The 72,089-nt window shown below is 36.0% G+C and overlaps 6 protein-coding genes and 2 long non-coding RNA genes across 11 annotated transcripts in view; 1 reads left to right on the top strand and 7 right to left on the bottom strand.

Annotated features, from left to right (window-relative positions):
• Window positions 1-11,882: 11,882 nt before the first annotated feature.
• On the top strand, window positions 11,883-16,232 carry LOC113303299. Of its 4 annotated transcripts, none has more exons than XR_003337389.1 (9): window positions 11,883-12,293; window positions 12,394-12,633; window positions 13,051-13,563; window positions 14,413-14,537; window positions 14,698-14,765; window positions 14,886-14,989; window positions 15,093-15,333; window positions 15,538-15,690; window positions 16,119-16,232. It is a non-coding gene; the product is annotated as an uncharacterized LOC113303299 (long non-coding RNA). The 4 variants fall into 4 exon arrangements; XR_003337388.1 differs by having other exon boundaries at window positions 12,394-13,261; window positions 13,468-13,563; XR_003337390.1 differs by having other exon boundaries at window positions 12,394-13,261.
• A 16,100-nt stretch (window positions 16,233-32,332) lies between these two features.
• Window positions 32,333-32,889, bottom strand: LOC113304060. The gene is made up of 3 exons (XR_003338022.1): window positions 32,713-32,889; window positions 32,555-32,594; window positions 32,333-32,454 (listed from the first exon to the last, which is right to left on the bottom strand). It is a non-coding gene; the product is annotated as an uncharacterized LOC113304060 (long non-coding RNA).
• Window positions 32,890-40,335: 7,446 nt separating this feature from the next.
• Window positions 40,336-41,058, bottom strand: LOC113304922. Its single transcript, XM_026554042.1, has one exon. The coding sequence runs from the start codon at window positions 41,056-41,058 to the stop codon at window positions 40,336-40,338; it is 723 nt and encodes a 240-aa protein (XP_026409827.1).
• A 943-nt stretch (window positions 41,059-42,001) lies between these two features.
• On the bottom strand, window positions 42,002-42,748 carry LOC113304921. The gene has a single exon (XM_026554041.1). It carries the CDS (start codon window positions 42,746-42,748, stop codon window positions 42,002-42,004), a length of 747 nt encoding a protein of 248 aa, XP_026409826.1.
• A 1,608-nt stretch (window positions 42,749-44,356) lies between these two features.
• Window positions 44,357-45,656, bottom strand: LOC113304086 (chaperone protein DnaK-like). Its single transcript, XM_026553168.1, has 3 exons — window positions 45,559-45,656; window positions 44,881-45,309; window positions 44,357-44,805 (listed from the first exon to the last, which is right to left on the bottom strand). Exons 1-3 carry the CDS (start codon window positions 45,637-45,639, stop codon window positions 44,566-44,568), a joined length of 750 nt encoding a protein of 249 aa, XP_026408953.1. The 5' UTR covers window positions 45,640-45,656; the 3' UTR covers window positions 44,357-44,565.
• Window positions 45,657-67,647: 21,991 nt separating this feature from the next.
• On the bottom strand, window positions 67,648-68,386 carry LOC113304920. Its single transcript, XM_026554039.1, has one exon. It carries the CDS (start codon window positions 68,362-68,364, stop codon window positions 67,648-67,650), a length of 717 nt encoding a protein of 238 aa, XP_026409824.1. The 5' UTR covers window positions 68,365-68,386.
• Window positions 68,387-69,933: 1,547 nt separating this feature from the next.
• On the bottom strand, window positions 69,934-70,656 carry LOC113304919. Its single transcript, XM_026554038.1, has one exon. The coding sequence runs from the start codon at window positions 70,654-70,656 to the stop codon at window positions 69,934-69,936; it is 723 nt and encodes a 240-aa protein (XP_026409823.1).
• A 1,215-nt stretch (window positions 70,657-71,871) lies between these two features.
• LOC113304916 overlaps window positions 71,872-72,089 on the bottom strand; it is a 717-nt gene continuing 499 nt past the window's right edge. The window contains exon 1 of the mRNA XM_026554037.1: window positions 71,872-72,089. This exon is cut by the window's right edge and continues 499 nt beyond it. Within this exon, the coding sequence (XP_026409822.1) occupies window positions 71,872-72,089 (218 nt within the window).

Raw genomic sequence — 72,089 nt, 5'->3', positions numbered from 1 at the left:
GAAGCAACTTCTCTGGAAAATGAAACACATATATTATCAATCTGGTATTACTGTGAGGTGACTGCAATCCATATTTCTTACCGTGGATAGAAAAGTCTCTCTTTTTCAACTTTGAATTTTCGCATGGGCTTCCATGTCGCTTTCTTTCTCCCCCAAGTGGGGAGGGTACAAGAGTGAAGCATTCTTCTCTTGATCCATAACTTTCTTTCGCAGGAACTGGGGAAGGTACAGGAGCAAAACACTCTTCTATTGGACACCCATTTTCCTTGGAAACCTTAACATGGAACTGCATTCCCCCATCATGCCGAAAAACTAGGAAATCAAGCTCCTGTATTAAGTCTTCCCCTCTAAATTACTTTGAAGAGTGTATTAAGTTAAAAAATCAGAAAGCCATACATGTAAAGCAAGTCCGGAACTGCCATTTCTTGGTTTAGGCCGTATTTGTACAGATTGATCTCTCGAATCTAAGTACTCTCTTGCAGTACATTGTTTAGGGTTTAGATTCGGTTCTCACCCACACACTCGAAATTACCAAAATCAGCAGAAACTGTCTTCACCCTCAAACAATTGGCGACCACAGTGGGAGATTAATCTATCGGTCACAATATCAATTCCCGATTTCCGGTTCCATCTTTTCAACCAGATATCGAGATGATGGAAGCAGACCAGCCGCCTTCTCGGTTATCAGACGACTCTGGAACGACTGGGGACTTAAAAATGATTGGGGACTTTTCACAGTCACGACGCCGCCGACCACAAAAACTCAGATTTACATGCGGGAGATCCATTTTGTTGGGAGACTCTAAAAAGCAAGTAAGTCTCGTCAGACGAGTTGCATGTTCTACTACCTAGAATTTTCACCTAGATAGTAGAAACTGACAGCCATGCTATCCCCATGTTTCATCCCATACTTTATACTGACAACACAACATTCACAACTCCATGACTCTCCTGGAGTATTTGTGCCACATATAGTCATAAATAAAAGTTTGCTGCTCTCCATTTTACTTCTTTTACTCTCTTTCAGTTTCTTCCCGTGATAAATAGAAAGAAACCCACATTGGGTTTTGAAGTTATTCTTGTTTATCTTATCACCACCACCATATTCAGAGAATTAAGAGCAGATTGTACGGTTCTTCCTAACCCCATCTTCCAGCAATAACTTATGATACTGGCTGAGTTTTAATTCGTCATCAAAATTCAGATATCAATTCACCAGCAACAAGATTTCCACTGATCTGATTAATTGATTCTCTCTTCAGCTGCTCTCTTTTTTGTTTTATTTCATTACTTCGGTTTCAGTTACATTAAAGAAGCCTGTCGTCCTTCCACCGTGCTTTTAAACAACTTTTTTAGTCAGCTGCGTCTGTGAGTCAAGTCAATGTTGCTTGCCAGTGAAGTGCCTAAAATTACAATCTCCCCGAAAGTCAAATTTATCGGTTCCGACCTTTGTAAATAGGGCTGGCAATGTACAACCGATATCCGGGATCCATTTCCGATTATTCGAAATCCTGTAGGATTTTATCCGTTATATCGAATACCGGATATCCGAATCCGATAACTTGTCGGATATTTCCCCTTAACCTATCCGAATCGGATTGGGATCTATCCGTTAGGTTAATATCCAATATCCGATAGTGTAGGGGCGCACATGTAATTTTCCCATACCCAGTCTACTAGTCGAGGAGGAGTCGAGAAGACAGAACTCATTTCCCTTTTATTTTTTTCTTCTCTTCTCAGTTCTCACTTCTCAGTCTCGCTCCCAATAATTTTCCTCTCTCCAATAATTAATCACTCAATCAGGTATTGATTCACTCCCATCTCTATGTTGTAATTATTTCTCTTTTAATTTGTTCGATTTCTATGTTCGATTCTTACGAAATTAGGGTTTCTGTGTTGCAATAAAAAAACTAGGGTTTCTGTATGGATGAAAGATTTGAGATGGGTTTAAACTTAATTAGAACATGTGGTCGAAGAATAACTTAATATTGATAGTTAGGGTTTGATAAAGTGCGATCTTAGCAAATCCCTCCATCTTCTAGGGTTTTCAGTTTCATGGTTTTCATGGTTTTATCATTGTCTTGTTCATGAAATCTGGGCTAATCTCTTGATATTAATGTTTATTACAGGCTCCCAAGAAAGGTTTTCGGAAACTCTAGTAGAAGCAAAGAACTCCCATGCATCTCTAGGAACCTGCACTGCTTCACGACTGCATACATCTGCTTCAGTTGCAGGTATGCATCCAGTGATTGAATTTGATTATGTTTTAGAGGTGTTTTGATTTATGGGTATGTTTGATTTCTTGTTATTAAGGGGTTTATGTAGAAAGTTCATTAAGAACTCCATTAGTTTGATTATTGAAAGTGAGCCTAGAAGCATGATAAGTAGACGGTGGATACACTAATTTGAAATTGGATCTTTTGATTTTCACAAAGTATTTTTGCTTCTTAGTTCTTGGAATAGGATATATGATCATGTGTGTGCTGATGAAAAATGCAAATTTGTGTGTTCTCAAAATGTATGAAAGTCAAAGAGCATTCAATAGAGTTGGAATTTCAAGCAGTCAACCTAACTCCGAGCAACCAGAACAAGAAGATCAAAGTGTTGCTTCAACAATTGCTTCAACAACACCTTCTTCGGGTAATAAGAGATCATTAGCAGAAGCAGCAGATGAAAATCATCCACTTGTTATTGCTTTAAGGAAAAAATTGCGCACAACAAGGTCACCGTCATAGGATGAATTCACAAGGAAAATCATTGTAGAGCCTGATAAGGATAATCCGAGTAAGGAAGTGGCTGTACTTTATGGTGAATGTCATCATTGTCATAAGTTGGTACATGCTTGTAGTGAACAAGGAACTACCCGCTTGGCTCAACATCTAAAAACCTGCCCCGAGAAGCCTGAAAACAAGCCAGGTCAAATGAAGATTACCACTGCAGTTAAAAAAGCAGGTACTAACCAAGTTAAATTACTTAATTACAAGTATGATCCTATAGTTAATAGGAACTGCCTTGCTAAAATGATTGCCAAACATGATTATCCACTTAACATGGTTGAGCATTTCTATTTTAGAGAGTTTGTTAAGTATTTGAACCCTGCTGCGAGAATGCCATGTAGGAATACAAGTAAAGCTGATGTGTTGAGGTGTTATGATGAAATGAAAGATGAATTGCAATTACAATTAGAGAATTTGACTTCCAAATGCAGTCTCACAACTGATATGTGGACTTCCAAACACACTAAAGATGGTTATTGTTGTGTTACATGCCATTTTATAGATGATGAGTGGAATTTGATTGTCAATACCTTAGCTTACATTGTAGTGCCATCACCGCATATAGGAGATGTTCTCTCAGATTTTATCAAAACTTGCACATTGGAATGGAACATTGATAGGAAATTTTTTGCTTTGACTACTGATAATGCTCCAACTAATGGGGTTATGATGAGAAATATTATTAAGTGTCTAGATGGTAAGAATTGTTTGTTGCTTCAAGGAAAATTGTTTCACATGAGGTGTAGCAACCACATACTGCATTTGATTGTATTGTATGGCATGAAAGTAGCTGCTGAGTTTATAAAGGGTATTAGAGATTGTGTTAAGTATGTAAAGGGTTCACAAGCTAGAAAAGAGAAGTTTGAAACAACATTGACACAATGTAGATTTTATGGAGAAGTTAGTTTAGATGTGGACACAAGGTGGAACTCCACTTTTACGATGCTTAAGAATGCAATAAAACTGCGAGAAGGTTTTGAAAGACTTAGTGAATTCGATTCTGACTTTGATATTCTGCCATCAATTGAGAAATGGTAACAAGGAATAGAAATTTGTAATTGTTTGGAAGCGTTTAATGATATTTTAACTAAGTTTGCAGGGATTAAGTATCCAACTGCAAATCTTTATTATAATGGGGTATATAAAATTAACCAAAGCATCAAAAGTTGGGAAGATAATACTTTTGGGTATGTCAGAGAAATGGGGTTGAAAATGAAACAAAAGTTTAATGCATACTGGAGTGAATGTAATTTGATTATGAGCATTGGGTGGTTCTTGATCCAAGGTACAAGGCAAGATGGGTAAGGTTCACATATAAGATAATTTTTGGGGATAATGAACTTGCAGCAGTTGAGTATGAGAAATTCAGAACAGACTTGACCAAAATCTTCAAGGCATATGAGTCTCAAAACAACACTTCAGCTCCTGCTTTCTTTAGCAACTCTGTCTCTCGCAAGGATGTAAGAGGCTCAGGTACAAGTAAGTTAAGTAACCCAGATTATGCTATTTTTTTTGTTGGAAAATGATGAATATGATGTTCAAAAATTTGAGTTAGAGACATACTTAGAAGAACCAATTCTTTCAACTGTGTCACCCCAATATGAATACAATTTTGATATATTGAGTTGGTGGAAGCTAAGTGCCGCTAAGTACCCAATTCTATCAAAGATAGCAAGGGATGTGTTGGCTGTTCCGGTGACCAGTGTAGCATGAGAGTCCATGTTCAGCGATGGTGGAAGGGTTCTAACCACACACAGAATTTCATTAAGTCCAGAATTAGTCCAAGCATTGCTATTCTTAAGTGATTGGCTGCCAGACTTATTTGATGCAGGTAAATATTCTTTTCCTTTGCTTAGTTCTTTTCCTTTGCTTAGTTCTTTGTTAAAAATTGAGACTAGATATCGATTTTTTGAGTGAAAGCCTATGCATTTTGCTTGTTTACACTCTTCATAGTAGTGGTATATCAGGTGATTCAGTTCCTTGTAGTAGTGAGAATGACCTTAAGGTTCCCATGACTTGGGATTTGCTGTTGCAGACCCCAAATGTGAAAGCTTGAAAATCTGAACCCCCTAGAATTGACCCTTGGGTAGATTTGAAAGGCATATGCAGTTCATTTTTAACTGGTTAGACCAGATCTTGGGGGTAACAAGCGTTTTACCAGGCCCTGTAGCTGCATTTGTCTTCTGTGAAACATTGAAAGACATTTTGTAGCAATGTTTGCTCTCATCAGCAACTTTATTATTAAATTTCTGCTCACCTTGTGTTGCACTGTTGCTTATAATGGTGAAAGCTTTGAGAAATGTTGGATGTCATAATTTGCTTATCAAGTGATTCTTTGTGATTTGTCAATGCAGAAATGGAAATCGTGGACTGAAGTGAAGTTGGTGCAATGATACAACATGCTAGGAAGCCAAGCAAGATCACACTAAGCTACACTACTCACTAGCGTGTTGACATTGTTAGCCTCTGTGACTGTTAGACATTGTTTTTTTCTTTCTTGGATTTGTTGTAGCCTGTTGTGTACTTTATTTTGCATTGACTAGATTGGGAGTAGACTCTTTAACTCTAAACATTGTGCTTATGTGGGTTTGTACTTCTCACTGAACATTTTGAACTTAAAAAGACAAAGAGTCTGTTTTTTTTCAAGCATTCAGTTTTTTTCCTAGTTATCGGATTTTAACGGATAAAAATCCGATATCTGATAGCTTAACCTTATCGAATTGGATTTTTTGATATCCGCCGGATGTTATCGGATATCGGATATCCGATCATCCTGAACCTTAACCTTATCGGAACTTCCAATATCCACCGGATATCTATCCGTTCCCAGCCCTATTTGTATATCAGCGGACATGATCTAAACTTAAAGTGGTGATTTTTGGGTATGGAAATACTAAAATACCCTTTAGTATTTTAACTTTTCTTCTTCTTCTTCTTCTCTTTTCTTCTCATTCTCTTTCGGAAACTCCTCTCTTTGATTTTTATTTTCTCCGTTATTGATTTCAACACGTTCTCATCGTTGTTTCAAAAAAAAAAAAGTCGTTGATTAATCTATTATATATATATGTCTCCTTGGAGAAAACATAATCATAGATTTGTTTTAAAGAATTCGTTAAGGTTAGAATCAAAAATTGAAACTGAAAATTTTTAGTTTCAGTTACTACCAACATTGTATTCATGATGAATACAATACCGGTTTTGCGTACCGGCATAGTTTTAATATGAACACCATGCCGTTTTACTATGCGGGCATTGTTTTTAGTATGAATACCATGCTGAAATTATCAATTTCTGGCATGCTCGATAAAATCTATCAATGCCGATATCCAAGTGAAAAACACTGAAGTTTCTGAGAAATTTGCATCATGTGCTGGCAGCGAAAGTTAAGGATGAAGTTTTTGTGCCGGCAGTGTATTTAAAATTTCAAAATTGGGGGATATTGTGTATCGGTATGGTGAAAGTATGAATACCATGACGGTTTTGTCTTTGCCGGCATGGTATTCATTCTTTTACCATGCCGGCACTGAGTTTTTAAGGCGTAACAATGGCGAATTGAATGAAAAAGAAAATTCAAATTTCAATACTATATATGAGTAATATGAGCACTTGTATGTTCATCTTGTTTACTTTCCTGGGTTGGTTCTTCACCTATACCTTCATGATCATAAATATCTTGATCTTATGTTGTTACGTCAAAAAATTCAATGGTAATGATTTGAACTAATCATTATCAAACTAATATAGTAACCTAACTAATTATATTTAACCACTAAATATAATTATATTTAGATTGGTTTAATGTTTATGGTTAACCTTAACTAGTTGACAAACAAGTAAGTGTTTCCGAAAATCATGCGCGTCTAGTGAGGATAATTTTGTCCGACTTATGCAGATGTAAAACCAGTGGTGACTACTGAGTTAAGTACGATTCTAAAAGGTTTGTGTCATTTGACATAGATTTGAGTCATTTTGTAATTCCATGAAGATATTTTTCCAAAAGCTCTGAGTTTTCAATTATAGACTCTTTGTTTTTGTCTAAGAATCACGAATCATGTATACGCACCGTATTCATGTTAGTAATGTGAATCCAAGTGATGATCTCTGTCTACAAATTCAGCGGGCTTTCTTAATACGATAGGTTTTTGTATTTTGAGGCCTAAGGAGATAGAAATCTGACAGTTTTCATATTGTAAAACAGACTTACGGTTGTTTCATCCTTTCTTTTTAGAGCAGTTCCTATGGAATGAACAAACTTGAAGTTTATTGATTTTTCTCCCACTATGGACTCAACAAACATGAAAAATGGATTTTCAAATCAACAAATTTGTTGGTTTGTTCATTGAGTTAAAACATGTAGCGCGCGCTTGATGAAAGGACGGGTGAGCTTCGCACTAGCGCTGGCGTTTGAGCCAAAGATGCTGGCACTTTTATTACCAAAGCTCGTTTTTACTCCACACGTCAGCGTCGTTCCTAAAAGCGCCGAGTTTTTCATAGAAGCGCTAACGGCTGAATCTGAACGGCTTAGAACTCTTGTGATCTAACGACAATAATTTTTGAGTTCTATAAATACTCTCCATTTCAACTCCAAATTCACATTCACACATCTAGTATTCTTTACGCTTCTCTGAGCTTAAAAAAGTTCTTCAACTTCAACAATTTTTCAATTCTTGAATTTTTCAATACTTGAACATGCCTCGGCCCTTGTTAGTTCTGTGTGCTCCGTATACTAAAGAAGAAGATTTACAGAAACTATGTTTTTTTGTTTACTTAGCTTGCTTCAGTAAACTATCCATGGGTGAATTTATGGGCGGTTATTCACGACGGGTTCTGCAGTGACACCCGTAATCCGAATCGTCGTGCTATATGCGACATAGAAAATAATTTTCGTACAATTAATAAAGAAGTAAGTGAGTTTGTAGCTTCAACCATACAAGCCAATCGATATAGACTAAGAAGTGAAACTGATGCTGAGATGGTAACAAGATCTTTGGCTGAATGGCGAAGATGGAAAAATGTGGCTTTTCCTTTCGAAAAATGTTTCGAAATCCTTAAGGTGTTGAACAGTTTCAACCCCTTCTTTGAAGCTAAGGTAGTCCGTCGTAATTCAATGAAGCTAATGTAGTCTGCCGTAATTCAGTGAAGCTAATGTAAAACGCTTAATTTTAAACATATGTAATTTCATTTAATTCAGACAGTCATACTTTTAAAACTAAAATAACAAATGTAGCAGAATTAAAAATTATAAACAATCTCTCTAACGTCGCTCATCGCTAGCTCTCCCATTGTTATCTTCTGGATTCAAGAATTCTCCAAGACCTGGGAATAGACCTGGGACATCCCGAATTGCCAACATATTAAGTAAATTTCCATAAGGAGATAAAGATGGTTGAACAACATTAGGCGATTGGATATCACTAGGCGATTGTTGGAAAGCACTCCCTGCACTCGGTCCTCCAAGCATATAAGATGTTTGTGGTTGTGGTGGTGTATAGCAATCATTTGGATTGTATGGAGAGAATGATGATGAAATATGCCTAGGATATATCCGAAATACTTGAGATTGATATACATGCATAGTTGGTGGTTAAGTATTGTCGCATATGTATGGTGAAGAAGAACTCTGTCGTACTTGTGTTTCTCCCACCATTGTTTCATCACTATCGTGCCATGATCTGTTACTCCTGGTGGAATCGGAAGACTGTGATCGCCGCCCATCATCATTTACAGTTGTACTCAATCCAAACATTGTGTTCTCGTGTCATTTTCGACACACATTCAAGTGTATAGTCTCTATTTGCCTATTCTTCCAATGCAAATCGTTCAGTTGGTTCCGCAACTCTTCTTCACTGGCAGTGACATTGTAGTAAGGATATTCACGTTCCACATCTTGGGAAACAATAGGGATTGTGGTTAGATCACCTTGTGAAGTAATACTTTCCATATCCCAACAAATTTCGGGTATATTTGACGAAGATGATGAAGAACTTGCACCCGTGGTGGGGTAAGTCATAAAGCATGGCTCTTTTGGAGGTGGGTGGCTAGGAACGATATTTTCATCATGGGACAGGCGTGATAACCCTGGGATATCAAACCCGTAGATGTGCATGTTCTGTGTCCCAATTACAGGATTCACAATCGACTCGTCCCATTTGACATACTCCACTTCACTATATCCCTCTGTCTATTTAATTCATACCTCTCCCAACTGGTTCTTCTCAGCCGTTCAAAATCTGATCCATAGTTTTGCATCTATTGTGGAGGGTTAATTGTAATTGCATATATACCTTGCATTTGGTACTGTTGTCTTTCTCCCAGGTAGCAAACCCCTTTATCCAATTGTAGAGTGTAAACACAACTCTACGCAGAGAATAATCAATAATACATTGTCCAACATCATCACCATACTAAGGAAAATCAATGTAAGGGTGAAAAACGGCGTTGTTGTGGCTCTGAGTCATCTGATGAAACCTCTGAATAAAACTGGAACCCGAGATGTCGCTGCCAGTGCTCTTCGCTAAGTTGGTCGAGATGTACATATCTAGCATTGGAAATCTTTAGGTATCGTCTTTAAGGATTGTTTACTAACACGGAAATAGGTATACCACCAATACTGCAAATTACTCCATAATTTTAGTATTTTGACTTAATCTACATTTGCTCATAAAAATTATTTAAATTTTAAAATAATAATTTTGGTATTTACCTATATGATGCCCCAGAAACCACTGAAGTTATCTCCTCTCATGGATGCATGATCCAGCCCACAGTACAATTCTACTAAAATTGCAGATCCCAGTCATAATCTGGTGCTTTTTCAAGATCTTCTAACGCTTGAAGCCAACCAACACGAGCAACAAAAGTTGAGTTTGGAAAGAATGTCTGACCCAGTACCCATAAGATAAACATCCTATCGAGTTCAGGATAGTCATCTACATGTTCTGGGTTTCTGGGTTGGTTAAGGAAATACTTCAAAGCTGAACATTTAATCCCACCTCCTTTTAATTGTTTATAATCTTCAGGTATTTCTGAATCTATAAACGAGGGAAAAAGCGTCTCCCATTTATTATTTGATATCCATTCGTCTTGGTTGAATGGTGGCGGCTCTCCTATTCCACTTGGGATCCCACAAATGAAATACAAATCTAGGGGCATAATTCCTATTACAAGTATAATATCAACTATGATTAATTCTTTTGATTATTTAATAATTATTTAAAAAATATAATTTAATTTAAGTTAAAAAAGCTTACCAATTATAAAATCCAAAAAATGAAACGTGTGCGTCGTTGCCCATCACCTTTTTACCACTGTTGTCGGAATACTGTTGTTGTGTCTTCTAGGATTCACACTATAAAGCGCACGCCAGGGATATCTGTCAACCCTTTCTCGGACTTGAGGGGGTAAAACTTCATAAATAGCCTTTAAGTGTGAAAATCCACCTCTCATTCTAAAATAATCCTCAGACCGATCTTGATGCCCCGACACATGACCTTGGACTAATGATGGACCAACAACGACACTCGGCGCAGCAAACTATGCTTCCCTATTTTGAGAAAATTCTACACCTGTGGCAGGCCGCGTTACCGGTTCATTTCTTCGATCTCTTCTATTCTTTACAATATTGACCGCTTTTCTTAAAATGCCGCTCATATTGTATTAAAATATTTTGATTTAGAAGAGTTTTAGAAAAAGGAAATTGTAGTGGTGTGACTGAAAATGAAATCAGTTGAAGGAATTTATAGTTTTGCAAATATAGACGTTGGAATTATGGCCGTTGAAGATAGAAACGTTAGCGGTTTTGTTTGTCACGCCCGCGTTGATAGGACCGACGCCAGAGTTTGTATTTTCAACACCAGATTTTGTAGTTTCAACGTCTGCGCTTTTCCTACCAACGCCAGTGTGTGTATCAAGCACGAGCGCTTAATGGTAAACCTCCCAGTGCTTTACCATAATGGAAAAGCCAGTTTGGCCATCCACCTGGCTCAACAAACAAATGGATTTGGCCATTGCCATAGGAATTTCCCTTACTTAGTACAAAGCCAGTGGAGAGAGTAAATAGGAAACTTTGCCTATTCTTCTCCACAGTGGGAAAGACAAAGGCACGAACAAAAGTGAAAATTTTCCATTCACTTGTGTGAGCATTTACGCAACCTGACCAAGTTTGAACTAACCGGCTCAAGCTTGGACGAGCGTCCAAGACCAAGACTGTGATAGCTAGTTCATCCGATAACCACTTTTTGGTTTCATTTTTGATACGTGTCATAACCACAACAAATTAGTGAATATTTTTCCACATAATTAATAAGTAATATAATGTAGTTAAGTTCGTTCCCACGATGCTCAAGACGTTTTAGTTGTAAGTTTATCACAAAAAGGGGGATTTTCATATTTTTGGCTTGCAAAAGAACGTAAATAAAGCGATTAAAAGTTTAAGTTGAAACCAATGAGTGAAGTAAGATCGATGAATATTTCTTTGTTATAAAACAATGATTCAAGTTATGTTTTTCATCCACTTGTTATTCAGGTTCGCTTATCTAACCCCAAAATTCCTTGGTTCACCCGAGTAACAGGTTCGCTTAGTTATCAGATTATATTTTAAAGAACCACCTTGAGGTTCCCTTACAAGATGTAATTCAGTTGAAAACAATAATATTTATGAATTCCTCCGCAAGGTCTTGTGTTCTACTTGTGTAGTGAGTTATTCAATAATTACGTATTTTCTGACCACCAGTAGTTTTAAATTAATTAAAAAATCAATCCATCTGCCACGTAATTAAACAACATATCAATCAAGCATATCACTACACCAAATTCAAGGATTAGTAACTAGATTTCGCAACAGTTCTGCCTCTGTTGCGAATTTCAGTTGCACAACAGTTGGGATTTGTTTCAAATGTCGCAACTGACTTTTCTGTTGCGATTTGCAACAGATTGGATTTGTACGCATGCGACTCGTGGGTGTGTCTGCCCACACTTTTTAGCTGATTCACTATTCAGCCCGTTCAGATGGTTGGGAAAGCTGGCTCGTATTTTTATCTCTCTTTTTTTATTGGGAAAATACATTCTCTCTATCATTCTCATCTCTCTCTCGATCTTCTATTTACTTTACCTCTTCCTATTATAGCAACCATCATTATCATCTTCATCAGATTCAAGCCTTCGTTATTGTCGTCGAATAAGAAAGCTATCCTCATACCAGCACATGAACTGTTTCTTCTCCTTTTTCATTTCACTTTTATGAAGTAAACCTAGATTCAAAGCTTTTCTTCCCCTTCAAAATCTTTAACCCGATCTGGATTGTTTAGATAAACACAAAAACACAATCTCTAGGACTCAAGTTAGCAGTACAGAGAGAGGGCAGTGCTATTATGATTTCTTAGACTCCCTAAAATTAAATCTCCACTGAAAACCCTAGATTTGGTCATGAACAGATTGAAAACTTCATCTTCTTCTCGTTGAATGATTTTTTATCTACCATTTCATCTTCTTCGTTGTGGATTCCGCGAATCAACATCAGTAAGTATAGTTAGGGTTTTCATGTTTCTCTTTTTGATTTGAAGGTAGAAACTAATCTCTTTTAAATTCTTTTTCAACATGTTCTAATGGGTGATTGAAGCATGAATATCAGTTCTAATGGGTTTAAGAGATTGGGTTTTCCCCAATTTTGAGTCCACAGTTAGGGTTACAGGGCTGCGAAGATGATGGAGTTGATATGGAGTTATAGGAACAGGAATTTGTGGTATCTGATGATGATGTATGAAGTTGTTTATGGTCCTGCTTGATGCTGATGGGAAAATGGCATAACATATTTCCAATTTTTTATGAGCATCCTACAAACATAATTGGACTAATTTTGGTAATCTCTAACCTTTCTAAATGTTCTAACGATTGCATCTTTTTAAGTTATAGAGATTTTGTTAAATCTGGTGTTTGTTTTTGATGGGTTGAGTGTGTTAGAGGTGATTAGTTTGACATTTCAATATGATATTTGATGGGTTTTTGTTTTTAGAGAAGTGGGTTTTTAATGCATTTGCTAATATGATTTTTCCTGATGGATTAATTGAAATTTTAGGGAAAAATATGTGTCTATCTAGTGTGGATTTTAGGTTGAAATTTTGGGTTTGATTTTAATGGGATTCTAAAAATTGGTATTCATTGATAATTCTATATCATGCTTTGATTCAATATCTGTGATTTCTGTTTTAGACTACTGCTAGTGTTTAATTGAGATTTTGTCAGTGGATATTTGATTGGTTAGTTGATTTGCTTGTAGAGACAAGGCTGTGGTGGTTATATGGATCGGACAACGATTGTTTGATTGAATGTTTTATGAATTTCGCGAAGGTATTTGTATTGTTCATACAGGATAACAATATTGAATTCTGGAGAAATTTTTGGCCGAGTACTTATCTTCTCGTGCTAAGAAGAGGTGGTGCGTTTCTATGTATGGAAGTGGCCGACAAATAACTGGAGTTTTTTCTCATGTATGCTCTAGAGACTCTTTTGCATACTTGTTGTGCAAAGCATTTTTGTCATGGTCTACTCTTAGTTTTAACAAAATAAAGTGATATTAGTAGTAGGTTATTCGATTTTTAGCCAAATAAGGTTGACTTGCTGATGACCTTTTTCCCCTGTACCCCATGTTAAAAAGTTTTGGTTCAAGCTTATTCCTGCTTTTCTCATGTTTAAGGGTGCTCGGACTTTTATATCTTGGTCTCGAGCTTCTCTTAAATACATCATTTTGGCACTCTCTGGAAATATGGATGATGTACTAGCTGCATATAAGGTGCTACAATTTTTTCTTATCTTTTTTAGTTTCATTATTTGTTTTACAGTCATGCTCTTGTTTCCAGTTTACCAAAATTACAGTACAGATCTGTAGTTTTGTACTAAAAGATTCTTAAGGTTGTTAGTAATCTCTTGTACAAATGGTCTCATGTTGGTTACTTCAATTTTTCTTATAAAACTTGCTTGTATTTTTTACTTCATTTTACTTTCGCTGGCTTTTTACTATTTTAGCTTGCATCATTAGAATTGAACATCATGAAACATGTTGAGATAGGCAAACTCAAGCAAGCAGAATCTAGTTTGTGAATACTTATATACGAGTATTGATCTTAAAGACCCAATGCATAACATTCCTGTGAATGATAACTTAGGATTCAACTTTGATTGTTATTTGTGAATGCTGAATTTGGTATTTGCAAAAGAAATAATCTCAGTTTCTTGATACTATCCTGTAGATACTTCGGATTTCATTTGTGCTATAGCCACTTTTGACCATTATCAGTCTACGCCTAGAGTAGCTATTACGCTCAAGGAATGAAGAACATCCATCTTAGAACTGATTTCAAGACCAGAACAACTTATTACAGAGAGCTGCTACCTTAGCTCCATGATATGTCCATGTTCAATTGAAGTAACTTAGTTGATTCAGATGTCCTGCAACTCCTCTAGACTTAACTTGTCTAATAGCCAAACATTTATATGACATGTTTCAATCTGTTGCTGGTAAATGGTATTGCTTGATAAGTTTTTACAGAAATTCATATCTAAGATTCCTTAGTAAAGCTGCTGGCTATATTGATATTTATCTTTAACAATCGTAAGCTTAACTTTTTTTTTGGTTTTGCAGGCTGATATCTGGGATGAATCAGCATACGGTGAATATTTCCTCGCAGTTTCACCGGTTAGAAAGATGGGCATGAGAAGATGTCTAAAAGCGATGTTTCATCCGCCATCCTTATCGAATATGATGAGGTATATAACTTCTAGTTCTCATAAATTTAGTTATGTGCATATGATGAGTTATACAATTGGCCCTTCATCTAGTTCTTCACGCTCCCTGTCTTCAACTCACTTTGTTATCATCTCTGTGTTATTCTTACTGACACGGTGCTTGTTGTTCTTAATGAACCAGGAAGTTGATTTTCCGAGTATCTCCTTGCAAAGGATTGCATTATCATTTAGTCCACTAACGAATTGCAGGTATCATTTAGTCCACTAACATGTGATAAAAAGAAGCCTAGTGTATGGGTTCAACCACTCTTAAGTTTGTTGGTGCTGCCTTATCCCATAAAACATTAACATCTGGTTAAAATGTCACAGAAACGGAGTTTGAAGCTGCTCTGGTTGCGGCTTTCAGGAGGGAAAAGGAGGATCAAATAGAAATGCAGTTACTGGCTGCTGAAATTCAGGCAGCAATGCAATTGGTGAGAGGGATGACTTCATATCTTGCATGATAAAATCTAGCTTGTTCTTTGCTTTCAGGAAATTGTTTCTGAAAAATTTAGGTTTGATCTCTACTTTGAACAGGCCAAACGAAGGGAAGATGAAATTAAAAATCTGAAAAATGCTGCTTTGATTTCGCGAGGCCAGAATCAAAAGGTTGGAGGAAGTTGCATCTGGGAAGATCTCAACTGAGGTGCATCTCTTACAGGAAAAAAAGGAATATCTGAAAGAGGTGGAATTACAGTCCTTGGAGTGAAGCTCCATATAAGGATTTGCAGAGAAGACTGCATTAGGAGGGTTATCCTTTGATGGATTCTTGGCACCGGTATGTGCATTCACTACTTTCGCTTTGTTTGCTTTCTCAAAGAAATAAAAGATTTTCATTTACCGGAGCTTATTATTTTATTCCTTCTAAGTTTTCCCAGTGTGCTGTCCCTGCTGTGTGTCAGTTTGGAATTTCACTTCTTTAAATGCAATATATGACATTGTTAGATCTGGTTAAAAGTGTATCCTATTTGGTTTACATCAGATACCAAGGAGACATTGCCTCTGTCCTGCGCATAACCAGACGAAGAAGGTTAGATCGCAAGAAGCAACAATCAGATATAAATGTTTTCTAGTGCTTCATCTTTGGACTTAAAGGTGCTGGGAGGTCATCATTGTTGAACTATTTTCTTGGAAGGTATGGTACTTGTTGAAGTTATTGATGAACTAAATTTACAGAATGATATGTCAAACCTTGTAGAATCATACTAATGTATATCTGTTTGGTTCCTTATCTTATGAATAAGATTATACTTGCCATTCTTTTGATACTACCCACAAAATTTGCATGTCCTTAGACCTTTTGTGATGTTCTTACTTTTTGTGTAAGAACAAAATTCTTATTGATGAACTTTTCCTTATCTTAACTATAATAAAAAAATTATTTTGATAGTTTTGTTGGATTAAAAACTTGATCGTGGCTGGTTTTTACAGTCAGGGAAACTTGGTTTTGTTACAGGGAACTCTATGACCTGGTTTTGACCGCTTTAATTAGTATAATTCCTTATCCCTTCTTTTCATTATATGTCAACTTACTTTCTTTTTTTTGTTATTTCCGTGCTTCAGTTACCAGTGTTGGAGACATTGCGTTGTAGGAAGCTGGTCCATGCTAGAGGTTGTTAATCATATGCCAGAAATTTTCGTTTCAAATGTAGCCTAGTGTATGTTTCTGAACCCGGGTAAGTATGCACTAAGTTAAGTGCTGAAGATATCCATTCTTCCCGTGTGTTGCTTTTTACTTTTTTCTTTCCATTCAAAGGTCTGGGAAAAAAATAAATCTACTATTAAACTTCTAATTCTTTGTATAATGCTGTATAAATTACCAACAGAGCTGCAACATAGCATATTTCTCTTATTGTTTCCAACTGACGATTCAGCTGTTAAACTGCAAATGCCAGGTACATGCTTTCCAGAGCAGTTGTTCCTCGCCATGCCATCATAAAGAAATTTATAGGGAAAGAGATAGCGCAGATGGATGACCTAATACTGGTGTTATTTGAGCTGTCTAGGGGTGCTCGAGTCCCTTTGGAATACATAAGCTACGTGGACCGCCATCGAAACAAGGTACATATTGTAGTTACACAATGATGCGTGTTTGTACACCACTTGACTAAGCAACTTTTTTCGGTCTCTAACCTAATCTGGGCTACAAGTAGTTGGAAGGGAATCTCAGATTGATAAAGTATGGATGATTCCTTTGTATAGTTGGGCGTTAGGAGGGAATCACATCTGGAAACTGGACTATAACACTCCCTCTCTGCTCACCCGTATGTTTCTCTACTGAGATTTCTTTATTTGGCTGTTACTTGTCATTATTTGAAAGCAAAACAATTTAGGAAATAACTCTATGTTTGCTATTAGTTGCATCCTTTCTCATTCCTTATAAACTGAAGAGTAAACCCATGTATGCCTTCTCTTTTTGAATTGTAAGATTTCTTTGTTCAATAATAAACAATTATGTGGTGTAGAAATTTATGCATGTTTATTTTTCCTCTAAATCTGAAGCATTTCAGTGAATTTCAGTACTTGCTTAAAAAGTTGTAGGGAAACTCTGCTTTAAGCTGATTAAATTTGTCCGGTCAAAACCTGGTTTTGACTGGTCAAATCCACTATTTTCTTTTATGTTGCAAAAATTTCGTAACTGTAGCATGCTGTTGCGACCTCCTAATTTCGCAACTGTTGCGACCAAAAATTCGCAACTGCTTGTGAGGCGTTCGAAAATTTGCAACATCGACTTTCATAACAGATTCTAACTGTTGCAACCCTGCTTTGCAACTGAATACGCTGTTACAAATCGCTAAATATAAACATTAATATTAGTATAAACAAACGAAAACTAATCATGTGAAAAATTCAAAGGAGAATTTAAACAATAAATTAAATCACGTCAAGAACTAGATATTCATCCTCAATCAAAAATAAATTTAGCTACTCATGTTTTTTGAGTTCACACAATAATAATAATTACAAGTAAGAAGGAAACAACTATTGAAAAGATTTCAGACGCGATGTTCCTTCCTCCATTCTTTGTAGACTTGAACTTCTTCTCTAAAGTGATGTGTGTTAAAGTTGTTGAGAATCTCTCTGTTTATAACTAGCATTCAATTTGCTTGTGATCCATCTAGGAATAGAATCCTTGTCCCAGAATACTTACTTTTCCAAGTTCAACCCTTTGTCAATATCCTTCCACCAAATTCCAAGTCAAATCTTCGTCCAATTCCAAGGCAAAGTATATGAAAAATGCTCGTACAAAAGTTTCCTCGCCGGAATTCTATTTTTTATTGCCCGAGTTAGGCCAGATAGGCACCAATAAAAGATTAAGAGTACTACCGATCACATGAGTCAAACTGATGGCGACGTTCAGGTAATCGGTCAAATAGACGGTTCTGACGGTCAAAATGGTCAAATGACAGTATAGTCAGCTACCGAGTCAGTCCGATTGGTCTGAGTCACCAGGTCAAATCGGCTCATCGGTCGGTGCCCAGTTAACTCGCCGTAATGCTTAAAAAAAAAACTCGCCGTAATTCCATTGTGTACTCTACAATATCTTCTTCTCCTCTCCAGATAATTCTCTCTTCTCAAATTAATCTCCCAATTCTCTTTCAGCCATCTAAAGGATTTCTTCCTTCAATCACCATGCTTCAAGGTGAACAAGGATTTCTTCTCTGCCTTTTGTTTTTCATTGTCTAATTAATTATATTATGAATTCTGAATAAAGCTTTTAGGTTTAGTGTTTTTCTCTTTACTTCGTTTATTAGTAATAGTAAATATGGTGGTTGGTTTTCTGAACAGGGAAAAGAAAAACGACGACGGAACCTTGTACCTCAAAAAGACAAGGAAAAAAAAGAGGCAACACCGATCCTAATAGGTAAACACGAACCCTCCTCTCCTTGTCTTACTCTTAGAAAGTGTTCTATCTTCATCTTATCTTACTGCAGTGATTCGCAAGGCAGTATCTGGAAGTGCAAGAGAAGTATTTGATGATTATAAAATCTTCAACGTAACAAACTTCATTACCGACTGTTTTTTTTGCCTGCCCAATTTTGCTACATAATATATATTATTATCATTCCTAATGGAGATTTTTTCTTTTTACATTTAGTCTCTTCGTACCAAATTGACAGAGGGGAAAGAAGAGCTTATGGTTGAATCCCATGCTAATGAGTTAATCTTTTACTATGCGCTGGAGAAAAAAGCCATGCTATGGTTAACGGGATCCATGCATACTCTTTCCTTTACTTGAGATTTCCTTTTCTTATGGCTGCATGTTAACTTCGATGATCGATCACTCAGGCGATGTTTATATGACTTCCTGAAAAACAGATGCTTCGTAGCTTTTCTTCCATGTTGTCTAACGCAGCACTTCAGAATGAACACAAAAAATGGATCCGTTAACAGAAGAAGAAAGATAATGTTGATGATCTTCTTTCATACGCCTTGGAGAATATACAATATCGGGATGGCACTGTGAACGAGTTGAACGAAGATCTTCAGAGTGAGATAAGACAACAAAAGAAAACAAAGGGTGAGTTTCTGGAGATGATTCACCACGAGGAGAATGAATTCCAGGCTGGTAACTTTGTTATAGGCTCTTCTGGTCCAATAGAGATTCGGAAGCAGGCAATAGAGATTTGTAAGCCGAGTTGGTCCAATGTTTTCTGGGCGTAATTGAAACTATGGCAACTCTATAAGCTCTTGGAACTAGCTTTTAGACAGATTTATGACTTTATTGAGACATAGGCCATGCTTTCTGAATTCTGCAACTCGGTACTTTATTAGAACCATTTTTTCTAATTGGTAAAATTCATTAGCCCAGTTTCCCATCTGATATTTGAATCTCCCCTCCCCTCTGATATTTGAATCAGAACTAGCCGAATCTTGAGAATGTTGGTTTCAAAGTGGAGAGCTGAGTTATTTAAATGTGTAACTACCATGGCATTTCATTGCCGACAAAGGCGGTAAGATGAGGCCATCTTCTGTTGCGCTCACTTTGTCATGATGCTTATGCCCCATGACAGACAACACGCCGTTGGGTGTGTAAACCTGAAACCAGTTGCACTAGAGATGGTGGAAATGCAGTATTGTTTTCCTACTGGTGTCGTTGTAGCAGCCAGCTTTCATGGGTCTCTACCCTCTGATACTAGTATAGAATTCCATATTCAATTTGAGCTAGGGAGAGTATTTGGAAATTCCTCAGTTAAGAACCAGTAACAGGAAATCTCAGTCAGGGTTCAGGGTTGAAATTCCTCAGTTAAAAACTAGTAAAGAACCAGAAACAAGAAATCAAAAGCAAAAGATTCCTAAGATCCAAAAGTATCAAATTAATTAATTCAATGAAATAAGTCGGTACAGTGAGGCTAATGGAGCAAGGATGTTTAAGAACATGAATAATGAAACTGATCAAGTCTCCTGTAATCAAATTATCTATCAACTTACAAGAAAGAAGATCTAAAAACTTAACTGAGAGATATTCTAGCTACCTCAGAGTTCTCAATATGTCTATCAGGATTCAGGAACCAAACTAGCCATAGGGACATTTCTAACCCACGGATCTTCCCGAAAACTGATCTTATCTCCAGACTCCAGCCCCAACCTAAAGAGCTATTAGCTATGTGTCTGGCAGTTTCACCAATCATGACAGTTTGGCCCTAATGTAAATCTGGTAAAGTTACTGTGAATAGTGCTTGCTTTGCACCAGTTGCACTGGAGATGGTGGAAAGGTAGTAGTATTGTCTAGGGAGAGGGAGTCCTTGGACTACTACAAACATATTACATTTTGTATTTTGATTCTGAACTTAGCTATATTCAAGAACCATAAACAAGAAAGAATCAAATGCAAACTGCAATAAACATTTCTAGGATTCCAAAATATCAAATTCATTAACAGAATGAAGTAAGTTGGTAAAACAGTGAAGCTAATGCAAACCTAAGAATATCAAAAACTAAATTGATCAAGTCTCCAACAATCTAACTATCTACCGAAGTATCAATCAACTTACAAGCAGAACTATTTGTCAAGGTCCATAGCTTGAGCAGCTTTAGCTTTATTCAATGCAGTCATTTTAGTCTTTACTTTCTTCTTCCCAACTTGAAATCCAGTTGAACCCTTCTTCTTCTTAGCACTACCATCCACCTTCAGTTTCAAATATAAACACAGAAATTAAAAGAAACCCTAAATCCCTTAATGGAAAATCCAAAATCAAGATTGATACAGAACATAAATCAGACATAGAAATCCAAAAAATTAACACCAACCCATGAAAAGTAAAACATAAATACTATCAGAAATTGGGTAAAAGGCGGAAACTTACCTTCATCTTCCCCTTCTTAGCTTGCAATTTTTTTGCTCTCCTTTCTTTTTCTTCTTTCTCTCCTAATTTACACAAAACAAATTGAAATTCAGAAATTAAAACCAAATTTATTAGAAACAGAGTGGAAATCAGATTAAGAATCAAAGGGGTTTCGTTTCTTACTTCTGAGGTCGAATTCATACTGATTTTTCCTTCGGTATAAATTGTTCTTCTTCGACATCTTCCGATATCTTGAGCTCTGTGTTTCTGAACAAAAGAAAAAATTATGTCTTAAAAGTTTTAAACCCTAGATTTTTCTGTTACTAAAAAAATGTGGATACCGAGTGAATAGTCTGGATACTTCCTTTTGAGGCTTTCAGCCCACTGTGGTGTGTGGTGTTTGGTTTATTTGAGCCCATCCCAAGCGGAATAGACTGTAGACCAAATGGCTTACCTTGGTGTCTGGAATCTGGATAACCTTGAAAAGTAATTTCGGGTTAAAGTCAAACAACATAATTTTAATATGATTTTTATAACCAAAGATTTTAAGTTTTTGGAAGCAATCCTTAAGCTTCCGATTTCCAGAATTGTCTTATGCTTCCTATATCCAAATATACTATACCTCGTGCATACTCTTTTGAAGGGTTAGATGGGATCAGATCGCGACCTTAGCATTTCCCGGCACAGAAATCGTTAAACGCCCTTAAGAAAATGGGAGTAAGGTCACAGGTCTAATCCCAGCATACCCAATAGAAGAAAAATAGTGACTATGAAAATTAAATTTTGAACTTTTGTTTTGCTTATGACTTTTGGAGTTGATTTTTGCTTCTGGTATATCAAAAATATGCTGTAACGTTAAGTTTACCTTTTATTGAATGGTTGGATGGAATCAAACCGTGACCTTAGATTTTTTTTGCGTAGGAAATTGTTGAACACCCTAATAAAATGATAGTAAGGTCACAGGTTTGATCCCATTACCCAACAGAAGAAGAAAATAGAGATGATGGAAAATAAACTTCGAAACTTAGATCAGGAGAACATGGACATAGAAGATCGAATGGCTTTTGAGACTGGCTAGAAAGAGTTATTTATGTCAATTCTTCTTCGTATCTTTGACCATAAATGTATGGCACGATGAAAATTTGTGACAATTTATGACATTAATTTCGAAAGATTACAGCGTGTTTAGTAACCTCGATCTCTTTTATAATATATGAGTTTTACCTGCTGATTCACTAGACGATTAGTGATTCATATAAAGTAACATCTTCTGGTTAATGAAATACAGATCAAACGAAATTCATACTGTTATCACATTAGACGTGTTCTTCTTTCTATCTTTAATATTGGTTTCCTCTATAATTTTTATATATAAGAATTTTGTGCATCTCTTTTATGCAAATTTATTCATCTGAATCTTTTCATCCATGAGACTTTGCTACTACCATTGGATGTTAATTTTAGTTGTCTCCCATGTCTAAAAGATACCGGCATTGCACTTGCAGCTGAGTAAATAAGTCTACCCCGCATTTATTGTCACCCCACAAGTTCATTGGCCTTCGACCAATAATCATCGTCTCCCATGAAATGGTGTTCCTTCTCAATAAATGTTACGAATAAAGTTATTGGCCAGTTTTTGGAGGTACATTGACTATTATCCTTTACACGAGAACCCTGATTTTGGGTATACTGAAATCTTTCTAGGCATATTGAATAAAGACAAAAAAGGTTGTGAAATAGCAAATTCAGATAACCTCTTAACCCAATTTTTTTTAATGGCAAATCTGCCCTTTACGTATTAGTGTTAGTAATATTGATTAGTGATTAAATATTTTATTTAGTGATTAAGATAATTTTCAGAATTATAAAGGTTGTTTAGATGAAAAATTTTGAGGAAAAAAATCAAAGTTTTTATTGAGAAGGAGAGAAAGAGAAGGAGAAAGTGAGAAAAATTTAATTCTTGATTCAATGGAGGATGAGAAGGGTCATAATTCATCTAAAAAACCTAGGAAAATACACATAAACTACACCAATGATTCCCAAATGGCTGATTTCTTAGATTATGAGAATGATTTTACACCCACACACACTCAAACTCAAGCTCAAACTCAAGATGATGATTTTTATGAGCCAAATCCTGATGATGAAGACATTGATGAGCATAATCTCATCTCACTTCTGATTTTTATCGAAACCAATGCTTTCGATACACATGTACACTTCTATCATATGCTTAATCTCACTTCTGTAGCTCTCAATTATCAAAAGTTAGGTTTTTTGGATCATGGTTCGGCGAAACAGGTTGAGGTTCGGCTCACATCTATGAGCCGAATCTACCAATTGATGAACAGTCGTCTCACTGAATCTGTTTGCAGCATGCGCCTAACCTTTAATTTTCAATTCCAGCCCTTATTCTAGACACTAGTTCGGCTTATATGAAAGTTTCATAGTAAGCCGAACAACATCCTGAATAGGCCGGAAAAAAATAATTACTGGTTCGGCTTATATTTCGAAAATAGTATGAGCCGAACATCAATTTGTTATTTTTTGGGTTAAAATATTGTTATTGGTTCGGGACATATTGAGAATATCGTATAAGCCGAAACCTCTAAATGTTCATGGTTCGCCATATAATTAGATTATCGTATGAGCCGAACATAAATTTTTAATTTTTGGGTTGAAATATTTTTATTGGTTCGGCACATATTGAGAACATCGTATAAGCCGAAACCTTTAAATGTTCAGGGTTCGACACATAATATGATTAACGTATGAGCCAAATATTTCTATTATTTTCCCTTTCAAGTATTTGAACCTTGTGATATTCTTTGTAGATTTTACCCATGGAAGATCAACCTGATCCAGTAGACATAACTCACGAGGATACCAAGGATCACTTCCAAAATGATTTGGTATGTAAGAACCTTTTGTTTACCTTAATGTTTTCGGAATGTTGTCGGAATATTCCAAAGTTTTGGAAAATGAACCTTTCTAATTACTTGTTTTGGAATGAACGCAGAGATGGAAAACTAAACCCGAAGTTCTGGATTGGCTTGAGGAACACGCGATGAAGATAAATTGTGTACTAGTTAAAGGACAACAAAGCCGATGGGATCGGTTTGAAATGATTTCTGAGCGTAGTGGAACCGACGCTAGAAAGGTTAAAAAGGGAACTGTATACGTTGGTAAGACCGGGAGAAAGAATAGGACGAAGACGAAGAAAAGAAATTTCCTTTTCAAGATCGTTTTCAACCTCAAGAATAAGTCCGTGAACAAAGAAGATCAATATTGGATAATGAATAAATATATGGATTGTCGTCATAACCACCCACGTCCCAAAGACCTGCATGGACATGCGAAATTAGTGCGACTCAAACCCGATGAGATGCTAGAAATGGATAAAATGACACGAGCACGTTTTCCATCGTCTAGGATTCTTAGCAAATTGAAAGCGGACAACAAGAATAACAAGTCTACTATGAAAACTATCTACAATGCAAGAAAAAAGATTAGAAGACTCAATTTGCAAGGTAGGATGGTGATGCAACAAGTAATGTGGTTAGGGGTGAAGAATAACTACACTTTCCAAAAGAAGTTAGATGAGCTCGGCCAAGTCACACACCTTTTCCTTGCCCACCCGGAATGCGTCCAATTGGCTCTATGCTTCCCACAAGTTATTATATTGGATTGCATGTACAAGACTAATAAATATGAGATGCCGTTGATGAACATTGTTGGGCATACTTCGACGAAGGCACCGTTCACCGTGGCTTTTTGTTTCTTGAAAAACGAGAAGAAAGAGAGTTATGTTTGGGCGTTAGAATAATTGAAGTTAATCTTCCGGGAGGGTGCTCTTCCTAAAGTGTTCGTTTCCGATCAAGATTCATCGTTGATGTATGGTATTAAGAAGGTATTTCTGGACGCATTCAATTTTCTTTGTACGTTTCACATATGGTGCAATGTGAGGAAAAAATGCCAATCGAAAATTCAACCACTTAAGTTGAAGGAATTAGAGAATATTTCTAAAATCCAACCGGAGGAGACACGAGTAAAGAAAAACAAGGAATTCTTGAAAGAATATGAACATAATGAGATGTTGTGGGCTTCTTTCCAAGGCGACCGAGAAGCTTTGGTATGGTCAATCACCGGCTACCCAGATGTCATTACTTACTTGGTCAAAGATGTGTTGGAACCTAATAAAGAAAAGTTCATGTTTTGTTTCACAAATCGGCACAAACACTTCGAAAACCAAGCCACAAGTATGGTAGAGTCGGCTCATTATCGGTTAAAGAAGAACCTTTTTGGATGTGTTGACACTTTTGTCACGGTTTTTGATGCAATTGAGGAATATTTCAAAAGTGATATTGTGATAATGAAAGCCGCCTTCGAGCATAATCTTATGTTCAGACACAAGAATTATGGTAGTAAATGGCTACGGGAATTAACTTATAGAGTCTCACATCTATGCGTCGACTTGTTGATGGAAGAAGTGGATTTGATTAAGACATTAGGCGCCAACTTGGAGGAAGAGTGTTTTTGTAAAATTAAGACATCTATGGGACTTCCATGCGGCCACGACCTACTTCGGTACAAGGATGGTGTCATACCATTTGAGGATATTGATCATTTTTGGAAACAATTAAGCTTCGATCATCTCTCAACCGAAGACGACGAAGATGATCTAGAGATATGGGACACGAAAAATGGCAAAAAGTTGACGGAGATGTATAGGAATATGGGCCGAGGTCAAGAGAAATTCCTATGGGACAACATGATGCCGGTCATGTATCCTTTCACCCCAGAAAATATTTTGGAACCGGAGAAGAGTGAACCGAAAGGTAGGAAGAGTAAGAAAATGAATAATTTTCAAACTAGACAAGCCAACAAGGAACTATTGTGTAATAAGAGGGATCCATCCGGCGTTGACTACCATGATGTAAGGATTGAAAAGGAAAAAAAGGAAATTGAGAAGTTGATGAAGTAGGAAGAAGTCAAATTTCCAAAAAAACGAGGTCGTCCAAGTATTCAAAAAGCCGAAACAAGTAACAAAGAGGTGAATAATAATGATTGTTCAACACAAGCAAAGGATATTAAAGAGGATGTCAAGGGGAAGGCTAAGATGTATCCTTCACAAACTAAGATAAAGGATAAAAGGACCGTACATGAAATTGGTAGGATGAGAGGATCTAGAAGAGATAAGTCCGGTAAGTATTTGTGGCCTATCAATTTTATATACGATAACCACTTGGAAGATCTATCGCCAATAATTCATGAGCATATTATAGCAATGGACGACGTGCAAGGTGATGGAAATTGTGGATATCACGTCACGGCGGAACAACTTGGTCATTTTAAGGAAGAGAACAATCATGTGCCCCCTGCAAATGAAGTTAACTATATTCGGCAACGATTGTTACAAACCCTACATAAAAAAAGGATTTCTATAAGACAATGATGAGAACAGGTGCAAGAGGGGATGCAGGGTGGCAGCGGAGTACATTGCATTCGAACGTCGTTTGCGTGAGGATTTTATCATTACCGAAGAACATTGGATGTCAATGACCATTTGTGGGTTTTTAATAGCGGAGACATTCGATTGCGTCGTACATTGTTTCTCATGGACGGGTAGTAGCTTTACTTACACGCCTCCAACAAAACCTTGCAATGATGGTGTAAAGAATAGAAGACTTGTTCTTGGATTTGTTCAAAATTCTCATTTTATCGGCCTCAAACTTAGACCCTCTTTCCCATTACCACCCTTGATGAGTGCAGCCTTTTGGCATAGATTTGAAAATAATTTTGTGATGGATTGGTGTGCAAATTATGCTACGGAAATGGATCTTTGGATATCTTTGAATGTGAAGCCTCCAAGTGGACAAGTAATTATGTTTTCAAGTGATGAGGATGAAGACGATAAGAAAGAGGTCAGTGAAGATGATGAGAATGAGGTCAGTGAAGAGGATGAGAAAGAGGTTAGTGAAGAGGATGAGATTCGTTTAAGATCTCCATAAAAATGTTTCATGGATTTATCCACGTGTTTTGTGTCTTTTTATTTTCGTGTATGATGAGGATGATATTTTGACTAGAATTGCAATTACATGTATCCATCAAAACGAAATACTTGAATGATTTAATTTTTGGTTATGGAACGTGTCGTTTTCTAGAAAATGGAACCATGAACACAGGAGATGGTTCGGCTTGTAACTTTAGTTCAAGGAAAGCCGAACCCGACAGAGTGATGAAAATCCATAGTTTTTCTGTCAGGTTCGGCTTAGAGTATTATTTTGATGAAAGCCGAACCCGACAAAAAACAAAAAACAGAGTTTTTTTATCAGGTACGGCTTATAATATTATTTCACTGCAAGCCGAACCTGACCAAAAATCAGCATCCACACTTCTACCTCTTGCTTTAAGTCCTGTAATCTTTCTAGCCTCATCAGGAGTGATTTCCATCTCTCCAAAAGGTAATTGAAATGTGTAAGTTTCTGGACAAAAGCGCTCGGTAAAGGCATAGGTCGACACACTATCATATTCCTTATGTCCATAATTGATAGCAGGCCATAAAGCACTGGCTTGTACGTAAGCAATCACCTCATGAACCTCTTCAGAAAGTTTTCATTCCGATGCCCTCTGGTGTCTCAATACTCGGACTGCACGGTTGTGATCAGGAGTCTCATAAATTCTCTTCGCCCAATATTCGGCATAACCAATCAACACATTTCCTCCATCTTCCGGAAGACCATGAGGCAAACCATCTGATCGAGGTGTAATTACGTCATCTTCATCAGGAATGTGTAAACCAGTGATCCGTCGATCAGCATCGTCCTTCTCTTTCTCGGGTTCTACCACCTTCTTACCTTTCTTGTCTTTCTTGGGTTTTCCTTGGGGTTGTGTTTCTTGATGAACTTCTTGATTATCATCTCCAGCTATCCCTTCTACTTCTTCATCTTCAGCTATTCCTTCTTATTGTCTTTCAACTCTTACTTGTTCAGCTTATTCTTCTAAAATGCCTCCTCTACCTCCCGCTCCCAATTTTTTCTTACCTCCTCCTCGAGGATCGGGAGTTTTAGAAGTAGAAGGTGTTACCTCCATCTTCTTCCTCTTTTTAGATGCATTGGTCCTGACACAAGTATGAAAGTTATAAGACAACTTAGAGGGATACAAACTATACGAAATATGGATTTCAAATGCCAAAAACTTGTCAACAAATAAGAAGGCTCGGCTTACCCGAAATAACACATATGAGCCGAACCATGTCTTAGAATTTTCAATAGCTTACCCAGAGAGTGGTTCGGCTCATACCCCAAACTATTTATAATTCGATCTCATTTGTTCGGCTCACAACCAATACTATCGAATAAGCCGAACCTAAAATTATGAATTCAAACATTTATTCGGCGCAGAACTAGTACTACCATATGAGTCGATCCTATACACATGCAAAACTTATGAAATTGAAACAACATTTATTCGGCGCAAAACTAGTACTACCATATGAGCCGATCCTATACACATGCAAAACTTATGAAATTGAAACATCATTTATTCGGCGCAAAACTAGTACTGCCATACAAGCCGATCCTATACACATGCAAAATTTATGAAATTTCCACAACACAAATTCGGCGCAAATATAATGCCATTGAATAAGCCGATCCTAAATACAATGCTCTGTGTCACTAGGTTCGGCGCAAAACTGATATGCATTTTTAGCCGAATCGTTTATATGCAATTTCAGGGTTGAGTTTGAAGAACAATTTCGGCGCAAATCTAAACTTGATTTTACGCCGAACCCAACCCTGTAACCGTCGCACAAACCATGTTTTTGACGAATTAAACCAATCATACCAACCAAAAACATCAAATACGAGATGGGTTTGTAGAACTAACATTCTTATTCTCATTTCAGGAGTTGGTTCTTCTTTAATCTCTTCCTCCGGTTGGATTTGTGGTTGATTTTCAGTTTCTTCTTCACTATCTAAATCTTCTTCTTCTTCAACTGGTTGTTCAATTGATCGATTAGAACGGGATACTTGCTTACGACGACCCATTATATAGATGAGTTTAATCGTCGATTAACTTTTCACGAATCGACGATCAAATTTCGGCGATGATGCAATGAATTTTTTTTGGAGAAGATGAACCGGTGTTCGGCTGCTGTGGAAAGGAAGAAGAAGGTGAATGAAACTGATTTTAGGTTTATTAATTATAAGTTTTTGTATTGGGGTTAGGAATAGATTAGTAATTTAAAAGATTTAAGGGCATATAGGTAATTGAACTATCCATAGGCTACCCCTTATAAGGTCACCCAAGTTAGGAGTATTGCTTTGTATGCCTAGAAAGATTTAGGTAAGCCCAAAATCAGGTTCTTACACGAAAGGTATGAATCATGTAATTTACACTTCTCATGAATTTTTAATCTTCATGGCTATTGTGCACATTGCTGGGCCCACTCACTCCTTATGGGTGGATAGAAAGTTAATGTAGCTATTAAATTTACACCATGTTTGTTTACTCCTGACTCATCTGAGTCGTCTGGATCTGAATCATCTGGATCTGAGTGAAATCACCTGGCTCATCTGGATCTGAGTCGATATGTTTGTTTTGAGTCAAATCTGACTCATCTGACTCGGAAATAAGTGAGTCAGTGGTTTGGTCCCATGAGTCAGGGGTATTTTGTTACCTGACTCAAATGAGTCCGAGTCAGGGGTTATGTCTGAGTCAGAGGTCGAGTCAGATCTGACTCAAAATGGAAAAAAAACGGTCTGACTGCTGACTCGGTCCGAGTCAGGGGTTGACCCAGATTCAGACGCCGAGTCAGCTGCAAACAAACAAGTTCTTAGCTAGTAGTCGGACAAGAGAGATGGATATGAGAATAGACTGGATACTACCTTTTCAGGCTTTCAGCCCGACCATGGTGTGTGGTTTTCGGTTTATTTTAGCGCATCCCAAGCAGAATAGACCGTAGCGATGATTTATCCGCATCTGAATACACTTTGAAAAATAATTTTCAGACTTCTAAAAGTCGAAAGACATATAATTTGAAGATAATTTCTGTAAATAAGGAAATTAAGTTTTATGAAGCAATATTTTTGCTTCTGATTTTTAGAATTGTCTTATGCTTCTTGTTTCCAAATATACTACTATACCTCGTGTTTACCTTTTTTAGAGGGTTAGATGGGACCAAATCGTGACCTTATCATTCTTTGACATAGGAAATTGTTAAACACCCCCAACAAAATGAAAGTAAGGTCATAGGATCATTATCCCAACTTATGCAGTAAAAGAAAAAGAGTAATTATGAAAATTAAATTTGAATTTTTTCTTCTGACTTTTGGAATTGATTTTTGCTTCTATTATATCCGACGAGTTTACTTCTTTTGAAGGGTTAGATGGATCAGACCGTGACCTTAGCCTTTTTTGCATAGAAAATTGTTAAACACCCTGACAAAATGAAAGTAAGGTCACAGGTCTCCCAACTTACCCAACGGAAAAAAAATATAAAGATAATGGAAAATGGATTTCGAATCTGAGATCAGGATAAGATGATCATAGATGATTGAATGGCTTTTGAGACTGGCTAGAAAGAGTTATTTATCGAATGGCTTTTCGGACTGGCTAGAAAGAGTTATTTATTCAATTCTTCTCCATATCTTTGAGCATAAATGAATGACACGATGAAAATCTGACGTTTAATGACATTTATTTGGAAAGATCACAGCGTGTTTAGTAACCTCTTTTTTTAGATGGTTAGAGATACATTTCATTTAACATCTTCTAATTAATGAAATACGGAATAAACAAATTTCAGAGTTATGACATTTTTTTTATTTTTTTTATAATATAAGTATTATTAAACGTGTACTTCTTTCTATCTTTAATATCGGATTTTAGTTTAGATATGTAAGAATTTTCCGCATATCTTTTATGCAAATTTCTTCTGGAATCTTTTGATCCATGAGACTTTGCTAATACCATTGGCTGTTAATTTTAGTTGTCTCCCATGTCTAAAAGATGATCTGCCATAACTTCGCCCAAAAATTATTATAGCGGTCTTGCACAATGCAGAGTAATAAGTTTATCCCGCATTTAATGTCATCCCACACATTCATCGGCCTTCGACCAATAATCATCTTCTACTCTCCCATGAAAAGGTTTTCCTTCCTCAATGAATAATATAAAGCTATTGGCCAGTTTTTGGAGGCACATTGACTATCACCATTTACAAAAATTATGAATCATGTATTTTTTGAATCATGTAATTTACACTTCTCATGAGTACACCTTCATGGATGTTGTGCAATTCCTGCAAAAGAAATAGTCGCACGCTAAAAAGGAAAAAACAGTATTAGCATGTAACCGATCCGCAGTATATAACTGAGAATCAAGTCACTGCATGCTTGGATTTACATAGCAACCAAAAACAGATAAAATAGGTTTGCATGTAACTCCGCTGTATATATGATACCCTATTCTAATTTGCATCAAATACGCACGAGCAGTTAAATGCAGCTTCACAGCCTGCCTGATACATCAAAAATGTTTATTCATGTGTGATCAATTGGGAGGATAGTTGTGGGCGCACAATGTCAGTTTACATACACCACCGGATTGTTTTCTCGGCAGGGCATCCTAGACATGTTCTCTCCTGGGAAGACTAAGAACACTACAAGAAAAACTAGCTTAAGCAACCGGTCGATTTAAGTTGCAAAAGTCTGTTTTGAGTCGCTCAAACCCTTAGAGCGATTAAAAGTGGCACTCGCTCTGGAGTTGCAAGAGGTGGGATCTGTAAAGACCTAGAGCAACTAGGTAATCGCTTAAAATGTTGTCCAACTACCATGTATCGACTAACTAAGGTCATGGGTTTAAATATACTCCAACTTACTTGAGCGAGTAATGTACTTAAATGGTACATGGATGAACCAGCTAAAACCTGATGCTTGCTACATGAGTTTTTGAGGTATTAGTTTTTAATCTGTATAGACTTTGAACAACTTGACTGAAATTCTTAATGTCGCTGGTATAGTCTTTAAGCAATTTGTCTGAAGTTAGTTGCTCAAACTCTCATCAACGAAAATATTAATTCTGGTTAGTTAAAAGGGCTTTCCGACTACACCAATTCCGATTCAGATGAATAGCAATATCAAATCAAAACTAATACAGAGAATAATTAACCAAATCATGAACATAATTGATCAATTTTATTATTATTATTATAAATTCGATTTACAACCATTTATTACAGGAAAAAGAAAAGAAAATACAATTTCATTTCTTTAAAATAAAAAGAAAAATTACAATTTTATCAAATACACTTCAATTTTACACCTAAAGATTTACAATTTTCAATTTTATCAAATTACAATTTTACAATTTTATCAAATACACTTCAATTTTACACCATTGATAAACCACTTCAGCTTTGTAGCACCCATCACAGTTCCTCAAATCTCACTGAAAAAGCTCAAAAACACTTAAGAGAATCTCACTGCTGCGACCTAATACCATTTAATCTGTTTTTCGGCTCTGATTCTTAGATTACTAAAGTGAGTACTGATTATAGATCTACTTCATGAACATCCCTCCGAAAATAGAAGTGAAAAACTTGAGTCCTGCATTTAGAAACAAACAAATACAGACATTAACTTTAAATCAGACATACAATAACATCAAAAACTGAATCAAGAAGCTAACTTGACATCGGGTACCTACCCTTAAAGCTCAATGAAGTAAACTTCACCTGATTTTACACCTGATTTATTCATTAAAGAAAAAAAGATCAGACCCGTTGGAGACAAAAAACAAAGAAATATAAAGAACTGAAAAATGTAAAGTAATGACAAACATGTTCATACATATTTAACCTTCACCTGAACAGAACACCAAAAGCTGGTAAAATGAAAATCCATTTGTTTTCGTTTTAGTAAGAGCTAAAACGTAGATCAATAAAAAATATCAGTAAAAAATTGATGAACATCAACAAATAACCTCTATCAATTACAAGAGAGACAATTTATGTTTGAGACGAGGGAGGCATTCAACCTGTAACAGAGAAGGAAAGAGAAGAGAGAAGGGGAGAGAGATTGAATGGAGTTAGCGGCGGAACGAGTTTAGAGCAAAAAAAATTAGGGTTTCTATAAGTTTCCAAGGAGAAACGAAATACAACCCTTAGGATTAGAGAGATTATGAACTAAATTGACGGCTAAGATTAAAGATGCCACGTCAGGAACTTCTCGATTGTTCTTGTACCATGTGACTATGTGAGACACATTGTAGTCCTCCCATGAAAATGTAACTGGAAATTTTGTGCCCCGTTCAAAACATGGTCTTTTTTTTGAATTGGTCAAATAGAAAATTCGCTTAATATGTAAAGCATTGATTATTGCGCTGCATATTTTCCGTCAAATTACATGGGCCACATAGGAAACTTTTGGCTATGGTGGAGAATATTTTGGTTGATCTCGGTTTGGTTCTAGGCCATATGTGGTATGGCTGATTTTGGTCCATGTAGGCTCATTTTGTTTTCTTTTTTCGGGAGGAATAAAAGATCTCGCTATGTCAGATTTTATACTATAAGATCAACCTTGGTATAGGGGCGCCAAGGAATGGTAGAGGGGCGGTAAGGGTGATAGCAATGTCCCTCTAATTGGTTAGGGGGTGTCTTATGAGGTTGTTAATTGACTAGATTACCCTTTTCACCTCAAAGGGACTAACTTACTCTTGCTTTTGTGGTAGAAAATACTGAATTGTCCTTCCCTATTACTATCCCAATTCAAACTGATTTTCAAACACTAAACTTGATTATTAACAATAAGGGTTAATTGATCATTTCCAAATTTTATTTGATAAGGGGCACTTGACTTACCACTTAATAACCCTTTTTGTCTTATTATTCCTTGTCGCCCCTCTACCATTCCTTGCCACCCCTATACCAAGATTGTATAAGATAGTGTATACATCGATCACATATATTAAAGTTAAAGTATATGAACGATGCAATAAAACCAAAATATTAAGTGCATGTAATCCATAGAGGTGATGGATGATAATATTTGAGGGACGGTATCATGTAAAATTTTCATCTTTAAGAATGACTAGATATGTATCGGACATTTTATTTTAACCATTCTTTTGAATTGGTTGTGCGGGATTTCGCCGTGCTCCTTGACGATGTATTTTTTTTTAGTGTTATCCCGTCCTATCTCGATGCATTACTTAAATGGAAAAAAGATAGGAAACATGTGTGAATTTGATTTATTTTTTCCTTTTATTTTGATGAGAATATTCCCATGAAATCTTACCCTTCTGGAGCTTCTTGGTTCATAGCCTGTATGCCGTTATACCATATTTGAAGTTCATGACCAGTATGACTACTCAAAATTGCTTCATGAACTATGTGATTAGTCGAAATTCAAATCTGAAGCACAAAGGAAACACACTTTCTTATTTTTATTCTTCATTCCCATATTTTTTTCGGAATTTTTTTATTACTGAATATTGATAATAATATCCTAAATTTATTGATATATTTTTTGGATTTTTTTCATATCGAAAATTGATAATAAAATCGAATACACGAGTTTGAACTAGCACAAAGAGAACACACAAGCTTCTCAAATGCTAAAGCGAATCTACACCGACCCTTAATTTTTGTAATCCGTATGACACTAATCTGACCAATAGAAAAAATAAGAAAATGTGTTTTCTTTGTGCTTTCTCTTTGTGCTTTTGTGCTTTCTCTTTGTGCTTCCGGTTTAAATTTCGATTAGTCACATAGGTCATGAAGTAATTTTGACTAGTCAAACAGGTCATGAAGTAGCTTTAGTTCACACTGTTAGACTCAAGAAGCATAAAAACTATGAACCAACCGGCAGGATTCTGACTTCAAACTTAGCAGGATACATCATCGAAATCGATAAATATGAAGCTCAATGTCGATTCGAACTTCAAATGTGGTATAACGGCATACAAACTATGAACCACGAAGCTTCGGGAGGGTTCTGACTTCAAACTTAGCATGATATATCATCAAAATCGATAAATATAAAGCTCGGTGTCGATCCGAACTTAAAATGTGGTATAACGGCGTACAAACTATGAACCAAGAAGCTTCGGGGGGGTTCTGACTTCAAACATAGAAGAATACATCATTGAAATCGATAAATATGAAGCTCAGTGTCGATTCGAACTTCAATATGCGATATAGCGACAAACAAACTATGAACCACGAAGCTCTAGAAGGGTTCTGACTTCAACCTTAGCAGGATACATCATCGAAATCGATAAATATGAAACTCAGTGTCGATTCAAACTTCAAATGTAGTCTAACGAGATACAAACTATGAACTGGGTATGGATCAACACCGGTTTCAATACCAACAGTTTTGTCGGTCGACCCCCCTCACTTTCTCTTGGATTACGTCGGCTTCTCATGTTATTGATAATTTTAGCCGCATGTCCATACTGTTTAGTCAATTTCACATGTTATATATTAACCTTATCCAACATCGCTCGCTCCACGCGATTTTCCTTGGATTCCATGGGTATAATTGTATTATTTCCTATTAATTTGAAACGAATTTCACCCGTTATCAATCAATTTTGTTCAATAGTTACTCGATTTTTCTTGGATTTCATGGGTTTATATGGTTGACTATTAAGTCAACTCAGATATTCATTTAGTTCGCTTAACGTATCCGGGACCAAAACTGCAAGGTCGGATATACTGCGCAAGGCGCAAAAACCCTAACTTTTGCAAGTTAGTCAAGGTAATATGTTAAATTCTATGTGTTGACACAGAATTCTTTTAAGTTCGTTGCCAGAGAGCAGCATGCTTTCTGATTGAATACCTTATGCAAAGACCTTATCCTTGATATTTGGAAATTCGTGTTACTCTGCTGCGAGTGAACACAAATCGTCATGCCATACCAACATTAAGGGTTCAACCGGGGAACATAGAACAGAAAGCATTCAAAGAAACTTATATTAATTGAATACAGGCAAGGTGCCAAAAATTACAGAATATTTGGGATTGTTGCTACATGCACCATTCTGAGTAAATTTCATAAGAAAATGTTGCTCAATAAATGTGCCAGTGAAGAGGTTGAACATTCGTCAGTTTACATGGCTCCGTTTCTTTGCAAAGTGGCGGAACATTGAATGCAGGGTTTTACAAATTTAGCGCTGAACTGAAAACACCATCAACACACACACAAATTCGTCAACTTCGATAAAGAAACTTGCTACGAGATTGTGAAAATGACCAGATTACCCTTATCAGAAATAAGTGCAGTAAATATTCTACAGATTGTTAAAATGACTATGACCCCTTCCCCAAAAGTTAGTGAAATGTTCATTTTGCCGTTAATTAGAAAATTTTATAAAATGACCATTTTACCCCCAAAACGAAATCTACCAAATGACTAGACTACCCTTATCAGAGTTAAGTGCAATAAATATTCAAGAGACTGTGAAAATGATAATTTTACCCTTTTACCTGAAAGTTAGTGAACTATTTATTATTCCGTTATTTTGAAAATTTTATAAAACTACCATTTTGCACCCGAGACGAAATTCTACTAAATAGCCAGACACCCTTGTCGGAGTTAGGTGCATTAAATAATCGAGGGACTGTGAAAATGACTATTTTACCCTTTTACCCGAAAATTAGTGAAGTGTCCATCTTGCCACCGATTTGTTTTTTTTTTAAATGATCATCTTTCCCCAGACTGAAATTCTAAGATGATTATTTTTTACAAATACGTATAATACCCGTGTGTATCCGTTCCGAACATTTATCGTATCCCGAATTACTAACTAGGGTCCAGACTAGAGATATTTTTTCTCCATTGTGGAATTTTATGGCGAAGCTAATTGCTTTTAAAGAAAAAAACAACTAAAAACTAAAATGTTGTAACTAATCCGTGTGGTATATAGTCGACCAATAGAAAAGGAAAGTCTTTAATCGGACGAGTATAGTGCAAATACAGATGTTCACATGGATTACTTCCTTATCCAACGGTGTAAATATTTAGGCGTCATTTTTCATTTTAAGTTTGAAGCTAATCTATATGGCATATAATAAGCCAATAGAGAATTAAAGTTTTTAATCGGACGAATATAATGTAAACACAAAGGCTCACACGGATAACTACCTTATCCAAGGGTGGAAAAACTGCCGCATCAGTTTTCATTTGGCTTCAAAAGATAATTGGGTCTAGAATAGTTGGCAAGCAATTTTGGCGGATTAATTTAAATTTGCCGCCCAAATTCTTTTGGGTTGAAATTGAAGTATGAATCTTTCAAGACTCTGTTCATCCCTTCCCCTAATTTTTCATCTCACCTCTTTCTAGGAAAAGCATCCAAGACACTATGAGTTTCTTTTGATCTCTCGGGGTTATATGATTAGCACTGTGGAGCAGTTTAATTTAATTACCCTTTGTAAACTTCTCTATTTGACGTTCTGTTCGAATTTCATCTGTATTTCCTTTACTTTTCTTTAAATTATGGAATTTGTTTGTTTGTTAATTTGTTTGTTTGTTTTTTTCCTTTCTAAAATGGGTTTTTATTTCACTTTAATTAGAAGTGGGTGTTGATGTAGTAAGGAAAATCAAAGATTTCAGATGTGCCTTTTGTGATAGAGGTGAGATTTTGTTATTTTGAAAGGTTTTGATATTTGGATTATGTAAAATTTAGGTTTCTTTTGTGCAATCTGGGTGTTGTTTGGCAAGCTTGAGGTTTTGTAATTTGTGAATTAAAGTTCCCATGGAGTTTTTTGTATTTTCTGAGAACTAATTAATTTAATTTTCCATGGAGTTCTCTTACTTAGAAGCAGAGATCACATTGATTGGACCCATTTTAAAACAAAGTACATGTGAGAGGAACAAGAAATTGATCAACCTATCCCCATTAAGTTTCTGGTTTAGTTGTTTTAAATCAATTGCTCCAGGCATGATTTTTATTTTCGGTATTGGTGTTTAAGATCAATTCCAGGCATGAGTAAGAAGAGATTATTCACAGATGTTTTTGAATCTCACAATCTATTCTGAATGGGTGGTGGCTAATACTTTAGTCGCTCAGACAAGTTTTCCCGACTAAATATATTATGAATCGCTGCTTAATCATAGCTTGAAGTAAATACCTATTAACCTACTAATGCCGTTGTTATAAGTTACCTGGAAAAGAGTTGGAGCGATTAACAAATTCCTTTAATCGCTAAAATTTAATGGATATTGGTTAACAGCGGCCAAGGTGTATGGTAAACGCAAGTTTCGTCGCTTGACTTTTAAAGCGACCAAAATATTGGGCAGTCGGAAATATTTTAGTCACTTAAACCAAGTTTTCTTGTAGTGGAAGAAAAAAAGTTTATGTTTTTGTGAAGTAAAATTTAATTTTCTTGCTTCTAGCTTTATGAGATTCTTCTGCTTTTGATTTCCAAATATACTATAACGTCGTGTTTACCACTTCTGAAGGGTCAGATGGAATCAAATCGTGACCTTAACATCTTTCGCCGTAGGAAATTGTTGACCACCCCAGCAAAATGAAAATAAGGTCACAGGTTTGATCCCAACTTACCCATCATAAGAAAAATGTGATCGTGGAAATTGAATTTTGAATCGTGTTGCTTCTAATTTCTACCACTTTTGAAGGGTTAGATGGAATCAGATCGTGACCTTAACATTCTTTGACATAGGAAATTGTTGAAGAACATCGCAACAAAATGAAAGTAAGGTCACAGGTCTGATCCCAACTTACCCAACATAAGAACAAGAGTGATAATGAAAAATAAATTCTTAATCTTATATTGGGAAGATGGACATAGATAATCGAATGTTTTTTTAGACCGGCTACAATGAGCTATTTATATTAATCTTCTTCCGTATCTTTGAAAATAAATATAAGACACACCCAACGAAAATCTTTTACAATTAGTGACATTTATTTCAAAAAATCAAAACAAGTTTTAATGGCATTCAGATGCTTAACAGCTTGAGGGATTCATTCCATCTATCCATATTTGGACAATCAAAAACTGAATAATTCTTTTTTGGGGTTTTTCATGTTAGGTATGTTCATCTTGCTCTCTACAATATTAATTATTTTCCTATATAGTTTTGATATAAGAATCCATATCCAACTTTCTTTTGATCCATATGATTATTATGTTGCTATTGGATATAAATTTTAGTTATCTCCCATGTCTAAAAGTTTTTCTACGATAATTTCGCCCAAAAATTATCATAGCCTCTTTGCACTATGCCGTGTAATGAGTTTATACTGCATTATGATGTCATCCCACACATTCACTGGTCTTCCACCAATAATCACCTTCTTCTCTTCCGTAAAAAGGTTTTCCTTCCTCAATCAGTGATATGCATAACTTTACTGGCCAGTTTTTGGAGGCACAATGACTAATTCCCTTTACAAAAAAATATGAATCATGTAATTTACATTTCTCGTGAATTTTTAACCTTCATGGTTATTGAACATATGCTGCAACATAAATGGTCATGCTAAAAAAGAAAAACCAAATTAGCATGTAATATTGCAATATATGTGGGTTCACTGAGAATCACGTCACTGCTTAGGTTTACATAGCAACCAAACCCAGATAAAATTGGTGCAATTTGACAACCTAATACATAACACTGCTTATTCATGTGTAATCTGTTGCGAGGACAGTTATGGGCTCAATGTCAGTTTAACATACACCATCGGCTTGTTTTCAGTCAGTGCACCCTTGACATGTTCTCTTGGAAGGCTCATGTAATTGACGATCTATGTTAGAAGATAGTGCCACAACCACGGCATTGGTTATCTGTATGTCGGTTCACTTGGAATCGTTTAATAGGAACTAGTTTCTTATTTGTAGAGTAATTTAACTAAGTACCCATCATCACGCAGACCATCAATTGTCACCGAGTCTGAATCGGGTCATTAGATCAATGTACATCAAACGATAAGATAGCTGTGTAAGCAAAGACAGGTGTGCACCAACATTTTGAATAGGTTCAATTCGGCAATAAGAATCTTGACAGCCTAGCCAGATGATACTTCATCGAATATATATATAGAGATTGTCCGTGCACCGCAATATATGCTTACCTATATTTGATCCTTGTTTCCTGATCTAACAGCATTGTTATTATTTTTATAATTCTAAATGGTAAAGGTCAATGGTGTTTAATTAGATTGAGTGAAGATGCGCTGCATATTAATTATGAATCATGTTAATAAAATTGGAAATAGATTAGAAAAGATAAATTTCTCATTTGAAAAATTAACATTACTAGACAGTTAGAATCATCGGGGTTTAAGTTGCAGCAAGTAAAAAAGCTAAAGATAATTGTAATGAACAAATATATGTAGTCAAAGAATTTGTTGTATTGATATTTACTTTCTTTTTCATTTACAGTAATGTGTACAAAAATCCATGAGCATTTTCATAATAAAACGCGAAAATGCTAATGGCTGATCAGTAGCCATATATGTTACTACTGGTTGAGGATGTTGAGGAGTGAAGCCCTGTTCTTGATTAAACACCTGAAGACAACTTCTAGTTTGTCTTCAAGATCTTCAAGGGTCAATTCAAGGGCTTTCAATGTCTTTTGCACATTGTTTACTTCAATGCCTTTGGTAAGGGCTTTGACTGCAATGTCAACCTTCATCACTTCAGAAGTTTCTTCATCGCATTTGTGTGCAACTCGCTTGTTGAGAATCAATTTAGATATAAAGGACTTGTTTTGTTTTGGCTCAGACACAAAGGACAATAGAGATTCAAGAATAGCAAGAGTAGTTGCTTCAACTTCTCTTAGGATACTACTTTCGGTGTCGATTTTCTTGTTTTTTAGATCTGAGAGGCACTTGCGGATCACCTTAGTGATCTTCTTTCTTGAGATCATGTATTCAGAAACTTCATTTGATCTTCTAATGGATGATTGGACTTCTTGAACGGATTGTTTCATTTGAGACAAAACATCCTTGGCAATACTACAAACATCCAACACCTTGATAGATCCATCCAAACCAGAGTCTAAGCATTCCCCATCTTGGGTAGAAAGGAAGTCTTCAACACACTCATATAACTTTTTGAGACCAGATAAATTTTGGCTGATTGATGAAGATGCTTCTAGTTGGCACAATTGTTCCTCCACTGCAAGAGTAAGAGGATGAGAGTTTTTAGGTAAACTGATGGAACGAACATGGAAGGAAGCCATATTGAAATTGAATTTGTAGAAGTAGAAAGTTTATTAAAATTCAGTTTTTTGGATGAAAAATGAATACCTATTGTGCAACTTATATACACAAAGCTGAAGGAGACATAAAGAATCTCAATGCAACTGGCTCTCTTAACCACTTGCTTGTTTTGTGCTAGCTTCTGATTTTATAGCCCGTGTCCGTTGGTTGCTCCTGATTTAAGCAACACATAACAGATAATAATTGGAGGTAATCACCACATTAGTATCTTAAATTTTGTCAGTATGACATATATATATATATATATATATATATATATATATATATATATATATATATATATGCACGACTGAGATTGTCGCTTAGACAAATGGAATATGACAGCCTTGATATGTAAGCGTGTAATCGCATTGGTTGATTGTCATTTATGCATTCACAGATTTGCTCATCAATGCGCTTTCCTGTTGTTTCCTAGCAACTGGAATCTTCACACGCACGTATGATTCATACAACTCAAAGTCCACGCAGTGAAAAAGCCAACATTTGGAATATTGACAGACTGCTTTCTATGTAACATGGAAGTTCATGCATGTGCAAGATATGCCTACCTTTAAGATCTCATGTTCCCTAACCTAACACCATTATTATATTTTTTATGATTCGAAATGGTTAAGGTCAATGGTGTTTAGATCCTACGAAGATGCGCTGCGCATTATGAATCATGTTATGCATAATTTGGAAAAATACATTAGAAGGTAAATTTCTCGTTTGATGATTGGGACGAGCCAGTAAAAATAAACTTGAGATAATTTGTGAAGAGACAAATATATGTAGTCAAAGAATTAGTTGTATTCATATTTACTTCCTTTTCATTTACAGTAATGTACATACAAAATTCCATGAGCATTTTCATAATAAAAAGCGAAAAATGCTTATAGTTGATAGTAGTAATATATGATGTTACTACTGGTTGAGGATGTTGAGGAGTGAAACTCTGTTCTTGATTAAACACCTGAAGAGGACTTCTAGTTTGTCTTCAAGATCTTCAAGGGTCATTTCAAGGGCTTTCAATGTCTTTTGCACCTTGTTTACTTCAATACCTTTGGTAAGGGCTTTTACCGCGGTGTTAACCTTTGCAACTTCGGAAGTTTTTTCATTGCACTTGTTTGCCACTTGCTTGGTTAGCATCAACTTAGAGATCAAGGAGTTCTTTTGTTTTGGTTCAGACACAAACGACAATAGAGATTCAAGAACGGCAAGAGTAGTAACTTCAACTTCTCTTAGAATAGTAACTTCAGTATCGACTTTCTTGTTGTTCTTTAAATCTGAGATGCACTTGCGGATCACTTTAGTGATCTTCTTTCTTGAGATCATGTATTCAGAAACTTCATTTGATCGTCTACGGATGGATGATTGTAGTTCTTGAACGGATTGTTTCATTTGAGACAAAACATCCTTGGCAATACTGCAAACATCCAACAATACGATAGATCCATCTAAACCGGAGTCCAAGCATTTCCCATCTTGGGTAGTAAGGAAATCCTCGACACACTCATACAGGTCTACAAGACCAGATAAGTTCTGGTAGATTGATGAAGATGAGGTAGCTTGTTCAGTAGCTTTAATTTGGCACAATTGCTCCTCCACTGCAAGAGTGATTGGATGAGAGGTTTTAGGTAAACTGATGGACCGAACATGGAAAGAGGCCATTTTGAGAAAAATCAGTTGAAGATGAAAGTTTATTAGATTTTAGTTTTTTTGGATGTAGAATGAATACCTATTGTGAAGCTTTATATACCCAAAGCCGAGGAGACATAAGAATCTCCGTCCAGGCTTTCTTAATCACTTCGCTTTTTTCTCATGTGCTTCCGATTTTATCGTGTCCGTGTCTGTTGCTTCCTCTTAACGCACAACTGACACTGTCGTTTAGACAATTGGAATATGACAGCCTTGCCATGTATGAGTGTAAGCGTGTAATAGCGTTAGTTGATTCATATGTGATTCACAAATCTGTTTACTGCTGCGGTGTTCCCTTGTTCCCCTAACAATTGGAATCTTCACATGCAGGTACGAATTGTACAATTCAAAGCCAATGTTGTGTTACTATGAACATCAATATCTGTACGTACAACAAAGGAAAAAGAGACTACTAGAGATATCAATATCTGTTCAAGAAGAAGAGATGTGTATGGCCTCTAATTTCCCAATCTTTGGTCCTTTCTTCAGAGCAAAGTAAACAGTTTGCGTGAATCTCCCAATTATTCTAACCTGAATGTCTCTTAACTGTTCCTGTGTTTTGGTGGCAAACAATTTCAGAAGACATGTTATCTAATTTTAGTTCATATATATTAATCATGCTTCAAAATCGATCGTCCATCAGAAACTCATAATGGATGGAGGCCAAAATTTTGGATTGGGTGTACCGTACTAACTTATTATTCCCCTAAACTCTACTCAAGGAGAATGCGAAGTCGTCCAAGTCATTTCTGTTTGCATGCAAATTATATCGCAGAATAGACTAGTGGGTACTTGGCGGAGCCAGAAAACTTTGGCTGGGGGGACAACTATATCGTCAAAATTTTTTTTGGACATTTTCTCGCTAACAGATCAATTTTAGGATCAAAAACTACGGTTAAAGAAGAATTTTAAATTTGGAAAACTCCTAAACAAAATATTTTCCCTTAATTTAGGCATATAATTAAGTTACAAACTGCAATTATAGATATATACGAGTAAATAATAGTAGATAAACTAGTCAACATCCAGTTTTTTCCCAAAATAGTTATTGTTTTTAACCAAAATATAAGTGAATTTTCTTCCCTACCAAAATCAGGGGGGACAAAATATTCTTTTCAACCAAATCATAGCTACAGATTTTCGGTTTATGAAAAACTAAGGAGGACAGTCCAAGTGTGGCTCCGCCACTGTCGGCGAAGCAGAATGCATTCACCATCGTAACATCGTTCCTAAGGATATGATGGAGGTTCACAATCTGGAGTTGGTATCACATGATTGACTGGGTGAACACTATGAAACCAAAGGTAACTACATCAAGATGCATAAAAAGATCCGATCATTGTTTCTTTGTGTTCAGGGTTAGAGAAAAAAAAAGAAGAAAAACGTAAATGTAACAAAATGATTTCCGTGTAACTTCAACTGAAATGAGCCACATAAAATCAAGTACTATTCATACACCTAAAAAGGAAAAGAGTAGACCTATCAAGATAGATTGACGATGTCTCTGTAACATAACAACAAACCATGCCGAAAATGTAGTTGTTTTTTGATTAATATCATTAGATACAAAAGACAGCATCAGAGGCTACAACGGACAAGAGTGAATATTTATACAGTCGCAAAACATGTCTTCTTTGTTATGTATTGAGATCTGTTTAAAATGCTACTCTATCTACATACCCATCATCAAAAGAGTTGTAACAAGTTACAACAGCCAAAAGCAAGTCCTGATTCATCGTTTCAAAAGATAAGAAAAAGAGAGAAGAGACTTCACTCATGAGAAGCGAGAATCAATCGATTGACCATGTAATAGTTGTACTCTCATCAGGTTGACCAGCAGCAACTGGAAAATTGATCTTGATACCAGTTTCTTTCAAATTTGATGATGACATTCGTGCCATTGCCCTATCAACTGCTTCCTTAATCTTTTGGACCATCGCCGGATCTTGCTTCAAGTCATATAAACGAGTTTTTTGTAACCCGCTCAAAATTGTTTCTGACACAGATTTATCACCACTTAATATGAACTCCTAAGAGAGATAGAAAATATCAGTAGCCCATAAACAACATCAGTAAAATCTCAAAGAACTGAAGCTATAGCATACCTTGATAGGAGGAACATCAAACACAGCCGAAATAACAATTAGTATACCGAATTCTCCCTTGCGAACATATGTCCCATTAACGTAAGGGTTGTCAGCTATGTCTGTAATAAACCTTTCGAAGAACAAACCAGCATCATTTGTCGCTTCCATTATAATCTGTTTTTGATAGTCGTTGAGGTACGGAGGGATTAGAAATGCAACATTGGTCACTTTCACCCCACGATCTTTCTCCACAACACCTTTATTTTGAAAGATAATGTTGCTAATCATTTCTTTAAGAGTCTTCGTGGTCACAAATAACATATCGCCATTAGGTGACTCAATTATCTTACTTATTACGCATCTCTTATCATCTGAAGTTTTGAAATTGAAAACCAGCTTTTTTGGATTGGTCAAAGTAGTCTCACCCTTGGATTCAATCTGTGCATTCTATTAGACACGCCAATAAGATACAAAAAATCAGAAATTTATCTCTACACGAAAAATTCTATTCATACTACAATATTGAAGGAAAAAAAATTAAAATTTTATCTTCTGAATTGAACTGAAATTCCAGTTCAGTTGGATAATTAAACTACTAAAACCCTAAAAAAAATTAAACCCAACCTAGTTTTCATGAAACATTTAAGCAGATAAGAAATTGAATAATGATGGAGTAAATAAAGATGAAGAACTTACACATTTAAAGCATAATGCAGAGGAGGAAGAAGTACAAAGACCACGTCTAATCAGATATCTGAGAAAATTCGAAGCAGCCATGATCAAGATTATGAATGAATTTCCCAGGGGGAATTAGTAGGAGAAAGGGGTAGGGTTTGGTTAAGGTATTTCGAAACCAAAACCGCCCAAATCATGGTTGATTATAATAGACGTGCTATCCAGTAGTAGATAATAATAAAAAGAACAAGCAGTTATTGTCCACTTGGAGAGATGAACAATTATTTTAAGCTTAAACAATTGAACTGCAAGGAGTGCAGGACATGTCCATGAATTCTATATCAAGTTGAAAGGCTTGCTAATGACCAGGCAGCGGACAATGTTCGCTAAAAGTCTCAACACCCCATATAGGTCACTACGTGAATTTAGCAGAAAAACTAAAAATGAAAAGTGTTTGAATGTGGTGTACAAAAAGAGCAGAGTTTCGTCAAATTAAAGAGGGAAGAGTGAAAACTATAGCTAGTTGATGCCAATATTAGCAATTTAGCATGTCCCAACATCCCAGCTATAATCTGCTGGTCCATTTGCTGCGAAACCACAGAGCTTTTGCAGAGAAATCTAAACCAACTGACATCAAGGCCATCAATAATCCCTTTCTAGGGTTTTTCAACTATCAAGGACAGGATATTCACTTATTGCTTTCATTTGTAGCTTCTGAAAGGCAACTACCAGCAACCCTAGTCACAGGGTCGCCACCAGGCAACCTCTGCCTATGTAAAGGAGTACCAATGAAGAACAATGCATTTGAAACACCCATCGTTATGGCCGGGGAGCCAAATGCAGATCCCCAACCATGTTGCCGTTGGATGAAGAATATGGACCAAAAAGATAGAAGAAAAGGAAAACCTGTCTAAAGTGATACATGTAATCTTTACCATTTTGATCAAATTGACCGGCCTCAAAGGAGGAAACACAGGATCTAATGCCTGCAGCTCCACCAGGCCATGGATTTGCCTACTCACAGTGGCTCAAAAATAGGAAAAGTTGATCAGATACTCCATGATTTCGCACAAATACACTCATAGTGGCACAGAAGATAACTCCTGTCAATTATTACAGGATCAAAGCTGCACTAATTTAGCCTTAGTGACTGAAGAGAGAAATGATTCTCAAAAAAAACATAAAATATTAACTTACTGTTAAGGCATACAATATGTGTGTGTTGCCTAACACACGTATATCTTGTTAAGGAAGTCTTTTGTATTTTTAGGAAACTATTCTAGGTTTGGAAGTCTTTTGTATGTTAGGAAATTGTTCTAGTTTTGGAATTCATCCTATCTTGGAGTTCAATGAAGAGTTAGTATATATATATATATATGTATCTTGTAAAGATCAATTGTACACACAAGTTATATCAATAGAACGTCTTATATTCAAGTTCGTGTTCTCCTCTTATAGTTGTGTTCTCTCCCAAACAATACGTGTTCTAGCTTGGTATCAGCTTATTGATCCAATGTCTTCCGCTGCATCTACTTCTTCCTCTGTCCTTTCAACCATACTCAACTCCTCTCAATCAATGATGGCTTCCTCTATCTTTATCAACCTCATCACATCATCACTGTCAAACTTGATGACACCAATTACTCCCTCTGGCGTGCTCAGTTTCTCCCATATCTTCAAGGTTATGAACTCGATAGTTTTGTCACAGGTGACAATCCTTGTCCGTCTCCAACTCTTCCCAACAGTGGTACACCCAATCCGGCATATGCTCCTTGGCTAAAGCAAGACCGTATTCTTCTTGGCTGGATTTTTTCCTCGCTAACTCCTGTTGTTCTTCGACAAGTTCATCGTCTCCAAAGTTCTCATGTTGTTTGGTCCTCTCTTGAATATCTCTTTTCTTCAAAATCGGATGCTCATATCCATCACTTGCAATGTGAACTTCGGGATTTACGCAAAGGATATCTTTCTATGCGAGATTATATTGATCGAGCTCGCAATATCGTTGACAACCTTGCAGCTGCCGATACTGTTGTCACTGAGTCTGAATTACGTCACTGCATTCTTTCCGGCCTAGATACTGCATATGATGCCATTGTTACCTCTCTTACAACTTCCATGGGAGCCATGAAACTAGAGGATTTTATCACCTATCTTCTCACGTATGAACTTCGTATTGAGAACCAAGCAAAGTCACTGCATTCTCAGCCTGTAGCTAACGTTGCAGCATCCGACCCAACTCGTTCAGCTTCTTCCAGCTTCTCTCGTCCAGCTGGTTCCAATTTTTCACGTCCTCCTACTCAGTCCAGTCCATCTTCGGCCCAGCAATTCTCCTCCCTATCAAGCCCAGCTCGTCCAGCTGCTTCCAACACTTCGAATCATTCCTCTCTTCTCGGCCCAGCACAGCCTTACAACTCACGCACAGATGTGCGTCTTCCCTGTCAACTATGTGGTCGCAAGAATCATGAAGCTAATGACTGTTGGAATCGTTTCGATCGCTCGTTTCGTCCTCCTCGACGTCAGCCACCTACCTATGCTCCTCGTGTTTATGCTGCTCAAACTGGTTTGTTATCTACACCTCTGTGGACTCCTGATAGTGGTGCTACAGATCATATAACCAATGATCTTTCTCGTCTCCAATTTTCTAATGAACATACTGGTCCGGATCAAATTCAAATGGGTAATGGCTCTTCTATTCCAATCTCTAATGTTGGATCCTCTGTTTTGGGAACTCCCAACCGTAAGTTGTGGCTTCGTAATGTTCTTCATGCACCAAATATTTCTCATAATCTTCTGTCTATTTCTCGGTTTACTACTGACAATAATGTCTTATTTGAATTTCATCCAACTTTTTGTCTTGTGAAGGATCGATGTACCGGGAAGGTTCTTCTTCGTGGCAGTAGGAGGGGTGGTCTCTATCAACTTGATAATTCGTCTCAATCTTCTAAAGCCTACATAGAAGAGCGTGCTACCTTACAAGATTGGCACTCTAGATTAGGACATCCAATGATACGCACAGTGCGTAAGGTTGTTTCCCAGTTTTCTCTTCCGGTTTCTAGTCAGACTTTTAAGTTTTGTTCCTCTTTCCATGAACATCGGAGTCATAAACTCCCTTTTCCTTCTAGTAAAACTACTTATTTGCATCCATTAGATTTAATTGTCTCTGATGTTTGGGGACCTTCTCATATTCTATCTAATGAAGGATATAAATACTATGTCATATTTATTGATGCCTTTAGTCGCTTTACTTGGATGTTTCCTATGTCTCAGAAATCTGATGTCTTTTCAATATTCTTTTTGTTTCAAAAGCATGTTGAAAATCTCTTCAATCGAAAAATCAAAATCTTCCAATCTGACAACGCACTGGAGTATCGAAAACTTACTCCGCATCTTCAACAACTGGGTATTTTTCATCGATTTTCATGTCCACATACTTCTGAACAAAATGGTTTACTCGAACGACGTCATCGTCATATTCGTGAAACTGGTCTTACAATCCTAAACATGGCTTCTGTACCATCCTCATATTGGTACGACTCTTTTTACACCGCTTGTTTTCTAATGAATCGTGTTCCATCTACTTCCATTCATAACTCCTCTCCGTATTAACTTCTTTTTGGTCTTTCACCAGATTACACTTTACTTCGGGTGTTTGGTTGCTTGTGCTATCCATACTTACGTCCATATATATCTCATAAAATGGAGCCTCTTTCTTCTCCTTGTGTTTTTATTGGTTATAGTCCTTCTCAAAAAGGCTATAAGTGTCTTCATATTCCTACATGTCATATTTATGTTAGTCGTCATGTTATTTTTGATGAGACCACTTTTCCTTTTGCCGCCACAGCACAACCTTCTACGGCGTCGACGACTTCACATGTACCTTTTTCTACTCCCTTTTCTTCTCCCGTAAATCTTTCTCTGCCTTCTCTTCTGTCTACTGCTTCCGTGTCGTCTTCTTCCCAAGACCAATCATTAGCCACCAGTCATCATCAACCGTCAGCAATCATTAATCGCCAGCAGTTCTCCACCGTCAGCAATCATCAGCCACCTCCAGCAATCATTAGCCAACATCGTCAATCATTAGCCGACAGTAATGATGATCCTCAGCCGCAACAGCCGCCAGCACCAATAATTAGCCAACAAAACCAATCATCAGCTGTCAGCCATCACAGCCGCCGACAGTTCCCATTATTATGTCTGATTCATCCGCCACTGATTTTTCTTCCCCAGTTCTTCGTCTGCAGTCTCCGTCTTCTGTCTCTGACACTAATCCAATGGTGACAAGGTCTAAAGCTGGTGTTTTTAAAACAAATTCCAGATACACATTGGTATGTGATTCTCTTCTCGAACCTACTTGTATTTCACAGGCTCATAAAGATCCCCAGTGGCGTATGTCTTCCGATGATGAGATTAATGCGCTACTTCGGAATGGTACGTGGTCGTTAGTACCATATAATTCTTCTATGACCGTTATTGGATGTAAATGGGTGTTTCGTATTAAACGCAATCCAGATGGTACGATTGCACGTCGAAAATCACGATTAGTTGCAAAAGGCTATAATCAGCAAGAGGGTATTGACTATTCTGAAACATTTAGTCCGGTTGTTAAACCATGTACTATTCATCTTATTCTTACATTGGCTTTGTCTTCCAATTGGCCAATTCATCAACTTGATGTGCAAAATGACTTTTTACATGGAGAACTTCAAGAAGAGGTGTATATGAAACAACCACCGGGCTACGTAGATTCTCGTTTTCCTACGCATGTCTGCAAGTTGCATCGTTCTCTTTATGGTCTCAAACAAGCTCCACGTGCGTGGTATCACAGGCTTAGTACCTTTTTGTTGCAAATTGGTTTTGTCACTTCGAAGTGTGACTCGTCCTTATTTCTCTGTAACGGCTCTCTCGGTACTATCTATTTACTAGTCTATGTGGATGATATGATTGTTACAGGTTCTAACTCTACAAGTATTAAGTCTATCATTGATCGTCTACAACAAGAATTCGCAATCAAAGATCTTGGATTTTTGTCTTACTTTATTGGCATTGAAGCAGTTCGTACATCCTCTGGTTTGTTTCTCTCTCAACAAAGGTATGCTCATGATCTCCTTATTCGTGCGAAAATGGATGCTGTTAAGCCTATTCATACTCCACTTAGTACTTCTGGGGACATGTCTTCTGATCACAGTACCTTGTTGACTGATGCTACTGAATATCGTAGTATTATTGGAGCTTTACAATATTTGACTTTTACTCGTCTGGATCTAGCATATGCTGTTAATAAGGTTTTTCAATTTATGCATGCACCCACTGAGTTTCACTGGGGCTTAGTAAAGCGTATACTTCGTTATCTTAAAGAAACATCTACGTTTGGTATTCTTCTTCGGCCGTCTTCTTCTCTACAGTTATCCTTTAGCGCATATACCGATTCCGATTGGGATGGTTCTATTGAAGATCGACGTTCAACCAGTGGTTATTGTGTATTCTTGGGTGGTAATATTATATCTTGGAGTGCTCGTAAACAGAAAACCGTGTCACGTTCTAGTACTGAAGCAGAATATAGAGGTCTTGTTATTGATACTACTGAAATTATGTGGATTCAATCACTTCTATCCGAACTTCATGTTTCTACTCAATCACCTCCAGTTCTATGGTGTGATAATAATGGTTCCACATATCTTACTGTTAATCCTATATTTCATGCAAGGACGAAACACATTGAGATTGATTATCATTTTGTGCGTGATCAGGTTGCTTTGAAACTTCTTGATGTTCGGTTTATATCTTCTAAGGATCAAATTGCCGACATTTTTACAAAAGCTTTGTCTAAAGATCGGTTTTCTCTATTAAGGTTCAAGTTAACGGTTCAAGATCACCCGTTACGCTTGCGGGAGGGTGTTAAGGCATACAATACATGTGTGTTGCCTAACACACGTATATCTTGTTAAGGAAGTCTTTTGTATTTTTAGGAAACTATTCTAGGTTTGGAAGTCTTTTGTATTTTAGGAAATTGTTTTAGTTTTGGAATTCATCCTATCTTGGAGTTCAAGGAAGAGTTAATATATATATATATATATATATATATATATATATATATATATATATGTATCTTGTAAAGATCAATTGTACACACAAGTTATATCAATAGAACGTCTTATATTCAAGTTCGTGTTCTCCTCTTATAGTTGTGTTCTCTCCCAAACAATACGTGTTCTAGCTCTTACAATCTTCCATCTAGCTCGGCCAAACTTGGATAGAAGTATCTTGGAGGAACAACCGAACAAGATCCAAGATACTTTCAGCTAATATAATTCCACAATGGACTTCCTACACACATGACACACATACTGCAGAGAATTATTCAAACATTCTATATATCAGCAACTAACTTCAGCAAAATGTGATAGGTTTTATAAAGAAAGATTAAGAATGCTGGTTTAGTTGCTACAGAGACATTATGGAAGGATATTCCATGGAAATTTAGGCTCTTTACATTTCTCATTTATGATGCTCAAGCAATTCAGGATAAAGGGACTCATGGCTGGTCTGAAATATTGTTATATCTGACATACCAATATAAGTCGACAAAAAGATGAAAATCCTAGACTCGATGAGAACCTGAAGTTCAACATGTTTACCGGCCGTTTCTGCGTGACTTCAACTGAAATAAGCTAGAACACACAAAATACAATACTATTCATACACCTAAAGTACACCTATCAAGCTAGATTAACTATGTCTTTGTAACATAACAACAAACCATGCCGAAAGTTCTCGCATATAGATGTTTTTTGATTGATATCATTAGATACAAAGGGCAGCGTTAGAGGCTACAACTGAGAAGAGTGAAAATTTTTACAGTCACAAAACATGTTTTCTTCTTTGTTTTAAAATGCTAGTCTATCTACATACCCATCAACAAAAGAGTCGTAACAAGTTACAACAGCCAAAAGTAAGCCCTGATTCATTGTTTCAGAAGATAATAAAAAGAGAGAACAAAATTTACCTCTGAGGAGTTAGAATCAATCGATTGACCATGTAATTGTTGTACTATCATCAGGTTGACCAGCATCAACTGGAAGATTGAGCTTGATACCAGTTTTTTTCAAATTTGATGATGACATTCGTGCCATTGCCCTATCAACTGCTTCCTTAATCTTTTGGACCATTGCTGGATCCTGCTTCAAGTCATATCCACGAGTTTTTTTGTAACTCGCTCAAAATTGTTTCTGACACATATTTATCACCACTTTATACGAACTCCTAAAAGAGATAGAAAATATCAGTAACCCATAAACAACATCAATAAAATCTTAAATGAACTAAAGTTATATAGCATACCTTGATAGGAACATTAAACACACCCGGAAGAGCAAGTAGTATAGCGAATTATCCCTCGTGAACATATGTCCGATTAAGAAAAGGGTTGTCAGCTATGTTTGTAATAAACTTTTCAAAGAACAAACCAGCATCATTTGCGGCTTCCATTATAATCCGCTTCTGATGGTCGTCGATGTACGTAGGTATCAGAAACGCAACATTGGTCACTTTCACACCACGAGCTTTCTCCATAGCAACTTTATTTTAAAAGATAATGCCGTTTATCATTTCTTTAAGAGTCTTCGTGAACACAAATGACATATCGCCATTAGGTGACTCAATTATCCTACGCATTCCGCATCGCTTAACATACTTGTAATCATCTGAAGTTTTGAAATTAAAAAACCAACATTTTTGGATTGGTCACAGTAGTCTCACTCTTGGACTCAATCTGTGCTTTCTATTAGACACACCAATAAGATACAAAAATCAAACATTTATCCCTACACCCAATATCCTATTATACTACCAGATTGAAATAATTTTTTTAATTTTTATCTTCTGAATTGAACATAATTTCCAGTTCATGATAGATAATTGAACTACGAAAAACCCTAAAAAAATCAACCCAATCTAGTTTTCATGAAAAAGCTAAGCATAAGAGAAATTGAATCATGATGGAGTAAATAATGATGAAGAACTTACACATTCAGAGCATAAAGCCGAGGAAGAAGTAAAAATACCACGTCTAATCAGAGATCTGAGGGTGATAGAAGTAGCCATGATCAAGATTATGAACCAATTTCTCAGGGGATTTTAGTCGGATAAAGGGGAGGGTTTAGCTACGGTTTTTGGAAACGAAAACCCTAAAAAAGAGAGCAGAGTTTTGTCTAATTAAAGTGTGCCTTATTAGGCTGGTTCCTATGGGTTGGCTAAACCCTTCATTATCCATGCCAGTCTGGCAAACTGGCCGCGCCACTATGGGAAATGAGCTAACCGATCGAGTATCCACCGAACGGTTGAGCCTAGACCGACCGTTTTTATAAATATTGCTAGCGGTCGAGACTCGACCGTTAGCGATGGAGATTCGACCGCTACCGGTCTTTATAAAACCGGTCGGTCTTGTAATCGTCGCTTATTAAATAGTGAAGTAACGGCTATTTTCCCCCACATCTCCCTATAAATTCACCCCATTCAATTCAATTAATCACACCTCATTTTTTCATTAACTCTATCATCTTACTCTTTTGTACCCTTAATCCTCTATTTAATTTTTATTTTCAACTCAATGGATTCTTCTGACGAACAAGTGCGTATTCATATGGATCGATTTGAAGAACAACAACGAATATTCGTTCAGACGCCGTTGAAACAAATTGATGATGAGTCAGATGAAGATAATGAACTAACCAACAATTTGTTGGAGCTATATATATTCATAGGGGAAAATACCTAGAGATCTATAGCCAAAAGAAGTGTTCACAAGAAGATATACGTACCGGGGTCTGGATGAATGGCACGAGAAGCTGTTGCACGATTATTTTCTTCCCGACTGTGTGTTCTCTGATGAAAATTTCCAAGGCCGATTCTGCATGCCCCGATATTTGCTGTTAAAGATCATTGGTGAGATTTGTCAGGTAGAACCTCGATCAATTTAATTATCAGTATGATGCACTGAATATTGGAGGTCATAGCCCTGAACAAAAGGTTACTTCGGCCTTAAGGATTCTAGGATATAACAGACCTCCATATTTTAACGATGAGTACCTTCGCATTGGCAAAACAACCACATACAAGTATCTTTCGCTGTTTTGCAAAACAATGATTAATCATTTTGGTCCAACCTATTTACGAAAACCAACTGACGCGGATGTTAGAGAAATATTAAAGCAAAATCAGGAAAGGGGATTTCCCGGAATGCTGGGTAGTCTTGACTGCATGCATTGGATACGGAACGGATGCCCTACCTATTGGGCCGGTCAGTATAAGGGTCACTACACAAAACCAACGGTTATCCTTGAGGCTGCTGCTTCTTATGATTGTTGGATATGGCACGCTTTTTTAGTTTCCCGGGATCTCAAAACGATATAAGTTACCTTGGTAACAAAGCAATCAATATCCACCGTTATATGAAAGCATGATTTAGATTCAATCTTATATTTCTCAACCGTTAGATCGAAAAATTAGGTTGTTATTCATACTTTGCAATGCACGTTTCTAGGTTTATTAACCGTACCCAAACATATGCACTTGTTGGTTCAACAATAGTTAACAAAAAGGTTATCCATATGAGCATTTCATATCAACCATGTTCTTCTTCACCATAACTAGATCAAATGACTTCAAATGAACTAGTTAGAGAGTTGTTCAATTGCAAGGAAATCTCATGTACTACACAAGACACAATTTAAGCAAAGATGATTTGATTGCAAGGAAATCTCAGAAATCATGTTCAGATATATAACCTTCTCAAGTTCGCAGACTAGGTTCGCGGACTTAAGTTACCGAGAAGAGTTTACAAAATCCAGCAGAAATTCTCGGGTATGAGAGCTTCGCCAGTTGACGGATTGGGTTCGCGGAATTAGTTTCACGCAAGTAGTTTGTCAATTCCAGCAGAAATTCTCGGGTTTGAGAACTTCGGCAGTTCGCGGTCTTGGCTCACGCCATTCTTCCGGTTCTCTTGATCAACAAAGTTCGCAAACTTTGGTTCAAGGAATAGGACTTATACATAAATGTGTTTCCACAATAATGCTTATGTCCACCATTGGTTATGTAATCTAAACTCTCATTTCAATCATTGAAACATTCTTAGAGGAAGTTATATAGTTGATACACCATTTCTCGTCAAAGCATTTTCAAGATGATTGAAACACTACAACGAAACATGTTTTTTCCAATGAAAAATGACGTCACAACTATTTGATTTTGCGTCAGAAATATATTTTTGTGACGTTTATTGTCTGTTGATTAATGCATTACAAAAACAGGTGTTGCAAATAATCAGAGTGACGCCAAAAACGTCACTTATATTGAGGAGCTTTTGTAGCATAATTTTCTATCACAATTATAATTTTATTCGTCACAAATAATTTATGCCCCAAAATAGTTTTTTTCTATTTATTTCATACATTATTAATTTATTTTTCAAATTATTAATTAAACAATTTATATATTTTTTCTCAACGATTCCGAGTAAAAAAATAATTAATTTCTTGTTCGTGCGAACATAATAAAAAAAAATTGGTAATGATTATTTTTATGAACAAAAACAAAATTGTTCCGATAGTTATTAAAGATCATGAGCACACAGAACATTTTCATCAAAAAGAGATCACAAAATTTCCAGTGAAAAGAAATACTATATTTTGAACATTATAAGAAAGCAATAGACTTGGTACAATCCCATCAGTAAAAAAAAGCTTTATACAAGGAATACCAAATACATCCAAATGTTGTTGAACTAATATATATTCGTACATTTAGATCTTGTGATTTCTTGATAAAATTTCGATTCCAATCTGATCCTCATACATGGTGTTGTTGTTCTGGATCTGGAACCAATTCTTTGAGTTGAATTTATCTCTTGTACAATGAGACTCAAATATATTCTCTTTATCTTGAAGGAATTTCATGAATTCCAGTCACAGACATGGATTGGATCTTCAACTAAGTGATAGCCTGGTCTAATGTAAAAGAACGTCTACTTGAACATGTCTATTTCCTGTTTAGATCAAAATAAATATAAAAAAATTCCCAAAAATTAAAGAGTCTTAGCACAGAAATTAACATTAAAAAAAGAAAAAAACTTCAAAAGATAAAAAGGCGGGAATTTGGGGAAGAAAGGTTAACTGGTTATTAGCCGATCCACTAAGTTCGCACGTTCAAGACGGTTATTAGAAAAAAATCATTTAGTTTTACCGGATATCTTTTGGTAAATATATTTCTTACACTAAAAAATCCTGGAAAAATAATTTATTTATTTTATATTTTCTTTTAATTCAAATTTTATTTATAACGGTAACAGAAGTATCGAAAATTATTAGTTGACGCTATTTTTGTACCTACTTAACGCAATATATATGCAACGCACAAAACGTCATTGATGCATAATATTACCAACACATTTTTAGGTGTTGCAAATATATTGTCACAAATGCTGCTGTTTGTTGTAGTGAAACATATCATGACTTTCATCACATGGTAAAGATAAACTGGGTTAAAGCGAAAAAGCTTACCAACACATATTTCGATCCAGATATAGATAGGCGAGATATACTCGGGTTGAAATACCAAATGTGTATAATGAAAGTCTATATATATATATAGCGTACGACTTCTTGTATCAAAGAGTAGGAGATAGAGTAGATAGACTTTTGAGTGATAGATAAGTTCAAGTCTCCACATACCTTTTTGTCTAGAAGTTCCACTGGTTCCTTGAGTAGTTCTTATACTTGTATGATGAATTGCCATGAAGTCCTTGAGCTCAACTACACTTTCTATCCTAGTCCGATGCTTATCTATAATAGACTAGAAATCAAGACTTATAGTTTTGAACACTAACATTGACAAACATGCTTGAGATAGCAACACATGCGAGTTTGCCCGAGAAATGCTCTAAAAATTCTGAAGAGGAAGTTCGCAATCATTTGTGGGCCTTATCGTGGTCTAAGTGCTCGTGAAATGCATAAGACTATGCTGACTTGCAGCATTATGCATAACATGGTAATCCAGGAAACTCGTCATAATAAGAATTGGACTAACCATTAAGATGGAGACTTAAGGCTTGAGATTATACCAGTAAGAGGATTACCTCCAAGGAACTATGTGCAAATGACTAGTCATATTGAGAACAGAACTCTGTATAACAGGTTAAGGGAAGATCTCAGAGTGAATATGTGGGCTGAGTTTGGAAGAGATGGAGGAAGAATTGAGTAGTGTTATTTCATTTGTTATTTCAGTGTTGTTTCATTTGTTATTTTATAGTTTCGTTTTGAAGTTGTTTAATTGTTTAAGTTTCATTTATTGTTTCATAGTTTTGTTTTGAAGTTGTTTAAGTTAAAAAAAATTTAACAGTCATTAAAAGTAGCGGTCTAGACTCAATCGCCAACATTTCTTATAAGTATACCTTCATTTCATCCATTTCAAAATAACACCTTCACTTCTCTACTTTCTCGGTAATTTATGGATGATCCTAGATTCACTGAATATGAAGATTTATCTCTTTGTAGAAACTATGTAATATACTACCTGAAGAGAGATGAAGAACAACGGATGAACAATTTACCTACTATAAGTTATTTGGGTAAAATTCATGATGCCGTATGCACAGAGACATGCAATCCTCATAACCGGGATCGCGCTGCTTTGTTTTGCCGATTCATGAATATCAAAAAAGATCTTGTGGATTTTATAACTATGAAAAGGATTGTCACTCGATATCGTCTTAGAGGTGACACCAATGATGAATTGGGAACACGAACTCGAGACGAGTGGCGAAGATGGAAAGGAAAATATTCCGAATATGAAGTGCATTACCAAATTCTTAAGGAGTTTCTAATAACTTGTATGGGACGTTAGGCTTTTTCATGGATGTTGTCAAAGTTTGTTTTTGAATGTAATGAAAAAACTAAAAAAAATTAGTTATAGTCTTAAGTTTAGTTTTCATGGATGTTGTCAATTTTAAGTTTTAATGTAATGAAAAAACTAGAACAATTTAGTTATAGGCTTAAGTTTAGTTCTACTCTAAAGTTTAGTTTTCATGGATGTTGTCAAGTTAAAGTTTTAGTGTAATAAAAAAACTAGAACAATTTGTAATGAAAAAACTAGAAAAATTTCATTCACCATAACCAAATTACTACATATTCATTAAAATTAAAGTTGTTACATTAATTAATTAAGTGACACTACTTCATCGTGGTCTTCATCATCCTCATCTTCAGCTTGAACTCCAAATTGTTTTTCCATGTTTCTCTTGTTTCTTTTTTTTTCCAACTCCTCTTCTAACCTGTCCATCTCCATCTCCCATACCATCAATTGTCTGGTATTCATTGTTGAGGTGTTCGCATTTAGAATCTTATTCTTGTCATAGTCTGAAACAAATTTCTCTTGAGTTTGTCGATGTTTTTTCATCTCCCTAGTCAAGAACTGTCGGTCTACTGCTCTTTGTTTTTCGACGGTCTTCTGATGCTGTATCGAAGTATCCAAAACACCTTCACTTGCTTCTCCTTCTTGGGCAGCTTTTCTCGTTTCTCTTGTATGATTTCTTCCAAATAATTTTCTCTTGATCGCAACATTGACATTCAAGTTGGAATTGTTGTTTGTTATCGATTCTGGTGAATAAAATGGATTATCCGAAGGGGGATGAGATGATTGAGATGGTTGTGAAGCTGGCGTTGAAGGTGAAGAAGTGTATGCTGAACTTGCAGGTATATTCTACATGTTTTCTAACACTTTTGGATTATATTTAGGCAACACTTTCAAAATATGATAACAACTTTCATAACCAAATTTTTTCCCATGTTTATGGTGCCATCAGTTCGACACTTTCGTTCGACATCAACATCGACAACACCACTCGCTCGAGCACGAGCATGTTGCATTATAGCAGGAGGATACAAGGAAACTTGGGAGTTGATTATAACGAAGCGACTGGACAATACGTTTGCATCACGATCGTTGATGTTCATAGTTTCTTCATGAAATTTAGCAAATATGTTATCCCACAACTTGGTAGATTGTTGTTGGGAACCATCGACACTATCTTCTGTAAAGAACACATAGTTTCTGCAAATGCTTTCATCTTCGGCTACGATAAATTTTGGACCCCTAATCTTCTTATTTTTATTATATTGAATATTAGATTGAGACATAATAAAGAAATTATACAATACGAGTTAATGAAAGAGTTGGATGATGAAATTTGTTTTAGATTAACAAATGTGAAGAGTACAGAAGAGAAGATGTGAGTTAAAATGGTATTTATAGGGGTAAGATTTCTGGCCGTTGGATCAGATTCTATATAGCGGTGTAGAATAGACCGCCCGGTATTATAAAAGCCGCTAACGGTGTTGTCTTGACCGAGCGTTCGAGACTCGATCGCTCGATAGAAACTTGACCTGGCCTGGCTAAGTGTATAATTTTCCACTTAGCCAGGCCAATTTTCCAGCTCCATAATAGGTGTAAAAATGGCAAACTTGAATGTTTGCCATGCCCAGAGGAACGGTCCTTAGGCCTATTCATATGCACATGCCAAAAAAAAACTTGTTTAACACACCGGGTGGCATGGAAAACGAGTTGCGTTATTATGGGAAAACCACTGAGTGACAGAGTTTCTATCGTACGATCTTGACAATATCGCCAGCGATAAAGTATTTATCGCCAGCGCTGCCATGAATGTCGCTCGATATTGACTCTAGCGCCAACGTTATAATTAATATCATCGACGTTACTTTTTAACGCCAATAAATACCGCATCATCTCTTCTTCCCCTTCACACCTCCCCTTACCTTCTAAAATTTGTTCTCTTTTCTTCTGTTTTCTTCTCTTTTGTAGTTTAACAAAATTTTATTCAGTGAGAATAGAAATATGATGAGTGAGAAAATAAAAATAAACAGAAAAGTTAAAGGATTAATAGAACCATCTTATGATGAGTGTCTATCTTTTTATTTTAATTAATGGAAACTATCTTTTAGATTAATACTCAAAGAGAAACTAGTTTTACATTTCATTAAAAATTAACCTTAATTGTATAATGCAATAATACTTAAAAAAATGAATCCCTGAACGTGAACCTTATAGAGTTCATAACATTCGTCGTGACTAAACATCTTTTGTTGTCTTCGGCAAATTTGATATAAGCTCTAATTTTTAGTTCTCCAGTTGACAACGCAGGATTATCCCATTTTATCAACCACATAATTTGTTGATACTTTCTCACATCGTTATTGATGAAACAATAACGATTTTGAAGACACTCATTTGGTCTTCTTGAATTTACGTGACTTAATAACGTCACAAACCTTTGAAACACAGTGCCCCATAAGTTAAAAGTCTCTAAATTGAAATCTCTATCGCTTGCAACTGAAACCCAACATCGAATGAGAGAAATATCTTCTTCTTGAGTGAAATCCACTTCGGTTATATCTGCGAGCACTAGGCATGTTGAAATGAATTTGAAATTGAGATGGTGTGAGTTGAAATGGGCATTTATAGGGGGAATAGTGGCCGTTGGATGAGGAACCGATGAACAATGTTTAAGTCAGCAAACGATGTAGTGACTGTCGCTAGCGCTGTAATGACCAACGAGCGGTATTTAGACCATCTAGCGATGGAAACTCTATCGCTCACTGGAATATGTGTCGTATAGTCCTATATGTTATAGTTTGACATATAGGCATATACGTTTGGCACTTTGGCATACCCGTAGTGGGTGCGTATATGGCAAAATATGATGTTTGCCATATGCATAGGAATAAGCCTTAGAGATAGTTGTGTGTAGAACTAGTATTCCTACCTACGTTTTATAGGCCGGTTCCTGTGCATAAGGAAAACTAGCCAATTTTCCACTTTTGAATCGAGTACCTTCCTAGTTTGAGGCCTAAGGCATTTATTTGGGGCCTATGATTTTCTTCATCCACCCAATATAAAACGATAAAGGGTGTCTAAATTTGATGGAACTACCAATTTATCCTCTATGAAACTTTAGTACTACCAACTTATCCCCATTATATCCTAATAATAAAAACAAAAACAAAAATAAAATTAATTTCCATCTCCATCCTACTTTAACCGATTCTTTTTCTCTTCTTCTCCTTTTTTTTATTTTCATTTTCAAACGTAAACGTTATTGATAATCACCCAATCCTCTAAAGTAGGTACTTTTTCATTTTAGCTCGAATCATGTACTTTTCTATCAACCCAATTCTCTAGATTAGGTTTCAATAACATGCAATCACTCAAAAATCCAATTTTTCCAAATCAACGTTTTCCGGGTTTATAAGAATCGGTCTACGTCAATGTACTTGTAAACCGATTTCATTTAGAAATGGTTGTTATTCATGCCGACAAAGACCAATTGTCCTAGATGTGCATTATGGTTGGAGAAAATTGAACCAGAATCGGTCTACGTTAACGCCCACATAACCCGATTCTGTTATAAAAGAGATAACTATTTTTCTGTTGTTTTTTTTTGTTAGAATCAGATTACGTACATGAGCACTTTTATAAACCGATTCCTGTTGTGCAATGTCAGGAATCGGTTTTTATGTGTGTATCTTGTAAACCGATTATGGTCAACCCATTATTTTCAATTACTATTCGATCATAGAATGAGTATTTTCATTATTTTCAGTTCAAGCATAATTTTTACTCGAAATAAAAACAATTTTATACCCGATTCCAAAATTAAAAATGAGCATTAGTATGATTTAGCAAACAATTTCAAAACGAGTATGACTTTATACTCGATCTGAAAATGAGTATCAAATTTATAAATGAGTATAATAATCGATTTTTGTGTACATCCGTAAAAACCAATTATAAGTTTTCTTCGTGGGTTAAAAAACTCAACCCAGAATCGGTTTACGAGGGCATGAACATCAACCATTTCTAGGTTGAGTTTTTGAAAAAAAATAATTTATTTCATGATTTGATGATGAATTAACATTAGTTGATTTCTAGGTTAACTTGATTAAACACCAATGAATCACAGGAATTAACACTAATTAATCAGCGGTAAATTAGCCTTTAAATAAAACAGTTGGATAAGGGTTTTTTCATTTTATTTCAAAATGTCTTTCTTTGTCTTGTAATCATAGGCCCCAAATAAAATGGTTAGACCCCAAACTAGGAAGGATCCAATATAGGTACAGTGATAAACTGAAAATTTTGTTATTATTAGTATTTGAAATTTGGATACACTTGTAATGTGGAGGCACCCTAGAAAAGGTTTTGTTAATATTAGTATTGAAAATTTTAATAGTGAGATGATTAGCATCTTAAAGGAGAATACATATGGCAAGGTTTCTTATAGGAACTAGTGTTTTTGGTTTTTTTGTTTTTTTTCCGTTAAGGTTTTGTGTTTTTCTTAACCCTGTAGAAGGTGTGAAGAAAAAAGTGACAAATTGAACTGGCTGCTGGCAAATATGCCGCTTAGCCAGGCAAGGTCCAGTTTCCATCAAGTGGGGAGTCTCTCCCGCTTGGTAGAATCTACACCTGGTGATCGACTATTAGCTGCTAGGGGCGTAGATTAAACCTCTTGGTGTAGAGTACAACGCCCAAAAATACTTCATCCAACGGTTAGAAAAACATCACCCTATAAATACCAAATACCAAATTCCAATTTTATTTCAATTCATACCTTCTTTAATTTTCTCGATTTTGACTCACATTTTTTAATATGGCTTCTCCATCTGGCGATGGTACAACATTTGGGGTGTAAATTTAACACAGCCGAATATGAATGCGTAATACCAAATACCATGCCTAATAATAGGATGTAAAACGTAATCCTCGTACAACTAAACTATAGCATTTTCTGGGTTGTATCTTCATGGTACTGGTTAATTAAAACATACAACATGAGCTTTATGTTTTCACTTGTTATGCACAATTGTTGCATCCTATGAACTATGTAAGCATTTAGACCGTTATTAACCTGATCAGGAGTCCAATTATTAGCTTTGTACTTGTACACGGTTGGAAAGATAATCCTTTTATCGTGAATATCAGGTTCGCAAACACCAAAGTAAGTATACCACCGAGAATAACATTGATAAACATTGTTGTTTTGATACATTAACCAATTTAAAAATTAAGTTGATAGTAAATCAAATAATAGAAGTGAATTGTGTTTCTTGCTTCTAACACTCCTCAAAATCCATTCATGTTATCCTTATTAGCACACGAGCATTCGCCAAGGGTTATGTAAAGTTCAGATGAAATTGCAGATCCCTAATCATAAGTTGGTGCTTTTGCAAAATCTTCTAAAGCTTCGAGAAAACTATCTAATGTCATTGGGCTACCATTGAGGAACATAATTTGTCCTAATATGTATAACACAAAAATATGTTCAAGCTCAGGATAATTGTTAGGAAACAAGTTTTGTTATTCCGCTCTAAAGTTGTCCGTAATTTCCCATGATAACGCTTCAAAAAACTCTTCAACCCAGGCACTCTTATTCCACTTGGATGTAATTTTTTGTACTCTTACTTTCCTTATTTGAGTACAATGGAAGTAGTTCTTTCTATTTTCGACCCGACTACACCACTTTAGTTGGTAATATGGATATATATACCCCTCATATTGTATTCTTGTCAACATGTACGAATCTAGCGATGTAGACCCTATAAACAATATGGTTATAATACTAAAACTAAAAATTGAATCTAAATAAGACTAAAAATTTGTATTGGAGAAAAAAATAAACTTACCACATTTGAAACCCTAGAAAAAGAACATATTTGCAGTAACCCACCAACGTTCTAATATCACTCGCACAATTTGAGTCATGTGGTTTTTGACTTTCACATAATTTAAACGATGACAATATCTTTGGACCCTTTCTTGAATAGTTTCGGGAAGGAACTCAAATATTGTATTGATCTCAAACCCCTGCTTCTTAGTTTACTTAAATTAACTCGCCCGGTGTGGATGGATATATTCATATGTAATACACAAGAACCAGCTAGTTGTCTAGCATTCACAAATTCTGTTTCTTTATTCATATTCCAGACACCACCACATATCGGCCGGGGAGCTGGTTCTTCCTTTGCCTTTTATGTTTTCTTATGGTCTTATTTTTGTTCTACCACTCTTTCTTTCAAAATAAAATTGTTTTAAAATTTTTCTCTTATTTGTTCCATGTATAAGGGGATAATTTTTTTTTTGAAATAGATGTGAAGGAAATATAAAGATGAGTAGTGCTATTTATAGACAATAGAACACCGACCTTTGGCGATGGAAATTAAGCCGAGTAGTTTAGAGTACATCGCTAGCAGTGGAGACTCCGATGCTAGCTAGCGATGTAGGCTTCATCGATAGTTAACGATTCAATCTCTTAGCGCTTTTACCATATTGGCGCGGTCAGTTTGTTAGGACACCTGACACGATATATGTGTGCGTTCCCCTTGGAACCGTCCTTAAAAAATTGAGATAATAAGAAAGTTGGCATTGTGGTCAGAAATTACCATGTAAGAAAAAAATCTATATATGACAAAATAATTTACTAGTGACTCAATCTACCTCTGACCATCCAAAATGTGCAAAATTTTCCATGTAACAAATTTTTTGTTTTCATAGAAGTAGACAACCCAAGCCCAAAAATGATAACCTTAGATTTTTTTTCTTGTCTCTGTTTACCATGAAATCTACAACGTAACGTTGAATATGGGACTACGGTCAAAAGTTTACGGTGCAACTCAAAATCCATCCCATGAAAAAATAATTGAATGGTGATTCAAAATCTACCTTAAACCGTGAGAAATATGCATAATTTCTAATGTAGCAGAAATCCGCTCTTACAGTGGAAGACACTCGAGCCAAAAGAAAAAAAGAGTAAATCAAACGATCTTTTTCATTTTTATTTTTACCAAAAAATATGCAATATAACTCTAAATCTGGTAATGTGCCCATAAATTTATTAGGTAACCTATTATTTAAATCATAAAAAAAATTATTCGTTTTCCCAAGAAATCTTTGTAGCAACTCCAGTTTGATACTTTGCCAAAACTTACCATATAATTCAAAACCTATCACATGAAAAAAGTAATTGACTAGTGATACAAAATGTACCTCAGGCCTCCCAAATATATGCATAATTTACATTGTAACTAAAAGTTTGCTCTTAGAGTATTAGACAACTGAATCTCAAAAATCAAAACATAATATTTTTTGCTTTTAACAAAGAAGTCTGTAATATGATTCAGAATATGGCACGACACCCATATTTTTATCCTATAACCCAAATCTATCCAATGAAAATATGACTGACTAGTGGCATAAGATCTACCTCATGGTTTCCAAAATTATATTTCTAATGTAGCAAAAATCTGCGTAAATAATAGTAGACAATAATCCAAACCCAAAATCTATCGGTCGTACCACTCATTTTCCTTTGTTCTAAAAGGGTTGATGAAAAATTTGGCTGATAGTTACCCACGAAATGATATCCGACATCATTTTATGGGGAACACCACTAGGTTCGGCTGTCTTATTTTTTGTTAGAGTCAACCTAAGTATGTTTTTAGAAAACTTAAGTTTTAGCTGATAACTTGTCTGCGTAACCTATGTATGTTTTTAAAAATAATTAGGTTCGACTGATAACTTGTCAGCCGAACTTATATGTAGGTTTTATAAATTAAAAAAAAGAAAAAATAATAGAGTTGAAAATAATAATTATAAAAATGTAAACAATAACGACATTACTGTTATTATTAAAATTTGTGGATAAGGAGTTATTGGTTTTACTAACTAACGACTCCATTTTGTTTTCATTCAATGTGCCTCAAGACCCAAAAGTTTTGAGGAGCTTGTGATAGGCAAAAATGAGATTAGGATTGGCAAATATGGGCTTGGGAGAGCCACACAATCGACTATTTGTATATGCACGACTAACATTTTGGCCATCCACTTATGCGATGTTTATGTATGTTATGTTAGAATATGACAGCCTTGTTATATCATAATAAATCATATCGATTATTTTTTCTCAACCATATACTGATATTGCTTACCTTTATGATATCATGGTTACAGATCGAACAACATTATCATATTTGTATGATTAAAATGGTGTTTTACCTAAAGAAGGGGTGGAGCAAGGTATTGAAAGCATGAAGCGTTTTTTATTTTAGGAAGCGAGGCGTACATCGAAGCCTGAAGCGTCGCTTGATGGTTGATGTTTGAAATAGATGTTTTCTTAGAAATAATTAGACGCAACTAGTAATTATAAATTTATTAGGAAGATAATATCAATATAAATTTTATATAAGTCTAATTATTATCAAAAACAAAGTGTGTGCACACCAGTTCAACCTTCTCCAGGCGAGTAGGAGGCGGGGTGTTTGATTCCCCTTAAAACATTTATGTTTTTCTTTTAAAAGCTTTAAAAATTAGACAAGAAAGGAGTTGACTAAGTCAAAAAGCGCACTTCACATAACCGTTTTGAAGCGAAATACATAAATTTGAAACGAAGTGTACGCTCCGAAGCGTGAAGCGTACGCTTCACGAAAGATGCGCTTCACATATCCGCTTCAGAGCGAAATGCTGAAATTTGAAACGAAATGTACGCTCCGAAACGTGAAGTGTACGCTTTTAAAAACAATGGGGTGGAGTAAATAAGACAGGTACATAGACACCCATGTACACTTTCAATTAGTGCATTCGATACGCATTTTTTGGATCATTATCGCTGCAGACAATTAGAATATTATCCTGACAGCCTAAATAAGATCGGTTATGCATGTGTGAGATATTTATTACCAAATAATAATGTTCCCTATCTGACTACATTGCCATCTTCTTATGATTCGAATATTAAGTCGATGGTAGTTTGATAAGGATGAACACGTAGCTAGCGAACCATTACCATGAACGCTCAATTATTGCAACGATTAATTAGAATCATCCAGATGTACTTTGCAGCAAGTAATAAAAATGGAGATATATGTAGTTAAATAATTATTTTTGATATTTACTTTCTTTTCATTTACAGTAAATGTGTACAAAATTCCATGCGCATTTTCATAATAAAACGCGAAAATGCTAATGGTGGATCAGTAGCGATATATGTTACTACTAGTTGATGTTTAGAAGTGAAACTCTGTGTTTGATTAAACACCTGAAGACAGTTTCTAGTCCATCTTCAAGATCTTGAAGGGTCATTTCAAGGGCTCCCAATGTTTTTTGTACATTGTTTACTTCAATGCCTTTGGTAAGGGCTTTTACGGCAATGTCAACCTTCATTACTTCGGAAGTTTCTTCGCTGTGTGCAATTCGCTTGGTGAGCGTCAATTTAGAGATCAAAGACTTGTTTTGCTTTGGAGCAGAAACAAAGGACAATATAGATTCAAAAACCGCAAGAGTTGTAGCTTCAACTTCTGCTAGCAAGCTAATTTCGGTATCATTTTTCTTGTTGTTCTTAAGATCTGCAAGGCACTTGCGGATCACTTTGGTGATTTTCTTTCTTGAGGTCATGTATTCAGAAACTTCATTTGATCGTCTACGAATGGAAGATTGTAGTTCTTGAACATATTGCCTCATCTGAGACAATACATCCTTAATAATACTGCAAACATCCAACAACATGATAGATCCCTCCAAAACAGTGTCTAAGCATTTGCCATCTTGAGTAGAAAGGAAATCCTCTACACACTCGTATAACTTTTGGAGACCAGATAAATTTTGGCTGATTGATGAAGATTCTTTTAGTTGGCACAATTGTTCCTCCACTGCAAGAGTGAGAGGATGTGAGTTTGTAGGTAAACTGATGGACCGAACATGGAAAGAAGCCATTTTGTATTGAATTAGTAGAAGAAGAAAGTTTATTAGATTTCAGTTTTTTGGATGAAGAAATGAAGACCTGTTGTGAAGCTTATATAGAGAGAGCCAAAGGGGACATAAGGAATCTCTATGACTATGCTCTCCAAATTAGTTTTTGCTTTTAGTCTCGTGCGCTTCTGAAGTTGACACCCCATGTCTGGTGGTTGTTCTTATTAATTAAGTGGTTATCTTCACGTTAGAACTTTCAACTATGTAAGCGACAAATTCTAAACACCGGCACACAATATATATGTGCACGTCTGATATATAATTCCGTTCCGACAATAGGAATATGACAGCCTTGATATATATGAGTTAGATGCAAGTGCGTAGTGGTGTTGGTTTATTGTACGTTATGGTTCACCTTCCTGTTGATGGGTTGTTCCCCTGTTCCCCTAGCAACCAATCAGCTTGGCAATCTTATACGAAGCTTATAAGAAACGAACAAGAAACATCTTTTGATACTCAATATCTACAAAACTATAAGCTAAAACCACATGAACGGAAATAACGTATCAATAAAATCGGTTGCGATATGGACGCTTGTTATGTATTTAATATTTTGTAACCCTTTGTCAGGCCTTCTATTTAGTTTCTATGGGAAAGGACGGGAGCCTTGCATATCTCATTTACAGGTGCTTTACATCTTTACTTGTCTATCTCATGGCCACAACTAGCAGTAGAGCTTTGTCTCTGCAAGTTTGCAAAGAGCTTGAGATATTATTTGTAAGAACCAAACGATTTAATCAGTGGCGGAGTATTTCTTCCATTGTGGTTACGTTAATCTAAAGTTGTTCTTGATGCCCAATCCGTATATGGGTATAAGTAAAGTCAATGTAAGCGTGCTACAATAGCAATTGGAATCTTAACACACTCAAATTATCAGATGCATCATATATTACAATGTCAATGCAGCGATACTAAAAGATCATACGTACATATTATTTTTGTCCACCATATAGTGATACGCTTACCTTTAGGATCTCATGGTTCCTCATCTAACAACATTTTCATAATTTTATGATTAACAAAAGAAAAGTCACTGTTGTTTTAACTATATGAAGGGGTGGGTGGAGGAGGTTAGAAAGACAGGTATGTAGCCACACATACATTTTGATTCGCATTTTTTGGATCTTTATCTCCGCAGACAATTAGAATATTAACCTGACAGCCTAAATAGGATTGATTATATATCTGTGAGATATTGATTGCTTATCGAATATGTTCCCGATCTAACTACATCACCATTTCTATAATTATGATCCAATAATTAAGTCAATGGCATTTTGATAATGATGAACACGTAGTTAACCATTACCGAACATGAACGCTAAATTATTGCAATGATTAGAATAATCAAGATGTATTTTGCAGCCAGTAAAAGAAAATAGAGATGAATTTAACGAACATGTAGTTAAAGAATTTGTTGTATTGATATTTACTTTCTCTCATTTACAGTATATGTGTACAAAATTCCATGAGCATTTTCATAACAAAACGCGAAAATGCTAATGGTGGATTAAGTAGCGATATATGTTACTACTAGTTGATGTTGAGAAGTGAAACTCTGTGTTTGATTAAACACCTGAAGACAGTTTCTAGGCCATCTTCAAGATCTTGAGGGGTCATTTGGAGGGCTCCCAATGTTTTTTGTGCATTGTTTACTTCAATGCCTTTGGTAAGGGCTTTTACCATGTTCTCAACCTTCATTACTTCGGAAGTTTCTTCGCTTTGTGCAACTCGCTTGGTGAGCGTCAATTTAGAGATCAAAGACTTGTTTTGTTTTGGCACAGAAACAAAGGACAGTATAGATTCAAAAACGGCTAGAGTTGTAGCTTCTACTTCTGCTAGCAAGCTAATTTCGGTATCGTTTTTCTTGTTGTTCTTAAGATTTGCAAGGCACTTGCGGATCACTTTGGTGATCTTCTTGCTTGAGATCATGTATTCAGAAACTTCATTTGATCGTCTACGAATGGAAGATTGTAGTTCTTGAAGAGATTGTCTCATTTGAGACAAAACATCCTTGATAATACTGCAAACATCCAACAACATGATAGATCCGTCCAAAACGGTGTCCAAGCATTTCCCATCTTGAGTAGAAAGGAAATCCTCAACACACTCGTATACCTTTTGGAGACCAGATATGTTCTGGAAGATTGATGAAGATGAGGTAGCTTTAAGTTGGCATAATTGTTCCTCCATTGCAAGAGTAAGAGGATGAGAATTTGTTGGTAAACTGATAGAGCGAACATGGAAAGAAGCCATTTTGTAATTGAATTAGTAGAAGAAGAAAGTTCGTTTGAATTTAGTTTTCTGGATGAAGATTGAATACCTATTGTGAAGCTTATATATACAGAGTCGAAGGCGAAATAAGGAATCTCCACAGTTAATGTTTTTGGTCTCGTGCGCCTCCGAAGTTCACGCCCATGTCCGGTGGTTGCTCTTGTATATAATTAGGTTTTCTTCACTTTAACATTAAAACTTCGTTTATGAAATATAGAAAATCGGTAAACACACATACATAATATGGATGTACAGTTGTGCACGTCTGATATTGTCGGATTAATATTAAAATTCGGTTCCAACAATTGGAATATGACAGGCTTGATATATACCAATTAGATGCAAGTGCCTAGTGGATTTGGTTGGTTATCCTTTATGGTTCACCTTTCTGATACGTTGTTCCCCTGTTCCCCTATAAATCCATTGGGACCTTCGCAAGCTTATATGAAGCGTCTAAGTTTAGGTAATCAGTAATAAGAAACGAACAAGAAACATCTTTTGATATCTTATCAATCTCCAAGTTAATATCTTTAAAACTTTCCGCTATGTTAGCGATCTGTAAACATTGACACTTAATTTGTACGTGCACGTCTGAAATTGTCAGATTATATACAATCCCATTCAAACAGTTGGCAATATGACAGCCTTGATAGCATGAATTAATAATGCAAGTGTGTAATGTTGTTAGTTGGTTCACCGGTACGTTGTTCCTATTTCCCTAGCAACTGGAATCTTCACAAGCGTATATGAAGCCTCCAATTAGATCAATTAATGGAAGCTACCAAGAAAGATCTATAGTGATCCTGATGCACACACTACCAACATTTGGAATACTGATAGGCTGTTTAATACGCATATTTTGGACCACTGTCTCTTCGGAGACAATTAGATTCTTAACAGCCTAACTTATACTGTTCATGCATGTGCGAGAAATTAATTGCAAGTTCATTAAGATTCAAGAATTAAGTCAATAGTATGAACACGGTAATGACCATCAGGATAATTGAGGTGTACTTTTCAGTCAGTAAAAAGACGGAGATAAATCTGATGAACAAATATATATAGTCAAAATTTGTTGTATTGATATTTACTTTTTTTTTTTTTTCATTTACAGTAACTGTGTATAAAACTCCATGAGCATTTTCATAATAAAACGCGAAAACACTTGAGGAGGATTAGTAGTGATATATGTTACTACTAGTTGATGTTGAGAAGTGAAACTCTGTGCTTGATTAAACACCTGAAGACAGATTCTAGTCCATCTTCAAGATCTTGAAGGGTCATTTCAAGGGCTTTCAATGTCTTTTGCACATTGTTTACTTCGATGCCTTTGTTAAGGGCTTTCACTGCGGTGTCAACCTCCACTACTTCGGAAGTTTCTTCGCTTTGTGCAACTCGCTTGGTAAGGGTTAGCT

The sequence above is a fragment of the Papaver somniferum genome, chromosome 8, assembly GCF_003573695.1.
Source record: "Papaver somniferum cultivar HN1 chromosome 8, ASM357369v1, whole genome shotgun sequence".
In the NCBI taxonomy this organism is placed as follows: Eukaryota; Viridiplantae; Streptophyta; class Magnoliopsida; order Ranunculales; family Papaveraceae; genus Papaver; species Papaver somniferum.
The sequence above is the reverse complement of the archived record's forward strand: the minus strand, read 5'-3'. Positions and strand labels throughout refer to the sequence as shown.

Coding starts and splice junctions, on each gene's coding strand:
- LOC113304922 (XM_026554042.1), bottom strand. CDS start 41,058: ATGGCTTCCTTCCATGTTCGTTCCATCAGTTTACCTAAAAACTCTCAT.
- LOC113304921 (XM_026554041.1), bottom strand. CDS start 42,748: ATGGCCTCTTTCCATGTTCGGTCCATCAGTTTACCTAAAACCTCTCAT.
- LOC113304086 (XM_026553168.1), bottom strand. CDS start 45,639: ATGGCTGCTTCGAATTTTCTCAGATATCTGATTAGACGTGGTCTTTGT. Junction 45,310..45,558: donor CTGCATTATGCTTTAAATGT/GTAAGTTCTTCA, acceptor CGTGTCTAATAG/AATGCACAGATTGAATCCAA. Junction 44,806..44,880: donor TTGATGTTCCTCCTATCAAG/GTATGCTATAGC, acceptor TATCTCTCTTAG/GAGTTCATATTAAGTGGTGA.
- LOC113304920 (XM_026554039.1), bottom strand. CDS start 68,364: ATGGCTTCTTTCCATGTTCGGTCCATCAGTTTACCTACAAACTCACAT.
- LOC113304919 (XM_026554038.1), bottom strand. CDS start 70,656: ATGGCTTCTTTCCATGTTCGCTCTATCAGTTTACCAACAAATTCTCAT.